This window comes from Arvicanthis niloticus, chromosome 7, assembly GCF_011762505.2.
Source record: "Arvicanthis niloticus isolate mArvNil1 chromosome 7, mArvNil1.pat.X, whole genome shotgun sequence".
Taxonomy (NCBI): Eukaryota; Metazoa; Chordata; class Mammalia; order Rodentia; family Muridae; genus Arvicanthis; species Arvicanthis niloticus.
In genome coordinates, this window is record NC_047664.1 from 16,414,435 (window position 1) to 16,486,523 (window position 72,089).

A 72,089-nucleotide genomic window follows, 5' to 3' on the forward strand; every position below is an offset into this window, starting at 1 on the left:
TACAAAATGGAGATTTTAGTTATAAAAAAAAAGTAGTAAAGGAAAAAATGATGGATAGAAGATAAACAGGTAAGAATGAAAAACTTGCTAAAATATCTTCATTTTAGAAAAACTGTATATTGCAATTATAATGATAATGATCACAGTACAGTGCTTGCTTCACTTGTTACAGCAAGTGCAGAATTGTCTGCTCAGCTAAACTCCACAAGGGATTTTTAGATAATCCTCCTACAACACTTAAATAAAAACCTAATATTTTTGTTAGTTTCTATAACCATTTCAATATTTACAAACTGAGCATGTTAGCCACATTCTAAACTATTCCAAAAATGGAAGACAAAGATTAACAAACACTGGAAACCCCAGACCTTCCTTGGGAATTGTTAGTTTTACACATGCCTTGTTAAATAAATTAGGGAAGTGTGGCTGGGTATACCTGATCTTAGGCAAAATCTTTGTAAATGCTGCAGGAGGGTGGGTGTAACTATCCTCTCTGGTAGATCTGCTATAAAGAGTCAATGAGGCGACAGCACCTCTGCACAGTGGCTGATGTGGAGAGCTCAGAGGACCTCCATCCCTTCTGAATCTTGACCACCATTCCCACAGAACCAAGAGATGCATCTAGGGATTTGTTCTTTGAAGTAATTTTCCATAAAAATATCTGACCTGTAGAAAGTCCTGCTCATGTGGCAAAACAAACAAACAAACAAACAAAATAAAACCGCCTAAATACGTTCATCTTATACTCAATCTTTGAGAGACCAGTGAGAGATGCCAGTGCTCACTGGGAAGATTTCTATTTTTTATTTTCCCAATTTTGACTTAACTGTGGTGGGACACAGGCCTGCTGCTCACAGGCATGGCAGCATCCCTCAGCTCTACAGTTTGCATAAATACCTCTCAAGTTATTGTGTATTTCTTGTGCAACCCAATACCTTTTGGGGAAATTCTTAAGTCACACTAACAACTTCTTGCATTTGATGTTTTTATGTCTAGAATGTATATTTTTATCTTAACGACTGTGCAAGGAGAAAAAAAAAGCACACTTGTAAATAAATGTTAGCCATATGGAAAAGACAATGGGTCTAGTAATTAAAACTGAAAAGGTAAAGAACTATACAGTAATTAGAATACTGATTAATCAGCTGATAATTTTATCTTGATTAATGCTGCTGGTTTCCCTACTTATTGACCTAGGAAAGGTGGGTTTAGACCAATTAAATATAAATTATTCTCCTTTTTAAACATTCTGGGCAGCTTCCAGTATTCTAAGTCTTTCTCCACTTAAGGAGTACCATTAAAATGCTTTTACTAAATTGGGCAGCTCAACAAAAGATGGAATTAGGTTTATGTTCCAAGCAAACGGTTGCTTTTATCTAAGGCAAAATTATACAAAACTGGTTTATTTTCTGCTATGCAGAGTATTAACAATTGAGTGAATTGCTATTAAAAGGGAGGGGGCTCTGATGACATTTAGCGCGAAAACAAGTAGATCTGTGTCTTACTGAATCTATCAATGAAGGAGTGTGTACAGCATTGTGTGTAGGTCCCCACACCACAGACCTTCAGGTCATAGTATTAACAGAACAAATCACCTAGAATAGAGTCCAATAAACAAAGAAATATTGAAGATCCCAAATGTCTACAAGTTAATGCATATCCATAGAGCCCACTATTTTAAAGCATGGACCTTTTAAAAAATAGCCGGAACCGAGCATGTTTTATTTAGGAATACAAATGTACATACACATATATTCATGTATTATTAATGTATTGATGAAAAAAAGAGGCCAGGAGCAAGGGAGGGTATATAAGAGAGTATAAAGGGATGAAAGGAAAAAGGGGAATGATGTAATTATATTATATTCTCAAAAAGAGAACAAAATGCCAAAATAATAGCCAGAAGATAGTAGATGAAAATTATGCTGTAGAAAAAAGTAAAATCAAGCTGAGGACCCAGGTCAGGTGATAACATGGTAGACTGGCATCCACAAAGACCTAGGTTCAATTCCACTATATAACACTATATAAACCTGTTAGATTGGCATGCTGCTGTGATCCAGCATTTAGCAGATGGTGACAATAGAATCAGAAATTCAAGGTCATCCTCAGCTAGAGAGCAAGGTTGAGAAATGAGACCAAATCTCAAAAGAAAAGAAAGAGAAAGGTGAGGGAAGATTGAAGGGGACCCCTGAGAGCTGGACAGGAGGGAGGGAGGAGAGGAGCAGAGGAGGAGAGGAGAGGAGCAGAGGAGAGGAGAGGAGGAGAGGAGGAGAGGAGAGGAGCAGAGGAGGAGAGGAGAGGAGCAGAGGAGAGGAGCAGAGGAGCAGAGGAGAGGAGCAGAGGAGGAGAGGAGAGGAAGATAGTTGATTAAGATGGTGGCTTTTAAGTACAATTATCTCTAACATCATGCACTAGACAATGCTGTAACCTGTAGTTTGCCAGACCTTACCCTCATCTTCTCATGCAGTATGCCAGCTCAATCCCTAGAAGCCCCCTGATAAATTACACTGTGAAAACCAACACCCTGTCTCCTTTCCTGACTGGTCATTCTCTGGATGTTTGGTTCCATGGTCTCTAAGCTCAGTAACGCTCTGTAATGCTATGTTCTGCACTGTATGGATGAATGTCTATACAGGCCACTTTCAGAGAAGAAAATGCCACAGCAAGACTTTATGAAGTAAATCTTAGAAAACCTTCTTTGCGCATGAGAGAAAGCCACAGAAAGCTTATGATGATGCTTAAATACAAACAGTACCCACAAGAACCCAGATGTCCCACAACAGAAGAATGGATACAGATAACGTGGTTCATTTACACAATAGAATACCACTCAGCTATTAAGAATGAGGATATTATGAGTTTTTTCAGACAAATGGATGGAACTAGAAAATATCATCCTGAGTGAGATGACTCAGAGCCAAAAGGACATGTATGATATGTACTCACTAATAAGTGGATATTAGCCCAAAAAAGTACAGAATACCCAGGTACAATCCACAAAACTCAAGAAGGTTAAAAAGTCAAAGGACCCAAGTCAAGCTGCCTCAGTCTCACTTAGGAGGGAGAAGAAAGTAGTCACATTGGGCAGAAAGGTCCTGGATGGGAGAGGGCACAGGAAGGGGAAGGGAGAGAACATGATCAGGTATGGGGCAGGGAACAGGACTGAAGTCTAGAAGTTCAGGAGAAAGAATGGAAACAGGCATCCTTAGGAGGTAGGAGGTGTTGGAACCCTCTAGAATTTACTGGAGACCTGGAAGGTGAATGACTTAGAACTCAAAGGGAGGGACCTGGAATGAAGTGCTCTACAGTGGGGAGGGGAAACTTGTAGAGTCTACCTCCAGTGGAGGGACAAGACATCAAGTGGAGGGATAGGGTTGCCATCCCATAGTCAAAAGCTCTGACCCTGAATTGTTCCTGTCTGAAGGAAATGAAGGGACAAAAATGAAGGAGAGCATGAGAGAAAGGAGGTTCAGTGACAGGCCCAAAGTGGGATCCAGTTCAAGGGGAGGCCCTGGAGCCTGACACTGTTACTGATGCTGTAGTGTGTTTGCAGACAGGCTCCTAACATGGCTGCCCTCCAAAGAAGCTCATCAAGCAACTGAAAGAGTCAGATGCAGATTCTAACCCCCAACCAATAAATGGAAGCTGGGGACCTCTTGGTTGAATTGGGGAAAGGGTAAAGAAGCTGAGGACGAGTGCAGCCCCGTGGGAAGACTAGCAGTCTCAACTGACCTGGACCCATGGGATCGATCTCTCAGAGACCGAGCCACCAACCAGGCAGCACACACCAGCTGATATGAAGCCCCTGACACAAGCAGAGGACAAGTCCGGCCTCAGTGAGTGGAGATGCACCTAACCCTCGAGAGACTTGAGGCCCCAGAGGGTGGGGAGGTCTGGTGAGGTGGGGGTAGGGGGATGGGGACATCCTCTTGGAGACATAGTTGGGGTACGGGGGAGGAAGCATAGGATGGGGAGCAGTCGGAAAGGGAGACAAACCAGAAGGATGAAGACTGGACTTTTAAAAAGTATTAAGTAATGAAAAATTTAAAAAAAAAAGAATCATCTAACAGAAAATGATAGCCTCATCTAACAGAAGAACGAGGCCCTCCATGGACTCTGATAAACACTGGCACTTACTACACTATTAACTGTCAGACAGTCCAGTGACTTGGGGTCAGTTTTATCCTCACTACATAAATGAGGACTGAGCCACAGAATGGTACAGAAGAAACTAGAGTGCAGGTTTAATCAGAGGTGAATTTCAGGACTCAGAGTCAACTGTTCCAGCTGAGCTTTGGCTGTTTGGATTTCAGCAACATGACACAGTATGAGAAAGAAAACTCTGACTTCCCCATTTTATAGCTATGTGTGTGGTCAGTAGGTCCATCTTCTAGGGTAGTGGTGACTTGAACAACAAGGACCATGGAATGCTTGGTAATACATTGTTGCCTCTAAGTACATATAAGGCAAACAGGTACCCAGTGAGACTGCAGACACTTCATAACTGTTGTGAGATAACAAATACATTATTGTACAATTTAAAGGAAACGTCCACTCAATTAGATCTATTTAATCTCTACAGCCTCTTGCCAATCCCTTTAACAAGTGGCTGCACCTGATACCAGCATTCATTCATTCATTCATTCATTCTCTCATTCATTCCCTTGAGACTGTCTTCTGGAAGATTAGCCATGGCAATGTATGGTCTATGTTATTCTGGCCCTGTTGTTGCCCAGAGAAAATGCTGAAAATAATGCCCAAGCAAAACTAGCAACACTCATTCATGAGGTTATTTTTGAAAATGTGAGGACTATTTTATAACTAGACATAGTTAAATAGGATTTTGGCTCCAACAGTTAATAAGAACAGTGCTTTCTATGTCGGGCTAGCAAATGCTTACCATGTACTTTGTGGCTAGCAACTTAATCCCTGGGACTTACAGGAAAATTGTTGTTCCTGTTTGACAGATGACATAACCAGGGCTCAAAGAAATGAAGTGATTAGCCTAAGAATATTAAATAAGTTGTAATCCCAAAACTGAGCACGTACATAGTGGTAGAAAAAAAACATAAATAAATAAATCCTAGTATGAACAAATATATGTAAGATTATATGATAAAGAATCATATATGCAAAGTTGTTTGTTCTACAAATGCTCTGTCTATAAGAGAGGCTCCAGAAGATGAGTGGTCCTCTATCTGCCCTAGATAATTGAGTAAACACGCACATGACATTGAAAGGAGCCACAAAGAATCACAACACAGCTGTGGCATTGCAAACAATGCAAGAGGTTGGTCCATGAAAAGATCTGGTACACTGAGAGAGCTGTTTGTTGAGAGAGATGGAAGCATGGGGTGGATGCAGGTGTAACGGATAATGGGAGGCAGGACCATACGGTGGGGAAAGCAAGATCACAATACAAGTGTGCACTTGACTTCATTGGAAATGTAGAGGAAGACAGGAGACTTGAATTTTGTATTACATGATTCATACAATAGAAGATTAACTTTGTTAGTAGTATGACAAAGAGATTGGCAAGGTAAAGCCCACTTGCCTATATCTCCTGGTGTGTGCAGCATCAGATAACAAAGCAACATGGCAGAAGAGGAGCCTGGAAAAGTAGGTTAGGTCAGGGCACTATAGTGTCTTCATTAATAAAAATAATCAGATAATAATCCTTTTATTTTGTAATAACAATAAGTTAATATTCAATGAACAATAAACTAAATAAAATTAAATAATAAATCAATTATAATCACTTATAGCATAGAACTTTAGGACTTTATAGAAAAGCTTTATAGCACTTATAAAACCATTAGTTACCTGTGCTGATTAGAGTTTTGTTTAGTTTTGTTTAGTTTGGTTTGGTTTGATTAACTTGACAGCTATGGTCATCTGGGAAGAGGGAACCAGAGTTGAGAGTTGAAAAAAAAATACCTCAATTTGATTGGACTTTGCAAGTTTGTGGGGCGTTTTTTAAATTAATGATGGGTTGCAGTCCAGTAGTATGTTCCAGGCCTACTGTTCCAGGAAGTATAAAACAGCAGGCTTAGCAGGCTATGGAGGACAGTCAGCAAGCAGCACTTTTCTGTGGCTTCTGTTTCAGTTCTTGCCTTGAGTTCCTGCCCTGACCTCCTGCTCTGCCCTCCCTCAGTGATGGACAAAAACATGAATACTATGCTAGAAGGGGAGTTACTAAAAAGCATTTCCTAATACTAATTAAGTATATGCCTTTTTTTCTTCTCGAGTAAGTATACACAGACTACACCCAATGAACATTTAAGTGAAAAATTTAAAAAGTGATTAAAATTTCATTATTCCCACATTTGAACCACCCACGTAATGCCACCCTCACAGAACCCCACATTCGAAGGTGACCATCCATCCTGAATTTAGTCCACAATATCCCTCTACCTTGTTCATGCAAAATAATGTATAGCTTTATCTTTACATGCTATGTTTTGCTTTATAAGAAGAATAATATTAAACACAATCTATGTTTTGTGTGTCTCAGTTAGTCTTATCCTCATAAGACTTGGTTGTGATCAGGGATGGAGTCATAGACGCCGACTGCTGTGTGATACTGCACTTCATGAACACACTGAAGCTCATTCACCCGTCCTACTGACAGAGGACATTTGAGGTGCCTTACTTTTCTGCTATTATAAGCAAGGTATACATTCATTGTCTACCTTCTGTCAATCCTGCATATTATAAATCATGTGTGTGCATGTGTAGGTGCATATATGCTTACATGTGTGCATCCATGTATGTGCACGTATGTAGAGGCCAGGAGGAATATTCTTGAGTAGCCTTCCATTTGTGTGTTGGAAATACAGTTTTTTACTGGGACATAGAAGTTGCTGATCAGGCCAGTAAGCCCCAGGAATTTTGATGTCTCTGCCTGCACTGTACCAGAATAACAAGCTCAGGCTACCAACCTGGCTTTAGTGGGGCATTGAGGATTGAATTTAAGTCTTTCTGCTGGAGCAATGAGTTCTTGCTGACTGCTTCATCTCCCCAGCAACATGTGGTGGGCTTATCCCTGGCAACTGTGGGTGTATTGCCATCATTTTAATTTCTATTTTCTTGGTCATAATGAAATCAGAAGTATTTTTGCCTGCCATGCGTGCATTCTCTGAGAGTGTAAATTCCATTTTTCTTTTGCCCTTATTTGTGCTTTGCACACAAATCTGTGCAATATTATTGTATGTTACAGATTCTAATTCTTTTCTGTACATGTATGTGATAAATAATTCTTCTGCTATGCTGTTTTAACTTTCTATCAACTGTAAGATGCTGTTAATTTTGAGACATTAGATTTGCTTTCACGCATTGCTGAGCTTGTATTCTCATTAGTAAACCCATTTTACCAAAGATGTAGCCACATCTGCCTGTAGTGTTTATCAGAAGGCTAGGAATCTCATCCTGATGTAGGTTTTTAGAACAGAGAACTTTGTGTGACACAGGAAGGCGGTGAGAGGACCCATGTCTCTCTTAAACAAGAGTTGCCTGAACATTGATTTTGCAATCATTGATTTCTCTCAATGACCTATAAACCCAACGATCTTAAAGAAAGTGTTCCTCTATTGGGCCTCTCTTATCCTAGTGTCTATTAGTCTAAAACTAGACAAATTATATATACCTGAATTGCCATAACTTCACAATTAGAATTGATATGTGTTGTGGCCTGTGCTCTATCTGTGCTTCTGTGGGACGTCTTGACTTTTCTTCTACTTTCCCACATACATTTTAGAGTCACCTTATCCAGTTCTCAGCAAAACTTCTGTTGGCCTCACACTGTCAGCGCAGCTGTTGGGAAGGGTCTTTGAGAGCTCATGAAGTTCAGTGACTAATGATTTCTCTCGGAGCATCCCTTCCCTTTGTTCTGCCCTCTTCCTTTGGGGTCTAGTTCTCATCCTTATACATCCTCCTGGCACATGGTACCACCTGCTGCATTAGAAAGGCACGCGGGCTTCCTAGAACTAGCTACTTAATATTGTTTTTGTGAACCATAAGTCAAAACCAAAACCCCTTTCTTTATAAATTACCCAGTCTTGGGAATTCTGCTGTAGCAATAAAAAAAAGAAAGAAAGAAACAACAAAAGCACACACACACACACACACACACACACACACACTTCCAGAAAAAATGTCATTTGTGAGCATTGGTCTAGGTTGTTATTCTCTGAAACTAGATTTATATTATATAGTCAGTGTTTCCTTGAGGCTTTTTTTAAATATACATCAACTTTCCAGTGGGATTATTCCTGTTTTTTTTTAAGACCCATTTTGTAATTCCCTGCGATAGAACATTGTCCATGGCAATCTTAAACCATAGAAAATAGTTTTTTGGCTGTAAGATTCTGAATATAAAATTATTTTGTATATTCAGATACAAGTTTACACTGTCTTATACCTTAATATTTCTGTATCAGAACATTACATTTACCATCAAGTTCAGAAATCTCTTACCATATCTCTAGGCACTACATCTTCCATATTGTTTTTTTTTTTTTTCCTTCTGAGACTCCAGTGAAAATCCTGTGGCTCTTTCCCACCGTTCGTTTTCCTCCACACCGCATCTTTTTTGGTAGTTCTGTCTGAATTCTAGGTCCTGTCCCTACTTCTCAGTTCCCTCACACCTGGTTGATATCTATATTCTTTGCTATTTAACTTGTCCTTTAAAACTTTGTCAGTCGTTATATTGTCAATTGCATTTTGTTCCAAATTTGATCATTTAGTAGCCCTTGGGCAGGTATGTCTATCATTTTAATTCTTTAACATATTCAGTAGCTTTAGGTTTATATAAGTACATTTTATGTAGTCTTCACTAAATTAGTATTATATATTTCTTCTACTGGTTCTCCTTCATGGTGATTTATTTCTTGTTTGTATGTGTTAACTAAAGGTTTTGTTATGCAGCCTACTTCCTGAATAACTATATAGTGAACTCCTTAAGGGATGAGTGGAAAATATCATTGAAAAATAAATTCTTGGAAACAGAAGTGCTATTACAGAAAGATGCAGGCCTGTTCGCTGTGCTGCCAGAAAGCTGTACAAGGCTGTCCCAGGATCACTTTTTCTGAAGGCACTAAGGAAGCAAGCAGCATGCTTTTTTTTATAACCTTCTTATAATGGGACACACAATTAGTAGAAAGGCTGTCATTGCTTAGCCCTACAGGTCTGCATGCAATGGCTTCGTGGTTGGCTGACCTACAGCTGCCGTCATGGCTGCCACACGAAAGGTATATGATGTACTACACACTTCTACATACATTCTGCTTTCAGCTAAGGTGTACTTATCTGGATTGTATTGAGTTCCCTCAGGAAGTAGCCTTCCGAAAGTCACAAACAATGTCATTTGGAAGCACTCTTCACCAGATAAGTTAGGGAGATGGGAGAAGCTGCACTGAAGGTTCACATAGAAGCAGCCATCTTTTACCAATAAAAATCAAAGAAAAGGGACAGTGTCTCTGATATACAAAATGGCCCTCCACCAGATGAGACTGCAGAGGTGAAAGAAAGATAGTGCTAAATAGCTCACTCATTAAATTAACCAGTAAAGGTCCTGACAGACATGACTCATGATCAGTTCAGCCCAGAAAGTCAGTACAGAAGCAAGGAAATAACGATAGTACTGACACATGCAAGGATTAGATGAGGAGAGGAAAGTAACCCAGGCTAAGACCTAAATGTCAAAGGTGACCAAAAAAAACCTCCCCAAAACAACAACAAAAAACAAAACAAACAAACAACAACAAAACTTCTGGAACAAACACAAAAGGAAAAATCTTAATTTTCTCATGGTAGAAAATTTCTTAAGCAGGCCCTAATCAAATGAAAAATGTATCATTACTGTACTCTGTGGACTTCCAACAAAAGTTAGGAAAGTGAAAAGTGAGCCTGGTCAGAAAAATGTCACCCACCAATAACAAACAGCAAAGACTACAGAAACCATTCACCAACTGTTACACACCAGAGTAGTGCAACCCAAGTAAACAGCAGAAAAATATTAGACCAGCCATTGCAAAGAGGCACAGAGCTGAGAGACACAGCTCTCAGTGGTAGGACATTTGCCTCACAAGCACATGGCTTTAACAAAGGAGGAAGGGAGAAGAAAGAAAAAACAATGATATTTGATTTCACTATTAGATTACAATAATACAAAAATGGTAGAAATGGCAGTATACTACAGTGTGAAATGTGGATATGGAGAATAACCCTTTGCAACCTGGTGTACAAGTACAGCAAGTGTTTGGCATTGTTTAGGACACGTAGAGACTTACAAAGGCTGCATATCAACAATGTGATCTCAGGGAAGATGCTGCAGAACTGTGGCACATGTGTACAAAAGGCTCAGGGTCACATGGTTTGTTAGAGACAGAAACTGCTAGTCACGCTCCAGTAAGAGTAGAACACATTAACTAATAAATCCATAAATAGCAGAGCCCACTGCAAAGGGAGGAAACAAACCATAGTATTTTCGTTGAAAAATGACACCAAAGAATATATTTTAACATATGGCTGGAAGACAGACAAACCCTAAGGATTCATCTACCTGTACTAAAGCTCTAATGAAAGCAGGAAATGACCACAGTTACCAGAAGAGCACAACTCCATGCATGTGTGATTGTGGGTGGGTACCTCACAGGTTTCACCAGTAAAGACTAGGCTGTTTCTTCATCTGCACATCCCTTGCACTGGTGGTCTGTTGATCTATCTTGTAGGAAAGCACAGATCTAACATAATCTGAACTATGCTTAGTATACAGTCATTGTTCAGTAAAACTAATAATTGCACATGTAGGGTGTTGCTTACCTGACAGTCCTGTCAACTGCAGGATGAGGTAGAAGGATCACAAGTTAAAGCCCAGCCTGGACTGCACAGCAATAATAAATAAATTTATAATAATTATGTTACCAATGACGTAAAATAACACAGTTTGTGTTTGTGGGGTGAATTTTCCTACTTGCTTATCTTTTGTTGCACAGAGACTTGCTGTCTCACTCCAATGAAGCAAGGGAGTGGAAAGAAGCCACAAACCAACACCCTCTCTGTTTACCACCAAACTCTTCTGCACAGACACTTATGCTTGTGGAAGCTTATTACTGCTTTATTCTAAGCATGAAAAGGTGACCCTTAGTCATGCACAGGCCTCCTCAAAGGTGTCTCATTTTGTGCAGGTGAGAGATTTGCTTCAAGGCCTATGCTCCTTACCAATCTGTTAGAGACATTAAAACCAGTTGTTTGACATGGCTGTACTTGTAGACAAAAAGCATCTTTGAAGCCCAAATATAATTTCTACCTGTTCTCACATTCTTTTTATTTTTGGAGTTTGAGAAAACCAAAATTTCTTGCTAATCTTCAGTGCCTAAGTTATGTTTCATCTTTAAACATATTTCAGTATTTTACTAGAAATACAGTTCAGACCATCTGTTTCAGCTACAGAAGGGAACTCAAGATTCTCTCCTCTTTCTATTGGTTTATCTGGTACTGCTAGACGTGTGATTCTTCTGCACCATCTCTCCATCCAAGGGGATGCAGAGGTCAGACAAAAAACACCTTAAGCTTTTCATTTCTAAAGTCTCAGTTTCAGTTATAAGATCCGACTTTTAGTACAAAAGCAACCACAGATAACACTCAAGTTGATAAATGTGGCTGTTTCCTCACCAAGTAAAAACTAGCTTTATTAAAATAAACAAAGAGAAAACAAGCCAGACTTAGCTTGGGAGTGTAGCTCTAACCTGCCCCAATCCCATAATAGTCTTTCTCCTTATCAAGTTAAGGAGCTAACAGAATTTCAATATGAAGAAAGTATTTTATGAATACATAGAACTGCTGACCCTCGTATAGTGTTTTATACAAGGAAGGGCAAAAGAATAAATACACACACTTGATCTGAATAAGTAGTAGTGACCTCCCATGAACATGGGAAACATTCTTTCAGAGTATGGCCTTACCATGAGCCTTAGAAGGCCGACTCTGAACACACATGGTAAATCTCCAGTCTCCCTAGTATCTTAGGAAAGCCAGAAGAACACATGCAACTTATCTACTTTTGCTAGATGCTTCTTGGAGCTCACAATACAGGAAACTAACAAGTAATATTTCACAGATTAATAAATGTTACTCTATGACTTATATAATATCAGGCTTACTATTTTTTTTTCAAAAAAAAACCCCAAATATAATGGATTTGAAGAACTATAAATTATATTACTTGGAATTGGTTATAATAAATACCATTGAATTGGGCAACACCAAAGTGGCTCTCAAACAGTAAAACTGAGACTACAAACATTACGCAGCTTGAAAATTAGTCTAATACTTCATAAAACAGAGTCTTACAAGTGTCAGTAATGATGGTTTTAGGAGATGAGACATGTCAGAGAATTGGGCTTTAAAAGTTTGTCATGAAGCTATATGATAGCTTCATGATATATGATAATTTATAATAAAACCATTTTTAAATGGTTTTATTTAAAACCATTTAAAAATGGTTTTATTATAAATTATAAAATCTAGGAGAAGAATCTAAGCTTATAAGCTTATTTCGCTGTAATATCAAAATTATAAGTAATAACTTTAGGAGTTTCTCTTATCATTATATGACAAAATGGCTCACATGGCAGCTTTGAGAAGGAAGGTCTCATCTGTATGAGGGGCCAGTCCATTGGGATGGGAAAGAGTAGCAATAGGAACATGAGGCAGTCGCGCACATCATGTCTGCAGGCAGATAGCACACAGTGAGAAATGCAGCTGCCCCAGTCACCATGCCCTTTATATTCATTCTGTGATTCCAGCTCACAGAATGGTGCTACCCACATTCAGGCTCACATTTGGGGAGAGTCATCCCTCTTCACTTGACTTTCTGTGGACAGATTTTCATAGACATGTCCAGAGGTATATTTCATAGGTGGTTCTAAATTCTGTCAACTTTACAATGAAGGTTAACCAACACAGGCTGAGCTTTTGCCAACTTGACAACCAAATTTATCACTTTAAACCATGCATTCCGTCCTGGTCATCAAAGTCTCCCATTCGTACTTTTTCACATATGTTCAAAGCTCAAACAAGACAAGAACACAAAAGGGTTCAGATTACTTTTGTAGCAGACATTTCATTCTATTCTAATATAGTAACACTCAAATGTATTTCAATAGGGATTAATATATTTTTAACAAATATGTATTTCTGACTCTGACCCTATAAAATGAGCAGAAATGGGGTTAAGCTATTTTTGGTGAAGTCCAGGCTACGAGATAAACACTACCCCAATGAAGCCCCCTGCTTCTCTCACCATCGTATTCCAGCAGGGACTACAGCTGAAAGAAAAACCACAAAGCCAATATACATATTTCTCTTTCTAGATGCATGTAATCACTCCAGTTATTGTAGATGCCATTGACTTTCAACTCTGGAGAGTCTTACCTTCATAATAATAGTCTTTCTTCATATTCTCTTTGATCCCAGTACAACAATCAAAAACAAACAAGGAAATAAACAATAAAAACAGTAACAAAAGAAAAGCTTACCATTATTACCTATGACTTTTGTATAACGTGGAACTTTATAAAAAAAAAAATGAAGAGCTAAAGAAAGGATGAATCTGGGACTGCTTAGACAAGGATTAATGAAGAGTGGACAGTTGTGGGAAATGCTATTGAACAAAGAAATAAGAATAAAACAGGGAGCACTTTGGAGACAAGAGACTGCTTTCCTTCCAGTATCTAGTTGCGGGGAACAATGCTGTGAGGGGCTTGTGACTTGCTTCTGGGAAATGTCAGATAGTCCTTCTTATATTTGTCATTTTAAAAATTCCTTCAGCTCAAACTACTCAATATGGTAAGTTATCATGTCAGAGAATAGCATGCCATGAAACTCTGTGACAGCACTGATGACCTCAACACTGGAGGTGTGGGCTGAGGCCCAAGAACATTATCACAGGTCACCTGTTTCTCAGGAAGCAATCTTCTTGGAACTCTTTTAGACCTACTGGTTATCACAGGCAGACTTCACATGATACTCAGAAAATGGTTAACTTTTTCACTCTATTATAACTTGAGTATCATACATTTAACCTGCTGCTTTATATCCAGATAACTGGAAATGTCAGGAAATGATTTTTTTTCACCATTGCTATTCAGAGAGGAGGCAACCAGCCAGCACAGTAGTTTATCCCGGAGGCTTAACCAAAATGTAGAATCTTGGGTCCTAGTCAAAACTTAGGGATTCAAAAATGTGCATCATTGAAAGGAATCCAGGTGGCTAGAACATGGTGCTCTGGGCTGTACAGCACTGATATGTGTACACTTTTCAGCACAAACACATGGAATCGATAATGCACTCATTTCTATAGAGTGGAATTGAAAGAATTGTGCAGCTTACATATACCATGGTATTTGCAAATCTCATCCTCAAATGGGGATCCCCTTTCAATCTACAGCAGTGATTATGGGTCTTAAGCTTAATTGTTGAACGCTCACTGTGCACGCTCCCTTTTGCCCTTAGTCGCCTAGAGAATTTCTCACATCAGTACAGACATGGTGTTCCTCTAAAGTCAGTTCAGTAGCTTCTACAGCAGTCTAGCCTTCTAAGGAGTAACGGACAGAGCAAACTTCCTCCTCAAACACTAAAATAAGCTACTGAACTCTTAGATTGTACTCAAGCAGAACAGTGCGTTCCTATGAACACGGGAATTTAACATTAAAAATAGTTATGGCTACCTTTCATAGAATCCTGGCCGACTACAACCCCTTCAACCAGCCTAATTTAAATACTCAGGAGGAAGTCACTGAGAAGTCACATTTATAATAGCTTTCCACAGAATTCAGTTTAATTAAAAACCAGGTGGTCCTGAGATTTCCTCTAAGGCTTTGTGTTCAAAATTCCCATTGATCATGCTTTCTATAATGAAAGACTCAAACTATAAACCTGAAGGAAAATGGGGTAGATGAATTAAAATATTCTCTCCTTCTGCTTAATATAATCTTGATATCCATTAAGGGTTTATAATCATGACATTGAAATTGGAATCCATCAAGGAAATACTTGATAGATTTACTAATTAATCTAAAAAATGTCTTTGTACAAAACCCTACATAATTCAAAGGCCCATTTAAATAAGTAACTTTTATAAATAAATAATGAAACGATTACTACATCAAGAGAAAAAATGAGAGGAAACAATCAGGAATTTCTCAAAGGAAAACAAAATGGACAAGAAGTAGAGAAAAACATTGTCATTATTTGGGTAATGAAAAATAAAAAGAGTGTGCTGGTAATGTAGTTAGGCTGGTTTAGTGATCCCATAGTACAGATAGTGTTTTGTGTTCAACCTCATCTCCTGATAAGCTAGGTGCTATAAAACGTTTCTGAAATATCAGTACTATGGAGACAGAAGAAAGAGAATCAGAAGGTCACATAGAGCTTTAGCTATAAGGTAAGGCCTGCCTGGAATGTGTAATATACTGTCGATAAACAAATAAACAAATAAATAAATAAATAAATAAGCCTTCTGCCTCTCCCATAAAGAAAAATAGCAACAATCGTTTTCACTAATGTGAAATGTAACTATGTTTTCCAGTGTTTGTAAATATTTGAAAATTGATATTGGGATACGGTGTGCAGCTCAGGCTAGCCTAGAATTTCCTATGTAGCTGAGGATGGATAAAACTCCTGATCCTCCTGCCTCCACCTCCTAAGCACTGGAATTACAAGAAATGCCCTCCTCCCTCCCCCCAGTCCCCCGACATTTGTGCCTTCAGGAATAGAACACAGCCACACCACAACATGGGAACAGATTAAACATATATTTAATGGAGAAAACTATAAAAATATATTATGTTTATTTTTTTAAAAAATATAATGAAAGGGTATATAACTAAATGGGTGGGGAATAAGAGAAAATTTAGTAAACATAAAGATGTATTATAAAAACTAGAAGGACATTCACCAAAATGCCAGTATACTTAATTACTTGGATGTTTACAGATACAGACTTGTTATGATAAAGCACTTTAAATGCTAGATTATTTTATTTATATTTGCTTATTTATTTTGTGTGCATGTGTGAGGTACTTCCCAAAGCTATGACATTTGTGATATATTTATTAATTTGATAACTTAAAGTTTATCTTGGTACATGATACACAGAGAATCAAAACAAAATCCAATCTTATTTGTTTCTGATACTCATGAACAAATTTTCTTTCAGCACCTTTTTAAATAGTCCATAACTTTACCATTAACTTAGTACACCAACTTAATGAATTTTACATTTTTAATATGACTTGATATTCCTTCTTTTTATTGTTTCATTAGTTATCACAGACAATGAAACATCTTTCTGACTCCATTCCAGCTTCACAGCTGATACCTCTAACATAAGAGAAAGTATATGAATTCATTTAACTTAAGTTTTAGGTAATATAAAGTCCCATAGAAATGAATGAATTCATGAGCTTTTAAACTTAATTTTGATGAGGAGGGGACAGCAGAAAAGTGTGACTAAACATAGGGCCAGATCTGATTATAAGGAACAATGAGAGACAGAACAGAAATTAGATCCTGTATCTGAGTCTTCATGTTTTCAAAGCAGGCACCTCTGCAAAGAGGGTCTTTTGGAAAGTCAGAATGTTCTTTAAAGGCCCGCTCCAGGAGACACAAGCATGTACCATGCTTGGGTTAGTGTGTCCTAAACTCCAGGAATACTTTTCTATTACCAGTGGGTCATTTACATTGGATCATTCTGAGAGATTTATATTGGATTAAAATTCCATATTAAAGTTAACATATGTCTTCTATTAAATCGGATACATTCTCTGACACATGAGAAGTTCCAGGACATTTACATCCCATTGGAGAAATCTGTCTCAGGGCACAAAAAAATGTTGTCATATTTATTATATAGTCTCCACATGTATTTTCTTCTCAATGTTATATAAATATATTTTGTTTTTCTTATTGTAACTTAAATGGGACAGCTTTATAAAGAGTTAGACAACTGTAAAGCAATCCAGACAGAGAAACTGTTCTCAATAATTCTTAAGATCAATTCTGATAAAAAAAATAAAGAACAATAGAAATTTTGTAATAACAATTATTAAGTAATCTTTGTATCTTGCAAAAGATTAAGGTACAGAGAATGTTCTGAAAAACAGCCACATTCAGTAGAAAAGGTCAACAAAGAGTTTTTTATGGATGTTTTTTCTCTTGGAATAAGAAACAATTTCAAAGTAAAGTTTTAAATTCATTTTACAAAAAATAATTAGAAGGCACGTGTGTTTAAATTCCCACAGGAAGACTTAAACAAAATTGAAGGATACCACAGTGTCCTTGTTTATAAAAGACCACACCTAAAGAGCACAGTGTATTAAAAAGTACATTTTTCTGGACCATGCACGAGAGAGAATGCACCCCTGACTAGGGAGCAGAATAGTGGGCAGAAGGCCGGCAGGCATCCCTCTGTGAAGAATGAATGAAAAGGGGAGTCGGAGGCTTAATCCCCTTGGATTTGCCCCATACTGCATAACAGATGTGGAGATTCCTATGATGCAAATTGCCAGGGAGGATTAAGGCTGGACTAAGGGCACAGCCCTTGGAGATGAGTGCAATGCCAGGATTCCTCAGGGATTAGATGGGAAAATAAAAACTAGGAGTGACCCCTGGATGCTAAGATACTGACATCAGGAAAAACACATAGTATACATCTCTAGAAAATACAATTTGGTTTTCTAGAATTAAGAAAAGAAACCAGTGGAAAGGTGTGAGCATTTGGTCACTTGATTTGTACACTTAGTGATGACTCAAGAACAAGTGTTTGGAATAACTCCATCAACCTGGAACCAATACAAAAAAGCATCTGAAAGGATGAAGTCTGAGGAAAACTTGAGTGAGGGTATCTGAGGACTAATTTGCTCAGAAGCAAAACCAAACCAAACATCCAAACAACAGCAAAACAGCTTAAAAGAAATGATTAGTGAAATTTCCTGTCAACACCTTTCAAAAGAAACTTTTTTCATGAAAATTTTTTTATCCCAATTTTAATATCATAGAATACTAAGAATTCTGTTGATTATTACTGGAGTAAATTTTGAATTTTATCTGATATTGACTTTCATTATCATTTTCATTATCATTTTTCCTCTCAAGCAATAGGCAAGATTCTAATCTCTCACTTTTGACAGAATTTCAAAGGTAAAATAAGAATTTAGCAGTCAAATTTAATAGAAATAGCAAAAATTATGTACTTGCAGATTCTAAAAGATTACCCAAAATATTTTCTGTTTCCTAACTTCCATTCAGTCTTTTGTGCTAAATATCCCTGATGCCTGAAAAAGGGCGTCCCACTGAACAGGAAAACTTCTATTATGTAAAGGTAAGCATAGTAAGCATCCTGTCTCACACTACAGAGACCTGACAATACTCAGAAGTCTGTACAGAATTCATATTTGTCCTCTTGCACAAAATAATTTATACAAGAATTAATATATACTAATATTGTCAAAGTACCCGGTCACCTTTTCCTTTTCTTTCTATTTTAAATAAAAGCTGACTTTTTAGTTAAGGTTCCATTAGAAAGAGAGCTTATGGGAGCAGGTATGTAACTAATTAATGTTTAGTCTGCTGTATGAAAGCTTTGATTACAGGAGAAAAGAAAAAACTCTGACTAACCAGGTTGTTTTGCTGAAGTAGCAACTGAGCCATGGTGAACCTGGCATATATTCAAATGAAGCACACAGTGGTGGTGGCCATTGTCATTTACACTCTTTGAAAGGCTGACAAAGTGACTATGTGCCTTTTTAACATCCATGGAACAAAGACAGAGATCTGAGGACACTTGCTGCTTTTTATTAAAAAAAGAAGAAGAAAAAGAAGAAAATGTTTAAATCACCAAATTTGACCAATGTAAGTAGGTACTGAGTTAAATAAAAGTGGCTTCTTTAATATACAGTGCCACACTATTCTCTACACTATCTAATAAGAAAGAAAGAATAAAAAAGCCACTTGCCAAAATGACAAAGATGGATTCATAGTGACTCTGTAGTGGCTGAATGTCTGTGAAAATGTTTGGAAAAGACGTGTTCTTGAAATATCAGATTGCTAACTGCTGAATATGAGAACTAATTTGCAATTTTTATTGTTGATAGATATCAGTAAAACCAGGCTCTCAAGATAATTCTATTGTTTTTCAAATATATTATTTATTTTTCAAAAATGAAAAAATCATTTATCTCTAAGTTACTATATGTTTACCAAGCACTCAAAGAAACAAAGATGGGTGATTAAAAAGTCTACAACCTTTAAAAGAATAAAGTTATAAAAAATTAACATGAAGAAATAAAAGGATAGTTTAAACTAATAGATGAAGCAGTCACAGAAAGCTGGGCAAGACAGAAACAAGTGATTCTAATGAAAACTCATCTTAAAAAGAAATATATACTTACTCACTACTATGGCTAAAATTAAAAAGACTAACCATACCAAGTTTTGGTGAAGACAATGAATATTTTATATATTGATAGCTGAAATACTCATATGTTTGATAGTAGTAGAAATGCAAAACAACAAAGGCACTGTAGAAAATAGTTTAATAGCAGTTCACAAAATTCAAAATCTGTACATCATAAACCTCAGTCATGGCATGACTAGATTTGTATCCAAGAGAAGTTCAGCCTTATAAAAGTTATATACACTAAAAGTTATATATAGATGCACTTCATCAAACCTGAAATGTGTTAAAGAAGTTGTTTAGCAAAATCTAAACATACTGTGGTATGTCCATACACAGAAATATGAACCATCAATAGGAAGAGTTTCTATACACATGCAACAGCAGAGATGAAATTCATAATTTTGCTATACATGAAAGAGGCTAATCACGAAAGAGCATATGTTGTAAAATCTCACTAATAGATATCTTTTTTACAATTTTGCAACTAGTATAAAATGAAGATCAGTGGTTGTCATGACATTGGGTTTGTGTGGTATGTGTCTCTGTGTGTGTATGTGTTATGTGTCTATAGACACACATGTGCACAGGAAAAAGATGAAACAGAAAACTATTAGGAGTACAAAGGAATGGAATATCAATAATGTGTGGGCAAATCTCATAGCAAAAGATGAATCAAATCAATGTTTATATAATGATAGATAGATAGATAGATAGATAGATAGATAGATAGCAATTTGTAGAGAAATATGTAGATGTAGATATACACACATGTGGACATAGACATAGGCATAGGCATAGACATTGCTATAAGGAGTTATAAAATTATGTGGTTCTATGTAACAGAGGACTCTTTCCAGTTTGGAGCTCAGTAATTGGGGTACTTATATTTTTAACCACAGGAAACAAATTATGAATTCAATCATGATAGGATATCTGAAAAAAAACCTGACAGAGGTAGAAAAAGTCAACACAGGAAATTTGTGAAATAAAAAGAACTAGCTAGCCAATGGGTGAAATTACTAGCACTATAATAATCTACACATTGAAGAGTTTGATATAAGAAGCACATCAAGTGTAGGCTTCCATTTCAAACTAACATTAAGTTTTAATTAAGTGAAGTGGAAACAGAAAATATTCATATGCATGAATAAGATCACAGTAACTATTCAGAAAATATAAAACAATTTCTTAGCACAAAGCAGTACAGAGAAAAAGCCTTACCAGCCACAGCCTGATGGATCAAGTTTTCTCCCAAGTTTCTTACTGTGGAAGATACACCAGTTATCAGTGTTTACCCATCTTCTTTATTAAATTACTTGTGCTTAACCAAACATGTAATAAAATAGGTATAGCTCTCACTCAACCGTGTGTTCACTTACACTCAAGCAAACTTTTTTGACAAAGAATAGGAAGATTTTAAAGTATTCTCTTCAAACTTCACAAAGCAGTGATGTACATCCACTGACCATTACATATGCTGAGAGGTAAGAAAATACATGAATTGATAATAAAAACGTACAAAACAAGAAACAAATATATGTGTACACTTACACATAGGTGTATGTGCTTGTGTACCTCTTGCTTGTGTACCTCTGCTTATTTGTATGTGTGCACACATGCATACATTCACACATGCGTACCAAATGTCTTCTCTTTCAACAGAGTTTCAAACCAAACACTATGGATCTAAATGTATAACAATTAATTTTATAGATTCCTAAGGACATTTGTTTTTAATGTCTAATAATTTACAAGAACAGATTATTGATTCATTGCATCGACAATCTGCAGAAACTTAGGTCTTAATAAATTAATATCCACAGTGTTAACATGAAATTAAAAGTAAATGTTTGGTTAAAAAAAGAACTAGAAGATTAAGCATTACCAATGGAAAAATAGAAGAGGGGTCAAATAGTACATTTAAACAAGTTATTGACAAAAGATTGGAATTGAAAATAGATCTAACTGGCAAGATGGTTCGATGAATAAGGATGTATAATGCCAAGCCTGATGATGATTTCAATTCCTAGATCCCATATGATTAAAGGAGAGAACCAGCTCCTGCAAGTTATCTTCTAGTCTCAATGCATGCATACACACACACACACACACACACACACACACACACACACACACACACACACGCGCACGTGCACGTATGCATGGAAATAAGTAAACAGAAATTTATTTTAAAAAGAAAATGGGACTATAATGTTTAAAGAAAAATCCTTACCAAATTTCTGTTCCTCCAAAATCAGAAATTTTCAGCTAATGAAGAGAAATAACTTCAGGTCAGCTATTTGCAAGAAAACCGAGTCCAAAGGCTAAGTGATCTGAAGAAATGGGAAATAAAAGTTTTAATCATTCAAACTTTTACAAGTTTTACAAGTTGCTTATTCTCCTCCAAAAGAAACAGAGTACTCATTTAAGTTATTTATTAGAATAAAATCTGTTTCATCTGTATGGGAATTAAGTTTTGATTGTATAGATTGAATAGCTCATCCATGGAAGCTTCACCTGGAAATGAAGGAAGAGTAGATATTCAATCCAAACAAATGAGGCACAGGGCCAGACACCATGATCCTGGAAGGATCGATGCTAATACATTTGAGTATCAGAAGTGTTCTTATAGAAACTTATTTTCTAACAATGAAAAATTATTGAGTAGACATATAAATAAATACTTTTAAGCCCTTGGGAAGAGCCACTACTTCTTATTTTAAAGAGTTATCATGAGCAAAATGGAATATCCTACTTCAAAAAAAGAAAATCTGATGACAGACCCATCAAGCCAGTTCTGTCACCGAAGTCAGCAAAAGGAGAGACATACAGACAACAGGAGATAGCTTACTTCATCAACTCTGGAGCAAAGGTGTATTCATCCCGGCGAGGACATACTGAAAGTTATGTGCCCCCAAGGCCACAAACAATTAGTAGCTCCTGGCTCCTCCCCAAATTTCATTTAATCTTCACATCTACACAAGGGACTTCTCCAATCAAGACATTTCTAGAGCCATTATCTACAAGGTCTCCAGCATCCACCGTCTACTCTCCCGCCCAGGAATCCAGCAAAAGCTCAGCTCCTTCTCTCTCATGTTAAAGTGGGGGCTTCCCTACAGCCCCCAAGCATTTCACAGTACAGTCCAAAGGTTGACAGTGATGTTTGCAATGGCATCTACATTTCTCCCTAATTCTCTTTGAAATCGGAGAGGAAAAATAATAGGAAGAAAATTACAATCTGTACACCCACGAGTCCCCAACCTCTACCTCACATGTGTGTTCTACCTAAACATTCATTAAGGTTGCTAATGCAGCAGCAGGCATCCTTAGCCTTCTCCTAAAAGCAACAAGGAGAGTGCCCTCTTTCAAAATTATTCTGTGCTGTTCTGTGGCCACGGTGGCATTTTTCACAGTTGGGCTTATTCTCCACATTGTTGTATCCAGTCAAAGCCACTCAAGAGTTCCTACGGTCCCAGCAGCACTAAAAATACATAACAGCCTCCTTACAATAATGACTGTGAATCACAGCATTCCTCGGCTGACATAAGTAGTTAAAATAGTTGAAAAAAAAAAGTTAAATAAAACTTTTTTAAAAGTTCAAGTGAAAAAATATATGAAAAGGGGGTTGAAAAGGACTCCCCTACCGTCTAACAATATTAAAGTCTGTCTCAAATTTACAAACGTCCTCAGGAACATCAAATGCCGCAGCTTCAAACACACGCGCCAGCTTCAAGCCCGACAGCTTCAAACGCCGCAGCTTCAAACACGCGCCGCAGCTTCAAACGCGCCGGCTTCAAACAGCCTTGGGCAGCCATCTTGCACACGCTCCAAGGAGCACAACCTCAGGGCCCTTAGGCGGCCACCCCATCCCGGAGGCCACACAGAGGCTTTGTTGGGGGAAAAAATGGGAAGAAGAAGGGGGGAGAAAGAAAAAGAAGAAATATCATTTGCAGACGTTAAATTAGCCCGTAGAGGGAGCTCCTAGAGCCCTATAATTTCACAGTAATTGGAATATCCTGTAATTTAAAATGTAGCCCCATCATTTGTTAGAGAGAGCGTCCAGGGGTCACAGGGAGCAAGGCTCGCTTCTTACCGATCTCTGCATGCCTAGAAAATGCACTTCCATTCAGATCCCCTTGACCGTGTGTTTTGTTATCGCAACAAAAAGATGATGATTCTTGGCTACATGTTCTCCAAAAACCAGCCCAGAAATTAAAGTGGCTCATCTATGTGTGCCGTTCGGGTGAATCCAACTGAATAAAGACCATGATAAGAATAAAGTTCCAACAATTAGAATTGTCATGGCAATAACCTACATGTCCCCCACTCACGGCGGCTTTCGTTTCAGAAGCCTTGCTCTCTTTCAACCTTGACTAGATACGAGCTCATGGCTCTCCATCTCTCTCACTGTACAGTCCTCAGACCAGGAACGCGGCAATAAGGCTCCAGACAAAAGGATAAAGCCAGAAAATGGAATGATACAATAGCAGAGAGCCTTTTTCAAAAATAAAACACAAGAGAAACAAAATTCCAAATTCTGTGGAAAGGAAGATTGACGAGCAAGCACACTTAGACATAAAGGAAGCAACCAAATGTGCAGTGGGGGTCTATTATCTGCTCTTCTGAAGCCCATGTTGAAAGGAAACTGTACTTTACATTTATGTAATTCTTAAATATTTAGAAACTCCAAAAGTGGAATGGTTTCTAAATATGTTTTAACCTATAAAGTGATGCTATTCTGTCTTAAATGAATATCCAAAATGGCATGAACAAACTTCTAGTAGCTGGGACTTAATCAATAATTTAACATGTGTGAATTTTATTCTCCTTAGGATAATCTACCAGGTGCCAAGAAAAACCTATCTATTCAGAAATGTGTCTATGTGGTTTAAATTATTAAACGATCCACTTGTAGGTTGCTGCTGAATCTCTGTAATATACCTGCTTGTTTGGGACCCATGATTATCTTTTGTATGGGACTTAAATATATGTCATACAATTTTTAGAACAAAAATGATATTACTACTGCAGATTTTGTATCAAGGAATGCAAAAGAGCATCACACACACACACACACACACACACACACACACTCACATTTACTTTGTAGGGAAGCATTCTCCAGAGAGAACTCAATATCAAACTCATATTCACCGCAGCTAAGAAAACAATCTTACATGATAATTTTAAAAACTGTTCATTTATCTGTATTTGCCTCCCTACTCAGCTGTGTTTTCATGACTTCGAGTTCTTCATGCCTTAGAAATATTTTATTTCAAATGTGGCTGATAGCCACGGTCCTGACATGTATCCCTCACTTAAAACTTAATAAGAAAAGAAAATGTCAAAAACCTTATAGATACAATTCATATATAATAACTCCACACAGGTTCAGGGCTTTCTTTGCATGTAAAGCTAGATCCTATTATGACACTAACCTTAATTTATCAAGGGCTTGATCCAAGAAGAACATCATGATGACCATATGGATGAGAGCAGATGCAAAAAGAATCTTTAGGGCTTAAGATCTGAATATCAGGAGAATTGCTGCAAATGCAATCGTTGGTCTCCATGGACCCAGCAACTGTAATCTGTTATACTTATGAATGAAATACCTTTATCTGGGTTCAAGACTTTAAGGCTGTAGATCATATGGGATTTGTAATTGATAAATTTTCTTAAAGATACCATTGGTCATCTGAAGGAATGAAGTCAGTAATGATTTTTTAAACAGATTTATGAACAGTTACTTGGCTGTGAGAAAATCAGCGAAGATTCTAAGTAGAAAAACAAAAGAAAACAAAATGAATATGAAGGACAACTCTTCACTGAATTCATGCATTAGTAAAACACTGAACTCCATTACTTGCTGGCTGTGCATACATATTCTATTACTGCTGCGTGTAAAGCAGGAAGACTAAGGAGTTTGTCAAAAGACAATACTCCTCATCCTTAGCCTGCCGTAGACTTGATAAAGAATGCCACTCAATTACAGGAAGGAAAAAATAAGAGAATATTTATTGTACTTTAAGCAATGACCATGCTTCCTATAGGAGACAGAAGATAGCATTCTATGGATACTCATTACCCTCTCCTTCATAGACACAGAAAAAACAAGCTGTTTGAGTTTTAGTGTTTTTAACCACAGGGTTAAAGAATTAAGTAGAGCTGCAGTTGTCTGAATGGCTTCAACCCAGGTGACTTGGTCACTCACCACCATTACACACTTTCCATTACCTTATTGAGTGACAGCTAATTAGGATCTATGTCTGATGGCTATGGTTTCTTTCTTTGAAGTCTTTTACAAACTCGGTTTTCCTGTTACCAATACTGGTGACTCCGAACATGCTATTTGATACCCCAATGGCCTGTTAAGACCACTACTCTGGTTAGGATTGGAGCAGCAGTTTCAACCTGTGCAGGGTAATCCCTTCAGCAAACCGCTATCTCCAAAAGCACTTACATCATGATTCATACCAGTAGCAAAATTACAGTTATGAAGTAACAACAAAAATAATTGTACGGTTGGTGGGGTCACCACAACATCAGGAACTGGAAGGTTGCAGCACCTGTACAGACTGGATTAGAGAAACATAATCTATATGTAGATGGATCTGTTTTCATGGGAGATGTCCATGGGTGTCTCTGTTCTTGTTATCTGGCTTGTTATAGTCAAACCTGTGAGGTTTCAAGTTGTAGTTTGTTCAGCTGTGAACAAGAGCATGCTCCTAGAAAAACTTGGAATGATTATCACCCAGAACTCCTATAGTAACTTTGACTATAGACTCTTACGGAAGTGAAATAAAATTTCTGCTCATCCAATTTCTCTTATTTTAGATAAGAGAATCTAAAGAATCTAAACCAAACATTAACAATGAAGCAAAAAGTCGATTCAAATATATCTTATTATCAATAATTATGATATAATATGATTATTCCTGTATGTGATATAGGAAACTAATGACTAAAGACATAAAGACATGGTAGGGATTAACAGAAAGCCATTGGTTACAGCTCTCCACAGCTGGAATTCGTACTAATATCTTTTCCTCACATAAACACTATACGTTTTTGTGTTTGGAGTTTTTTTCTTAGGCAAATAGAAATAAGTAATCATACTTAAATGTGTAGACAAAGATCCCCTTACTCTGTATAAGAGGTAACAATGATTTCTATAACTGGCAAGACAATGATCCCCCAAACTACTTTTCACTAAAATGTAAATCAATTACATACTTAAAATGAAGAACAGGGGGAACTCTTTAAAATACAGATGGTCTTTCACTGTGTGGAAGAGGTCAACATGAATACGTGATATTAGACCATTTTCCTTCCTTTTAAATGTTACTTAGCCTTGAAAACCTAGCACAGTCACATAATCATTCAAAACTCTGCTTTGAGAAGAAAAGGAACACTAGTAATAATTAATGCCATAAAATCTGTCTAAACCAGAAGATCTGTTTAAAAACCAGGCTGTACCGCTGCCCTTAGACAGGAGCATTTGCGTCAGTGCTCTGCTTGAGGTGTAGCCATTGAAAAGGAATGCTTTTGGGAACTTCATTTTTTTTTGTGCTACTCTCTGAAAACTGATATCTGTTGACAAACTACAACTGAGAATGCATTGCAACAAGTGCCGATGTCAATGGGTTGAGGACTGGAGCTGAAAGAGCTCTGTTGGGGCTCCTAGGCTACAACTATCTATCTGTAAATACTCTGTGACTGCTTAGCTCCCCTGAAAACAAATTATAAAGTATAATAGAAACTCAAACATTTGAGCACAACGTAGGATGTTATAACTTCTTGACCATAAATCAAAAAGGATTTTATTGTCCTCTAAAAATGATTCTTTAGCTAGTAAGATGGCCCATCAGGCCAAGGCAAGTACCACTGAGTCTGAGGAAGTAGGTTCCAGTTCTTGGACCCACATGGCAGAATGAGAGAGGTCAGTTATCTTTTGACCTTCACATTCATGTTAGGCATATACACACAAATAAATAAATACAAATATACATTTAAACATGCTTCTTTCTGTATGTGAGTTATATAAATAAATTCATTTACACATGCATACAAATTGACAAACATACGTATGCATTCAATTGAGAGAAATGCATTTTGTTACCACTTAGGAGTTGAAACACACTTTTTTAGCTTAACCATTTTGGAACATCTGTGAGATGCAACTACAAAATGGAAATTGCTTAACAAACTATGCGTTAAGAGAGTCTCACTTTTGTTTCTCTTTGTCAACATAAAAATAAGATAAATTTTCCATCAGTCTCAGTAGAAGCCAGAGGGACTGAATACTCCACATACAGTCACACCTACATTTCTCCAAATAGTCCCCAAGACATGGCATTCACTCTAAGTGTTCAATAATTTCCTCAAGCTGTACACCTGAAAAATATGTCTCCTGTCTAGTGTTCATAATTTGGCAGACAATCACATGTGTTCACAGCCCATATCTTTGAAACAATTATTCTCTTGTGTATGCAAATACACTGGGTTTGCAACATGTTTATACAAGAGAGTGGGCAAGAATGTTTCTTATTTGAGCATCTGCAGGTTTCCACAGGAGATCTGCATAAAACAATAAATATATTTCTCTATGAATTTATTTTTAAATGGGAATTATACATATTTTAAAACTTTCTCCAAGAATTAAAGAAACTCATCTTGCTAACATTTTTTTAACCACAAAAGCATATAAAATAAACAAGATTAGTATATTAATCTGATTCATTAGTTAGATCTCTGCATGTTCTAAAGAAAAAAAATCTGAGCACCCAAGTATTTTTTAAAATTGTTTATTTATTTACACTTCAAATGTTATCCCCCTTCCCAGTTTCCCCTCCACAAAGCCCCTATCCCAAGGACTTAAACCACCATTTCTTAAGCTACCCTCCGCATCACCATATTATCCATGCTCTCCTACTGCCAGTTCTACTGTTAGCTTCACTCTAGGTGCTTAGCTATCTTTTCATTCCATTTCAACCTGTTCGCTATAGGTAGGCACAGGCAAAGGTAAAAATGTCTAAAATATTTAAAAGAAAACTCAAAATAGTCAAATATATTAATGTACATTAATCTTAATATGTAAAGTACACAGAATACATTTTAAAAAGTCATTAAATATTTCATACAAACACTAAAACATACTGATTTTCTCTAATAGCTAAACATCTAAGACAATAAATATAATTAGTACTTTGCCCAACAAAATAGACAATGACCACTTGTCTCAAGAAGTTAGATTTCTGACTATATGTTGAATGTATTGATACCACATGGAGAAAACAGCAATATATTTCCCAAACTACATTTCATAGAGGTTTTTTACTATATATTAAAAACAAAAAGAAAACCGTTTTGTTTTTGTTTTTAGAAATGATGGATTATTATTTAGACCAAATCTACTAATGATAATAATTGAATTCTGCCTGGAATGTTTTAAAATCATGACAGACTAACCAATGGGAAAAGCAGAAATCAAAAAGGTGGGAAGGGAGGAAACAAAGGTGCACATGTGAAAACCTTGGCAGTTTTAATGTTTTCTCTCCCAAATCCATGCTGAAACTTAATCCCTGTTGTAGTGGTATTAAAAATGAGGCCTCTGAGAAAGTGACAAAGTTCAAAGAGAAAGCCCAGGAATGCCTTAGTACCTTACAAAGGACAGAGGCAGCTACCCTAGATCCTGTCACCTGGTCCTCTCTGCACCACATGAAGATGTACTGTTTCCCTTTGGAGGACACAACAGTATGGCATCATCTTGGAAGCAAAGACAAGTCCTTACCAGACACTAGACTTTCCAGAGGCCATATCTTAAGAGTTCTCAGCACCAACATCCAGACAAATATTTTTCTACTCTTTCTAAGTTACCCTGATTCCTATATTTTGTTACAAGCTCAAATAGTCACTGAGATGCTTTCAGCCTAGAATGTGCATCAAATTTGCCAAAATGTGATGTAGACAGAGGAGAAAAATATAGTCTAAACCGAAACTTCCCAATAACAGTGAATCTAAGAGGAACATCTACTGACTAGGGGGAAAGCTGAATACAAAGAAAGAAAGCTGAGGCGTATCCTTTACATCGATGGTATGTATAGGTGGTCTTGAAATTAAAATGCTTTCTTTAAAAAAATATGTATTTTGACTTATGGATTTTTTGTAGCTGCTTATCTATACATGCACCATGTATACCTGGGTTCCTGAAAAGTGCATCAGAGTTCCTGAAACTAGAATTACAGTCAGTCGTAAGCTCTCAAATTGGCTTTAGGAGCTGAAGCCAGTTCTTCTGCAAGAACATTGGGTGTTCTTAATACTGAAAATTGTGCTAACCCCAAGTATGCATAGTTTCTAGGCAGTACTGAGAACTTTGAGCTTTATGTTGGGTAAACAAACATTTTCTATTCATCACAAACTCAAGTGCTAACTAGAAGAAAATGTGAATGATCTGTGGTGAAATGTGCCAACTGTGCTCTTCAAAGATAACTGAAATTCCCATGAATTTTTCTAAGGCGCAGAAAAAAATATGGTACTATGGTCTAGAACCAACTTCAAAGGCCCATGAAAAGTCAAAGATATAAACCTAAAATTGAAAATTTGAAATATAGTTTTCAAAACAACAATATGATATTCAAAGTAATGAAAGTAATATTTTAAATAGTTAGAAAATACAAAAATCAAAATGTAGAACTTAGTGAGGGTAGTTCTATCACCAACAGCTGACTATCTTCTTTCTAATCAACTCACTGAAAACATGAAAGTTTGCATCACATATATAAAGCTCAAGATGCAGGCAAGGGAGTGAGCAACATTCAGAGAAGGAAAGCCACACAGGGCTCACCCTGCCTTTGCAACTTTTCTCATGATGATAAGTTCCAGGCAGAGCTGAGATGCCGATCAGGCATTTTAGCAGATCTACAAATCTGAAAAGTCAACATTGGCATTCAGAAGAAGATACCCCTATGAATCTTTCATTCACTTTGGATTCCAAAGGTTCTCTTCTCATAATAAATAAAATCTGGAAATAAGCCATTCCTCATAAACACCAAAGCCCAGCTTCAATCCACAGTTCAGTTTCTCATTGGGTTGAGGTAGCTTCAAATTATTGTCTATCCTTCCTGCAAATTAGAAGTGAAGGTAAACACATTCTGGAAGATGAGGTCATCCAGAGACTCCAGGTACAGGTACGTTTACAATCATAAAAATTCCTATATATGCTGACAATAGTGGTGAACTCTGTGTCCCAGGAGAGCTGAAGCAGAGAGGTCACTTAGTCCAGGAGCTGGAGACCAGCCTGAGTAACACAGAGATATACCATCTACACCACACAATTAAAAATATATATATATGAAAATCAGAACATACAATAACTAGGTGGCAGGGGCGAGGGGGACAGAAGATGAATCAGCCAAGAAAAGGATTAAAGTATATCTATGAAATACCATCATTGAATTCCATATAATTATTTAGTTTGTACTTAGAATTAAGACTGTTAAGAGCAAGAATGTGTTAACTTACAAATACAAGAGACTGGAGCAGGAATTCTAGAGTCAAGTAAAGCAGTATCTTGAAAATAAGAACTCACAACAGGATGAAAGCGAAGGAATAATGATGACCTGAGAGGCAAAGGAGGGAAAACACTAAGGTTACATTTTCACATACAAAAGCATAGAGAATGGAAGAAACCTGAGAAAAATATTTTTGTTCTAGACCAGTGTATTAAGAAACATCTGAAGGAATCTAAGGAGATGACAGTTACTAAATAGATATTATCAAATGCAGAAAATCATAATTACATTTATGCTACAAAATAGCTACATATAGAATTCTAGATCCAGTAAAAGTACAATATAGCTAAACACATTTTTAAAACATTAAAACTTAGTGAATTTACTATCGATCCAGTAAGCAAAGTTAAATTAGATGTGCTGACTATAAAGAACATGATTAGTACAACCAATAGGATAATATCCAGATAAATCTAAGAATAATGTCGGAATTGAAAAGTAATACATTGGTAGATGTGTGTATTAATAAGTATATTACATACACATTAATATAGAGTGGATTTTAGAAGAGAAATATACAGTGTTGTTTAGAAAAAAAAAAAACAAAATCAAATGGTTTTTCTAGTTAGCTCTAGTTGTTAATTTAACCCAGCCTAGAAACATCCAACAGAATCTCAATTGGTAAATTGCCGCAATCAGATTAGCCAATAGGCATGTGTTTGAAACATTTTCTTATTGCTAATTCATATAGGAAGGCCTGGACCAGCGTAGGTTGTGCTGTTTCTAAGCAAATGGGCCTATGCCCCACTAGAAAGCTAGCTGAGCAAGCCAATGGGAACAATCTAGTAAACAATTTTTCCCCATGGTTCCTGCCCTGACTTCCCATAGTGATAGACTATGTGACCTGGAAGTGTAACATAAAATGAAACACTTCCGGTCCAAGTTATTTTTGGTCAGTGTTTGTGATGAAGACAGAAAGAAAACAGAACCCCTGCTTAGTTATAAAAAAAAAAAAAAAAAAAAAAAAAGCAAAAAACAAAACCAATTTAAATGCTGTTATTTTTATTCATGTGTATTGTGCCCTTGTTTCTGCATGTGGGTAGGTGCAAATGTGTTCATGTGTGTGCAGACATCAGAAGCAAATATTGAATCCCCTGGAGCTGGAGTTACAGGTTGTTGTGACCTACTCGATGTAGATGCTAGGCAAAACCAAGCCTAAGTTCTCTGCAAGGGCAGCAAATGCTCTTGACCTGAAGTCATCTCTCCAGACCAAAATTTTTTTAAAATAATAAAAATAAATAGAAAAAGAGGAAAGAATAGGATTAAAAGAACATAGAAGAGACAGATGAATTTTTAAAAAGAAAACCTGGCTAATGTGAGCATAAATATAATTTAGGTTATATTGTATATAAACTGACATATTGCCACATAAAATATAAAAGACAAAATTTGAAGTGTTTTATACTAAGAGTAATACTGCAATGTAAAGTGTGAAAGTAAAAAAACTGGAAATATATCTCCTTTTAACACCAAAGAAGCCTAATGTAGGTAAATTAACTCTAATCAAAATGCACTTTAAAAAATGAATGCATTTGTTGAGATTAAAAATACATTAATAAGTTCAATTATAAATTTAGCTATTTCTCAAAACATCATCAGAATACACAAAGAAAAACTATTTTTTTCAAGTTAGGAAAAAATAAACAAATCTGACAGTAGGAGATTTGGAGAAATTTAATAACTGTAAAAGCAATTTGAAAGAGATGTAATTAGGACTGTTCCTGAAATACAAAATTAACTAATTTGATCAGCTGAATGTATATTACAGGATGTATTTGCTCTGCACTGAGCAAATACAAAATATGACTTTTTTATAAGAGTTAACTGGTCAAATTATAAACTAGTAAAATATTTGAATCAAGGCCCTAAACTTCCACCATGTTCCTTGCTGTAGGTACTGACAGGTAAGGTGTCTCTGACCACGTTTGCGATTCACATACCTCCCCATGCTAAGAAGTAAGTAGTAAGTGGCTCCCAGAACACTAGTTATGGAAAGCTGTAAGAGAAAACAGTCAAGTCACTTACAAAGTCAGAGCCAACAGAATTACAGGTGATTATTCAAAAGAAACTTCAAAATCCAGAAGGGCTTAGAAAGAGGCATTCCAAGTCGTTACAGACTACAACTGTCTACCAGATTACTATGTCCCAAGTAAAACTATCTACTAAAATTTAAAAGGAAGTAAAAAATTTCCAAGATAAAGACAGACAAAAGAAATACATGACTAATAACCTAATTGCATGGAAGAAATGGAAAGTAATACTTTAGACTGAAGACAAAGATAAATGCATTCAAGAGGTCACAGAACAAACAACACTATGATAATTGAGCAAGGTCTAAGAAATCAAAATACTAACGTGGCAGGACTTAATATAGCATTCAATACGAGGTCTGAATTTTAACAGTCTCGGTTCCCCATATAAAGATACATAGACTAGAAGACTGGTTTAGAAAACATAATCTATGATTTGGCTACCTTCAAAAGACACACTTTTCCATTCATGATAGAATTCACCGGATGGCCAAAGGATAGACAAAGTCATTTTCAACAAATAGAACTAGGAAACAAGAAGTCATTGATATTCCAATGTTGGACATGGTAGACTTCAAACCAAAACTAATGAAAAGAGATAAGGAGGGTCACTTCCTACTCATCAAAAGAACAGTCTACCGAAGGGTATTACATTCTTGGCATATATGCACTTTTATAGTTAGGGTGGCCATTGAAGTGATGATACATCATGATGGGAAAAAAATAGGATGGAATGGGTTTATTTGCCTTATACTTCCATATTGCAGTTCATCACTGAAGAATTTGAGGCAGGAAATCAATCAGGACCAGAACCTAGAAGCAGGAGCTAATGCAGAGGGCATGGACAAGAACTGCTTATTGACTGCCTCTCATGGCTTTCTCAGTTATGGAACTCTGGATCACCAGCCTAGGATTGGCCACACTCAAAATGGGCTGGTCTCTCCCACATCAGTCACTAATTAAGAAAATTCCCTATAGACTTGCCTGCTGTTTGTTTTCATGGAAGCATTATCAGTTGAGGTTCCCTTCTCTCAGATGACTACTTGCCAACTCAAGCACCAAACATAGATGCCCCCAATTATAGAAAAGAAACACCACTAGATAGAAAACCACAGATTAACTTAAACATGATGATAGTGGGTTGTTTTAATACTACATTCTCATTAATATACAGTTATGTGGTCAAACCACAATAACAAAATAATTTCCAGACTCATCTCTCTCATGAACATAGAAAAAAGGTTCTCAATGAAATACTGATAAAGTGAATTCAACATCATAGAACAAAGGTCCTTCAGAATGACCAAGGGGTTTCATTCTAGATAACAGAATAATTCAACACACTCAAATCAATAAATGTTTCCATCACCTACATATAAAGTAATCATAAAATTTCATTAGATATACAAAAGGCCTTTGACAACCTCTAACACCTCTTTCTGAAGAGACTTTAGATAGAAAGATAAGGTAATACCTCTCTGTAATAAAAAGCTGTAGAAAACAACCCTGTGGCCAACATCATGTTAAATATGTAACACAAAATTTAAACTTTTCCACTAAAATCAACAACAAGGCAAGGGTATTCAGTTTCCACACTCTTACTTAATATCATGGTTGAAGTCACAGGTAAAGCACAAGACAAGATGATGAAATAAAGGGGATACAAATAGGAAAGAGAAAGCAAGATATCCCTGTTTGAAGATAATTTGATTCTCTATATGAAGCTGTAATGACACCACCAAAACCCTCAAAGCTGAATAATTTTGCAGGTATGAAAACATCACATAAAAAATCAGAGCTTTCCTATGCTGCAATGGCAATAACAAAGAAATCAGGGAAACAATCACTCTGAAAACAGCCTCACCCATATGAAAATAAAATATCTAAGAACAAACCTAGCCAAGGAAATGAAAGATCTTTGTAATAAAAAATTCAAGAAATTGAGGCAGATGCTAGGAAATAGAAAGGCTCATGGACTAAAATAATCTTGTGAAATGTGAATAATCTTGTGAAACCTATCAAATCAATTTACAGATGTGGCCCAATCCTAGTTACCTGCTCCCCACCAAAACAAACAAACAAACAACAACAACAAAAAAAAACAGGACCTAGGACTAAAGACAGAAAAAAATAAAGAAAATAACTAAACATTAGAAACAGGCAAACCAATTATGAGCAGAAAGAATAATGTGGAAGCTATCGCCTATCATACTTGATTTCGAATTTTAATATAGGACTGTAGTAATAAAAACAGGCATAAATGCATAAATCAAGGGGAAAGAATAGAGGATGTAGATATAACTCCAAACTACAGATACCTTATATATTTGATAGAGACTCATATATATGTTTGAATATGCTTGGCCCAGGGAGTTCCACATTTAGGTGTACCCTTGTTGGAGGAAATGTTGCACTGTGGGGGTGGGCCTTGAGACCCTCCTTCTAGAAAACCATCTTCTTCTGGATGTCTTTGGATCAATATAAAACTCAGCTTTTCCAGAGCCATGTCTGCCTGGACACTGCCATGCTTCCTGCCATGATGATAATGAATGAAATCTCTGAAAGGGTAGTCCAGCCCCAATTAAATGTTGTCCTTTATAAAAGTTGCCTTTGTCATTGTGTCTCTTCACAGCAATGAAAATCCTAACTATATATATATATATATATATATATATATATATATATATATATATATAGTGTTTTTAACAAATGGTGCCAGGAAACCTGAATTTCAACTTATATTAAAAAATTGAACTATGTTCTTATCTTTTAACCTGTAAAAAACTCAACTGCAGACATGTCAAGGACATCAACCTAAGACATGTTATCTCAAAACGTGTACAGTTAAAAGGGCAGAGTATCTTTCAAGTTATAAACACAGGTAAAGACTTTCTAAGTAGAATTCCAGTAGCACAGGAAATAAGATCAGAAATTGATAAATGGTATCACATAAAACTATAAAGCTTCCATATAGTAAAGAAAAGTGTGAGAAGGAAGCCTGCAGAGTGGGGGAGGGGAATTTTGCCAGCTAGATAACTGGCAGAGGACTATGTGTAGACTATACAAAGATCTCAAAAAGCTAAGCGTCAAGAAAACTAACACCCAGTTTGTTTTTTACTGGGCTGTGACACTGAATGGAAAGTTCTCGAAAGAAAGAAAGAAAGAAAGAAAGAAAGAAAGAAAGAAAGAAAGAAAAGTGGTTAATAACGCCTCCAAAAGGTGTTTAACATATTTAACTATCAGATAAATGCAATGTAAAACTACTTTAAGTAGCTTTCCATCTCAACCCAAACAGAACGGCTGTTACCAGGAATGCAAATAATGACAAATACTTGTTTGGACATAGTGAAGAGGAATGCTTGCATATTTTGTTGAGAATATAAACCTGTGCAAACATTTTGGAAAAACAATCTGGGGGTTTCTCAAAATGCTAACAATAGAATTGCATATGATCCAGCCATACCACTCCTGGGTGCATGTCTTATATCCTACTAGAGAGATAATTGCACATTCATTGCTGATGTAGTCACAATAGCTGAGAAATGGAGTTATGCTCCATGTCAGCTGATGAATGGATAATGACAATGTCAATTGAATACACAATGGATTTTATTTAGCTTTAAGGAAAATTAAATCATAAAATTTGGAAGTGAAGAGATGGAACTGGAAAAGTATATAGAGTGAGCGCACCCGGGTCCCAAAAGACAATTGACAGATGTTCTCTCTGAAATATAGGTAGTAGTTGCAAAACTTCTATTGTGTTTGTTTAGGCTGAAGTTATGTGGAAGCCAGGAAACTGGGTACTTGTTTGGGGTAGGGGTTGCATTTACAGAGTAGGATAGTGAAATATAGATGAAATCAGAGGAGAGGGGGAGTGATGATGGTGAGGATCAGGTAATGGGGTGCTGGGGCTGGAGGAGGGATTAAACAAAATGAAGTGCTCATGAAGAGACTACATGGGAACCTATTATCTCCCAAGCCACATAAAAAATATAACAAGGAGAGTAGAACACATGTGACATGACATATGAAGAAATAGGGACAAAAGAAAGGAATGACATATGAAGACCTGAGTGGGACTGGCATAGGAATAGAGGAAGACTAGGGAGTATGTTCATCAAAACTAGGGATAGATAAAGCCCTATAAAATTCCACTAGTTTGTAGAGCTACTTAAAATGTGTTTTTAAAAGAACTTGAACAAAGAAATCCAACATGGGTAAATTAAGCTGCTTCTAGGAGTTACAGGTGATTAAAGGAAAGTCTCAAAGTCAGCAATGCTTACTGACCAGTGAATTACTGCACAGGGAAGTCCCAGGGGGTGTGAAAACAACACAGACTATTTTCATTGATCTTTGTTACCCACCACAACTAGACAATAAAACCCTTTTGCTGAAGACACAGGCACTGTCTCCCAACTGGCTTGTTTTCATAGTGCTAGAAGGTTGTAATTTATCAATGGTCTCACCCAAAATTGAACCATACGTAACCTAATACCAACATGCCAGGCAAGATGTGCCCACTGGCACAATATTGGCAAAATTGTTTATAGGAGAACCAACAGCTCTCTTGATTAGTTTGAAGCCTGGTCCACAGAAGGGAATCCATGCTTTTTACTGTAAACCTGGTTGGAAACTATAATTAGGAAAGAATGGCCCCAAAGGAGAACGTGAAGAACTTATTGGTAGTTTTATTTGGTTGGTTTTGTTTTTTTTTTTTTTTAATTTAAGGGTCACATTTTCAAACTATATTTAAAATTCTTATATTTATGTTCATAGCTCTATGAATTTCTAAACCTTGGTCAGAGAAACTTTTTATTGCAGGAGAGAGCAGTTAATGCAGAGTCTCAGCACAGTTCAAAAATCTGACAGTGACTACTGAGTGCTCACATTTTCTCAATCCCTCAGTCTCCAAGGCTCAGAGAACACCACAGAAGAGAACCTTCGGAGATGTTGCAAAAGCTAAAATTTTGGATCGTGAAAAGTACTTAAAATCAAAACCCACCAGCAATTTTTAATTTATCAGTTTTACAAACGAAAACATAAGGAACAATAGAACAGGTATGGTCCTCTTCAGCTTTTCTTGGAGAACACTACAGTACAATTTTCTTCAGTTGTCCTGAAGCCAGGTTTATCCAACAACATCCACCTCCAACATGCTGCCCCAATCCAACCCTGAGATGCTAGGCATGTACCCGAGGTGCATACAAGGCAAGGTTGGCACCACAGCTCTTGTAGATCTTCAGATCTATCTCCTATAACTATCTGCAAAACCAGTCAGTGATGACATTGTCAAGGCAACTGGTGATTGGAAAAGTCTGAGGATGACAGTATAACTGAACACTCAGAACATTTAGAAAGGTCCCTTCTGCCTCTGTGCTGATCATCAAAGTCCTCACGGAACCATGAAGACAGAATGAGGCAGAAAAACATGAAATGCCATAGAAGTATCACACTTAAGATTTTTCAACAATGCCCAACTGAAGCAGCCTTTGTCTCTGGCTAGAGAAATTTCTATAATTATTAAAGGAGATCTTGGGTACTGGACAGTCTGGGGTCTGCAGTGTGGATGGTCCATAGCCATGACATTAGAGATGATGCCAGCAGTGGTGCTATGGAATGCATAGCTAGTGAAAAAGCAACAAGAGTACATATTTCAATAAAAGATCATCTGAAAAGGAAAAGAATGAATTTATGAATATTGCTAATGATCCTACAGGACTCAGTAGGTCTCTATGAGGAGCAATTCTATCCCAGATGTTAATAAAGTACAGGCTGTTGCCAAGGTACATCTCCTCTATTTTTTACATCTACAATCTGTGGTGACTTGCATGTTTTTAAATGATAGAAGAAAAGCTGACAATAATTCCTAAGTTACTCAAACTTCGTATGTCCAGGTCTGAACAGAGATTTACTTAGACGCATCCAAATTTTATTTTCATGTACTTCTTTTTGCTGAGCTGAGGCTACAGTAGGGATGTGGAGTGGTTGTACCATTCTGAATGGCCTATACAGTCTGAAATATGTACCATTTAGCCATTAGAGGAAATGCACATGAACATCTAAAAGTAAAGGTATTCAAATAAAATATTAATCTAAATATTTAGACCAAGTGAAAGTGATAAAGTAAATGAAGAAATCAGATACTTAATATCTACTTCCCTGGAGAAATATATCAAGAAAAAGAGGATCTTCTCCGAAGCTGTGGTCATACAGAAAATTCTCATTTCAGTCTCACTCATAACCCTAGACGAAATCATTTAAAGCCATTATTATACAAAATTAGTTCACCAATACATAAGGAAGGGGACAAAAAAATTCGTGCTAATTCCAAGTAAAATGTTTATAATAATAAAAAGAAATCCATGTCATTTCTATGACTACATTACTGATATAAAGAAAATTCAATCATGATAATATTCTCAGAACACTTGGAGGAGAAAGGGCTTTTATCTTGAAAGGCTATTGCTGGAAAACACAGGGAAGGTGAATACTGCAAGTGCTCCAGGCTTTTGGCAGTGAACTGAGGATGCTCATACCACTTCTGTTCGTATGACACCTGTAGGAAAAGCTGCTCCGGACAGCTTCCTATGTTAAATTCTAAGAAGAAATTGAGCATCCTTGGAGTTACTCCAGTTGTGGTGAGACAGCCACTAGGCAAGAATTGCCACTTTCCTTCTACAGACAAATTACTGTCCAGAAAAGGACACACTTGCAGAATAGTCGACTGATTATATCTGCCTAGACAGAGTAATCAGCCCTTAATAATTCTGCAGCACTAAGGTCTGTCAGAAGATCCTGGACCAGAAGGCAGAAGAACAGATGCTCCAACGTTTTGAAGTAGAGCAAGTGTCCAGGTGGTCAGAGGTCTCTATAAATTGGCTAAGTTTTAGAAACTACGATTTGTGCTTCCCACAATTATAGTTAACTCAGTCATTCTGGATTTCTGATGGGGTTGAAAACGAAAAAAGTAACGATCTTAAGGACTATTCACAAGCAAAATGTCCTGTGTTCTTAAAATATATGAGCATGTGTGAAGAAAATGCAAATAATTCATAGGTAACAATTAAAAGTGGTAAGTAAATTTATTTGATTTGACTCTGACACTCAGTATGTTACAGATTTAGCTACATCATATTTAAAGGCAACACAGAACTAGAAAACTCAAGCTTTCAAATAATCTCTGCAATAGAGTAAGAAATCACATGGACCTTTAATTCTATAAATGACTGCTTTAAGAACCCTTTACATGGAGAAATGATATAACTTGAAATTTGGAGAACTTGAATGATAGAAGAAACAATATGAAAATATATGAAGGAATATAAGGTGTCTGTGGGTAGATAGGTTAAATAATTTTAAAAGTCAACTCTCAAATTATCATATCAGTTCAAAGAATTCCAAAACACAGCATCAATTACTATGTTGAATAAAAAGAAGAATGAATAAACAAAGATTGACCCTGATATGTATTTATTACCAGAAATAAGAAAAATATGTCATTGAGATGAGAAAGTATAGGACAATAAAAACAGTTTTGCATGCATAAACATGGATTCTGGACTTGGGAAGTATTATTGTGATCAGTCCGCAGAGGCAGGACCATTCAATAAGTGATACAGAATCAAGTGAATTTCCATATGAAATCAAATGAATGAACTTATTTTCCATCAGAGAGAATTTTTAAATAACTTCACATTGGATACTAACAAAAGGTGACTTTAACTATTTTTAACTCTCACCCTGCTAACAAGATAGGTATGAATTTTCTCAAGGTTGCAGGATGGGAGCTAGGCACTCAAAACTCCTAGCCTGTGGAAAAGAGAGGTGAGAGACAAAGAGGAGTGCTTTGTCTTGAAGATTTTATTTCCCTCATTACCCAAAGCAAAGATGCAGAATACCAATTCCACTTTGAGTTGGAACTGAAAGGGCTAGACCTATTGAGTAAAGTAAATGAGAGGTAAACTGGTCACTACATAAACTGCAGTTTCAATTTTAATCTTTTGATTGATGTGTACATTTCAACATTGAATACAGATGAAGAAAATCAACATGATGTGTATGCACTAGCAATCAAATATCTTTAAATAAAATTATAATTTTAAAATTTAACTACAGAATAGTCAAATCACAGGTGTGTTTTTAAAAATTTTTTTTAAGTACTTTCAAGTATCTTACAGATTGAATAATAAACACAACAAAGACTGGACAGTGTTTGAAATTGAATATTAATGAGTAGTAAATAGAAACATGAGATATGTAGCCAAAGCCAAACCTAAAGGAGTATTGATGATCTTGGATGTGTATATATGCAAAACTAAGAAGACTGGAAATTATTAAGATGGTCATCATCCTCCCAAAAGAATGACAATCAAAACAAGTTTAAAGAAATTTGAAAGAAGAAATGAAAGCAATGGTGACTATTGAGATGATAGCTAAGGGAACATTTCTTTGAATGAGAGAGCAACAAGCTTATGGTACAACTCATGAAGAAAAAAGAGAATAAAAACAAAGCAATATATCTAGAATAAAAAATGCATAAAATGATTAAAAAGATGTTTTTAGTGAAATAGTAAACTTTTACCAAACATCCTTGACCCCATGCATAGAGAAATGCCCTTGAAGATTCCTGTAGTAACCTCGAACTTCATCCTCTGAATAATGCCTATATGTAAGCTTAAAGGAAACCACTAGACATTTCTAGAATATGAATGCAGACTTTGATGTGATTTAGATTATCATCTATAAACATATAGTCCCTCATCTAAGATGGTTTTGACCTGCAGCAGATTGTTGACAAATACATGGTATGAACCGATACACATTCAGGAAAAAAAAAAGTGTATTTTTTTTGTTTTGCTTTGATTCTTTTCTAAGCTATTGATATATGGTATAATTTTTTATTGTGATGCTTAGAAGCTATAGTTTTGTCTGCTTTACTATAGCAAAGGTAAAATGCCATGGTGTAGTGGGCAGTGCATTAATAATCTGTAATCTGAAAGGATCAGCAGGTATGTCCCACTGCCATTATCTGTGGGGAATGTGGTGGATACTCCCATAGCTTGTGTATGTTGCTTTTTCAACACATAATTATCTATAATTTAGATGTTAGAAATATTACAAGAATTATAACTGTTAATATGAATATTTAACAGTGTCCTAAACAGGTATGTGAATGGGGGTCTCTATCTCTCTTCAAGAAGTCATGAAAAAGCAGCACTGTTGTAGCATGGTTGGCAGAGGCTAATTAAAAAAATAAAAATTAAAATGACAAATAGGGGAATTTTTCTACTTAGAACATGGTTTGGCTTATAACATTGTCAGTTTGCAATTGTTTATAGGAGTTAGGCGCAACTTATAAGTCAAGGAGCACCTACATGTTCCAGAACACAGCTTGATACTCATCAGTGGATGACAGAAATCACTGGGTTTCATATAAAACTATCATCCATCCTACTCAAAGAAAACAATGAAAGAAACCACTGAGCACATGAGGAAGAAAGAGAAATGGCAGATACTCACAACGAACACTGGTAGATATTGGCACCAGTGATTCAGATTCTGGTGAGAGAATAAAAGCTTATAGTTGTAAATAATATAATCAAAATTAAGGGAACACATGGAATTTCATACAAATATGATGCATTTAAACTGAGATCTAAAAAATATAAAAGTGGGTATATGTTGGAGATGTATAAAATCAAGGATTAGAGATAAAGAATTCACTTATAGGTTAATAATACAAAAGCGTTGGATCAGTAAACTCAAAGGTGGTCAGCAGAAAATCTTTAAATTGAATATACATGGAAAAAAAGAAATCAGGCTAGGGATGTAAAAGCTGAAAACCCACAACCACTAGAACTAACTACAAAGAAGGAAAGTGTCTTTTACAAAGCACATGATTCTTACAAAAATTAAGTCAATAATTAAATATCTACCCGCTAAACAGAAATCTTGATGCTTCTAATCTAAAAATTTAATGAACCACTTAGAAAGAAGAAGACTAATACTGCACAAGATAATAGTCGTGGGGGAAAGTGATTGAGATGTTCATATGGGGATTTTTGAGGAGGCAAAGTCATGACAAGGCACAAACCATGTTGTGAAACATGTGGATACATGGAAGTAATAAGATGCAGAAACGATGTAAAATGATAGCAAAAACCACCAACCAAAACAAAAAACAACCAAATAAAAAACTAGACAAACAAAACCTTTGTGAATACAAATTAAAATAAAGATGGTAGATCAGTATGATACTAAACTACATGCATTTAAACCATAAGCATTTATAGAACAAACATTATTCAATGAGTATTGTTACTCTACCAAAAATATATACTAATAATGTTTGAATCAAGCAAAGAAACAGCTCACAACATATCAACCCAAGTTAACACAATTAAATGAAATACACAAACCCATGCTCAATGTAGGTAACTTCCGTTACACTTTTTCAGAAAATAGTGGAATTAAATGAAATACTTCTAAATATGTAGACAGATACTTAAAACAGTACTTTTAAGCATCAAATTGATGGCCTCTTAAATTAATTTTAAAAGGTAGTTAATTGTAGTGATGGAAAAGGCTAATTCTAGGGGCTCACTGACCAAGCCAGCCAACCCTGACTGGTGAAACTCAGGTCCCAGTGAGAAACTCTGTCTCAAAAAAGCAAAGTAGACAGCTGCTGTTGACATGTGATATTAGGGTTGCCCTCTGTCCTGCACATAAGCACATACACACTTGCATGAAAACCCATATATGCATATTCCCATGAACCTGAAAATATAAGCACACCCAAAAAGTTGCTAATCAAAGACTAAAAGAGTACTTTGGCTTAAGGATAATTAACATAAACTTAGAAGCTGATAGCTATAAATATTTTCAAACATTTAGAAATTAAATAACATTCTTACATTGATCAGAATCATAATCACATAGCCAAAATTTTAAATATTTAACTAGATCATAATGACCATGATACATAATAAACTTATTAAATGCAGCTACAAATATTTCCAATGGACATTAAACCCTTACATGAATTCATATAGGAGAAATTTCAAAACCTCCAGATTAATTACTTATCTACCAAAAGAGGACAAAGGGAGAAGATTAATAAAACCCCAAAACATAAAATAACAAAACAGAGAAAATAAGTGCAAATATAAAGAAATGGCACATATCAATATAAGAAGAGTCAGTACAGCAAAGGGACCATCCCACAGAGCAAACAGATTACCTTCAGAGAAGAAAAGACTAACAAATTAGTCATGAGACAAGGGAGCAATAGCAAAGGAATTTAAACAGTTGGCAATAACAAAAATAATACACCTTTAAATGGGAAGAACAACTATACTGACATTTCTAAGAATAATTGCAAATAACCCATGAGTATATGAAAAAAGCCTTCAGCATCAGCATCAGTAGCCATTGGGGAAATAGAAATCAAAACCACAAGATGAGGTCATCTCACCCCAGTTAGAATAGTTATTATCAAAACCACAAAACATAACAAGTGCTGGTTAGGATACGGAGAAACGAAAACCTCCCATATTGCTGGTGAGAATGGAAATGAGCAGAGCCATTATGGAGAGCAGCATGGAGGTTCCTCCAAGGAGCTAAAAATACATCTGCCATATGATCCAGCTGTCCCGTTTCTGGCTGCATACAAAAAAAAAGTGTTTTGAGAAAATGCAGATTCTTCTAGATTATCTTGGTGGTCCCTAAACGCAATTACAAGAGTCTTGTAAGAGGGAAACGGGAATATTTGACTACAGAGACAGAAGGCAACATGACAACTGATGCAAGGTGCTGTGCTTTTGGCTGTGAAGCTAGAGGAAGAGGCCACCAGCCAAAAAGAGAAAAAAAAAAAAAAAAAAAAAAACTCAAGGAACTGCAAAAGGCAAGGAAGCTGATTACCCCTCACTTCCAGAGGGTTGCTGTGACAGACATGGAGAGTCAGCCCAGGAGACACACTTGGGATTTCAGAACTGTAAGACAAATGTGTGCTGTTTTAAAGCACCAAGTTGTGGTAAGTTGATGCATAGAAATGAGAAATGAACACAAAAGCCAACATTTGCCTCACGGTAAAATAATTGCAATTCTTGAATGTGAGATTTTAAAAATATTAGAAACATGAAAAATATTATAAAAAGTTTATAGATTTTAAAAAGCTAAGACATTATCACCTAAGACTTCAAATATACAGCTCTAGGTAAAATAAAAATTACTTTAAACCAAATGTTAAAAGTGAACGAAAGCATAAACCTGTTCCTTCCTTTGCCTAGTTCTTCTAAGGTAATTGAACCTGCCTTTAGAACACTGTCTAAAGCCATTTCCATCACAAAGCCTCACTCTCAAGGCTAACAAACATATCAGATAACACGTTTTCCAATAAGCCTTTAAGATAAAGAAAATGGTGTTTCCAGCTAAATCTTAAATGCCCAAATATCATAAAGCCAACACAGAGAAAATAAAGCATATGGCCTGTCGTGAACATTAAACAGTAATTCAAATAAAATGAGTAGTGCATTGAAAGAAGAATGTATAGAACATAGGTTGTTTTTTCTCTGAGGAATACATGGTGAGTATAAAAATTACCCAGTTGAATCCAGACTGTCATGAGTTCACTGGTAAATCAAAATTTAAGACTGAGTTTGAACCAATTTTTAACAATGTCTCTCATAGTGTAGAAGCAGAGGAGGTCTTTGCATGTAATTCAATGAACTAGAAACATATCTAATCCAAGCAGATAGTATAAGAAAACTATAGGCCAGACTCTAATGAACATGGTTATAAAAAATGCTAAACAAAATCAAATATATAAGTGTACAAGAAGAACTACACAGCACAACCAAGTATGATTTATGCAAAATATGAAGGACCAATTTAACATTGGAAAGATCAGTTGGTGAATCTATCAAACCAACAACTTAAAGAAGAAAAACTGACATACTTGTAAGAATATGTGCAGAAAATGCACATTTGACAGAATAGAAGATCCATTCAATATTACAACGTTCACTAAATTATCAATAGAGAGAAACTTCTTTTACTTGATAATATCTGTTTTTTCAAAAGATCTACTGCTAAATGTCATGGTTAAAATGTGACATTTGAAGCTTTATGCCTAGATTAAAAACAGGCCAGGGAGATTAAAAACAGCTCAGTGCTAGTTTCAACCCTCTATTGTTGATCCTGCCTAATGCAGTCATAAAAGGAAATGAATGCATGCCAGAAAGTTAAAAAGAAATCAAGCTTTGACATTGTTTTCTTTCGTAGAGACCCCAAAGAGTTTACAAAACAAATCTCTTAAAGTTAATAAGCAATTATAACAGTGTTGCCAGATAGGAAACTTAATCCATTTGTTCAGCAAGTACCTGAGATAAAACATTCTGCTCTGTGGGGAAGCTCATTAAGACTCAAGATGTTATTAAAAAAAAAAAAAAAAAAAAAAAAAAAAAGAACTCAGAAGTAGCAACTCAGAAGTTTCAGAAAGACCCTGAAACTGACAAGAATCACTAGTCCCCTTTCTTCCCAAGCTTACTTAAGCAGAAAGAACTACTAAGATACAGCTTTGGAAAAACCACACTGTCTCTTAAGTGGCAGGAACCAACTGAACTGATTGGAAGAGGCTGATACCATGTGAGCTGCCTAGGAAAGAGACTCTTCTTTCTCTTGAGTGGCCTACAGGTTTTGCAGTACACTCCAAGCGTCTTAGTTTTGTGAGCCATTACCAATGCTATGTGGATTCCTAGTGATGTCTTTGAGTCATTTAAGCTCTATTACCCATATTCCTGTAAGTAACCCCCCAAAAATCTCATTAGTTCACCATTAAGTTCAACTTTAGTAATATTCTTATTTTGGTCTATTGTCATTTCTTTATCTGAAGACGTTTGTTCATGTTTTCCCAGGAATAGTGCCATGTAACACTACAAAAAGCAATCACATCCCTTTTTACATAAACAATGAATTCAACAGATACTATTACAACTCTCCAAACCTAAGTACAAGTGTAACAAAGTATGTACAATTTATACAATGAAAATAGCAAAATTTTCTTTACATCAAAAAATTGGAATTTGTTAGGCGTTTAAAAAGTGTTTTTTGTTGTGTTTCTTTCTCCCTCCCCAATTTGCCCCCTCCACACCTGTTCTGACCCACCAACCCAATTAGCCTCCTCTTTATTTTCTTATTACAAACATTCTTTTGCCCTCTTCCCCAGTTTCTCAAAAACTTTATACTTATCATGGTGTTTATCTAGTTTCATAACTAATATCCACTCTTGTATTCTCTTATTTACAAGCATACAAATAGTAAAAGCTAGAATGTACATATAAAATTAAACATGTACATTTTCTTCCTGCAAAAAAAGCAAAATTTTGACAAAAGAAGGTAAATAATTAAATATGTATCCCATGACTCATTATTACTAAGATGTTAATTCTTCCCAGTTTGATTGGTACATTCAATTCAGTTCTCAATTAAAAATCATTTTATGATTACTAATTGATTAATTCTGAAGTACATATGGAAAGGCAAAAGACCCAGAATGGCTTTGTCATTGCAGTGGAGAGACAGGTACAAGACTAACAGTACATGACTTCTGGACACGGTGGAAGCATAAGAAAGTGTGGCACTCAGGAAAGACCACACAGAGAGCACTGAGCAGAGTTCTCGGGATGAGCCCACAGACTGCCACCTGAGCAGAACACAAGAACAAAGCCAGCACCACAGGGCATGCCCAAAGAATTTAGACCCAGACCTTACCCACTTCATAAAGTTAAACAAAAATGGAGCATAAAATATATAAAATTCAAAACTAAAATCCTCTCTGAAGGTGGTAATACAGGAAACACTGTAAACCAGGGTCTGGGCTGGCATGTTACTGCAATGTGAAAGGCATGGATGAGGAAAGAGTTGATAAAGTGACTTTCATTAGAAGTAAACTTTCATGCATATGAGACACAGTGCTGAAAGAATAAAAACTACATGATCTAAGGGGAAGTGCATGCAGTAGAGCACCAGACAAAGTGCTGCTATCCTACACATGCAAAGTATCCTTAAGACTAAAGAACAGTGACAAACTGCCCGGTTAAAACAAGAAGATTCATATAGTTTTATCAAGGAAAGGAAAGTACAGTTTAATTCCAGAGAAAGGATTGCAATTAATACAGTCTACAGTATATTCTTGGTTTGGAATGCAGGATTCTAAATATTAGAAAAGTGGTTGGCAGACTGACCTAAAGTTTAAGGACAAACATTTGTTTCCACTCCAGTAGGATAACTGACTGTCTTCAACATTCTTTGGCTAGCTCATGACCCGAGCATTTGTCTAATGGACACTTCTCATTTTCCTTCTTTGACTTAAAAGACTTATCACAAATATATCAAGTTCCTGCATATTTGGGACTGTATAGAATTATAATTACAGTCACGGGCCCAAGTTCGTAGGCGCAGCGGGCCTAGCGAAGTCAATATGCCAGTCGCCAGAAGCTGGGTTTATCGCACAAAACCTATGTGACCCCACGGAGACCCTTCGAGAAATCGCGTCTTGATCAGGAGCTAAAGTTGATTCAAGAGTATGGACTCCAGAACAAACGTGAGGGGTGGAGGGTCAAATTTACCCTGGCCAAGATCCATAAGGTGGCCCGGGAGCTGCTGACACTGAACGAGAAGGCTTCTCGGCGTCTGTTTGAAGGCAACACTCTACTGAGGCGACTTGTTCTCATTGGGGTGCTGGATGAGGGCAAGATGAGGCTGGATTACATCCTGGGCCTGAAGATTGAGGATTTCTTGGAGAGACGGCTGCAGACCCAGGTCTTTAAGCTGGGCCTGGCTAAATCTATTCTCCATGCCCATGTGCTCATCTGCCAACGTCACAACAGGGTCCGCAAGCAGGTGGTGAACATCCCACCCTTCATTGTTCATCTGGACTCCCAGAAGCACATTGACTTCTCCCTCTGTTCTCTTTATGGTGGTGGCCGTCCAGCCTGAGTGAAGAGAAAGAATGCCAAGAAAGGCCAGGGCGGTGCTGGAGCTGGGGACGATGAGGAAGAGGATTAAATTAATATCCTGCTGCACTGGAGGATTGTCTGGTTTTCCAGTTGACGAATAAAACAGAATTGATACTTTTAAAAAAAGAATTATAATTACTTTATTGCTAATTAACCTTTTTTGCAATTTGTTTAGTGAACCCCTGAATTCCAGGGGTATTAATGTTTGGAGTCATAAAAATCGGTCTGGTGCTACCTTACAACAACAATTACAATTTAGCTCTGTAAAAAAATCTTTTTCCAGTATTTTTTTTTTAGAAAACTGATTGTGTTCGGTTTTTGTTGTTGTTGTTGTTTTGTTTTTTGTTTTTCTTTTCTTGGTTTTGTTTGTTTGTTTTGGTTTTTTGAGACTGGGTTTCTCGGTGTTGCCCTGACTGTATTTGAACTAGCTCTAGTGACCAGGCTGGCCTCAAGTTTACAGAGACCCTCCTCCCTCCACCTTTGTGGTGCTGGGATTAAAGGAGTATTCACCACTACCTGGCTCTGTGTCAGATTTTTTGATCCAACATGGTCCAGCAATTTTTTTTTTCAAGACAGGGTTTCTCTGTGTAATCCTGGCTGTCCTGGAACTCACTCTGTAACCAGGCTGGCCTTGAACTCAGAAATGTGCCTGCCTCTGCCTCCCAAGTGCTGGGATCAAAGGCGTGCGCCACCACTGCCCGGACCAATAATTTTTATAAATAACTTTAATACTAGGAAAAATTGCCCATTGTAATAACTATACACATGACATGTATTTTTTCTCTTTGGGGACAATCATGCCTGTCACCAGCAAAAGTTTGATAATTGTGATACTTAACATAATACTGGCTGTATGACAATGGCAATTTTTCTTAAAGGCCATTATGGTTGCTCATTAGTTAGTTGAGAGACCATGAAGATAGAGACAATGTTTAAAACATTAGTAGGTTGTTGACTTACCCTTCCTTCTGCCTGACTTACTGGTAATTGTCTATAATCTCTAATTAAATTAACAGTGGACAATTTCTCAAACAACACTGAGGATGTAAAACAGGCTTGAGGCCTTTTAACTGTGGTGAGAAGGTGTTGGTATTATGTAACATAACTTGAGATTGGAGAGGACCACTTGGGAGTCTGTAAGCAAAGCTAGACGGTAACTTCAGGGATGGATGAAGGTTCTCCTGAAGCAGTGACAACACAAATCTACCTCAGGTAAGTAGTTAGAGTAACTTTTAAAGATTTCAGACCAAATGGGATAAATTATAGTGAGTCTATGATACTCTTCTATGTTTTATTGTTTTGTTTACATTTAATTCTTAAGTAAACATTTGTTCTGGGGAAGAAAATAAAAACTAACATTACTGTCCCCTGAGAGGCTCCTCCCAGTAGCTGATTCAGATAGATGCAGACACCCACAGCCAAACAGTGGATGGAGCTTGAGAATACTTCTGGAAGAATAGGAGGAAGGATTGCATCCCAGAAGGGAATAGGAACTCCACAGGAGGATCAACAGAATCAACTGACCTGGAACAGTAAGGCTCTCAGAATCTGAAACACCTACCAAAGAACACACAGAGGCTTGACATAGGCCTCCCAGCACATATGTAATAGATGTGCAGCTTGGTCTTCATGTGAGTCCTGAACAACTGGAGCCGTGGCTATCCCAAAAGCTGTTATCTTTATGTGTGCTATGTTCTACTAGCTGGGGTGCCTTGTGCGGCCTCAGTGGGAGAAGATGCACCTAGCCTGGCAGAGACTTGATGTGCCAGGGTTGGGGGATAACGGGCGGGGGGGGGGAGCCTCCACCCACATAGAGGAGAATGGGAGAAGGAATGAGGGAAGGATTGTGGTAGGGGGTGATTGGGAAGAGAGCAGTGAGCAGGATGTAAAGTGAATAAGTAAAATAAGTAAGTAAATAAATAAATAAATTATAGCTTCAAATGAACAAATAATCTCACCAAGGAGTATGTATGTACAAGGAGTGTGTATGTACATACATACTCCTTGGTGATTTTATATATATATATATATATATGTGTGTATATATATATATGTGTGTGTATATATATAATATTATATATTATATATTATATATTTATTATATATTCTATATTATATGTGTGTAAATATATATGCATGTGTGCATATTATATGTATATATGTATATAAATATATATTTGTATACATGTATTATATGGCAAATAAACTTGGGAAAATATTTTCTAAACATTGTCATAATCAAAATGAAATCAAGAATATATATATATATATCACCATCGAAATCCAGAATAATGTCAAAAATTAGTTTAGACAAACTTTAGAATAATGTTTATTTAGAATAGTGAAAATGTTCATTCATTATGGTGGATCACAAAATTATAAAATCACTTTGGAAGATAGTTTAATATTGTCTTCTAAAACTAAACACACTGTTCCCAAATTATATAGAAATTGCACTATTTGGTGCTTAGCTAAAACTCATGCCTACAAAGCTACAGGACTCTCAAGAATAAAATTTGAAGCTCGCCAAATGTTAGAAGATGAGAGAGAGGAAGAGGCAGAACACAGGAAATTGTTAAGAATGTAAGAATCCACTATGATATTATGAAGATAGCTACCCATCTTCACAAGCACACTAAAAACTATGAATTTCATTTAAATAGTTTTTAATTGAAAAAGAGTGTTGTGTCCTTGCAGAATTACCAACAAGATCAAGTATTATAACTCTGCTGAGTGATTCTTATCCAGGTGGCTGCAGAAGTGTAGGGGTAATATTTGAAAACTTCTGTATCTTCTGCATACTTTTCTCCAAACATAAAATGACTTAAAAATCATAAGATCGATATTTAAAATCCCACCACCCTATTTACTTTTTTAAAAAAATTTATTCTTGAATCTTTTTTTACAGTCCACAATTTATCCTCACCTCCTTCCACATCTTATACTTCCTCCCTGTCCCCATCATTAGGAGGCTGTCCCCACCTTCCCATCTCCACCCCCCCAGACCTCCCCACTCTCTAGGGCCTCAAGTCTCTTGAGGGTTAGGTGCATCTTCTCTCACTGAGGTCAGACCAGGCAGTGCATATGTGTCAGGGGCCTGGTATCAGCTGGTATATGCTGCCTGGTTGGTGGCTCAGTGTCTGAGAGATCTCAGGGGTCCAGACTTCTGGTTTTCTTTTTTCTTTCTTTCTTTTTTTGTTTTGTTTTGTTTTTGTTTTTGTTGTTGTTTTGTGTGTTTTGTTGTTTTGTTTTTTCGAGACAGGGTTTCTCTGTATAGCCCAGGCTGTCCTGTAACTCACTCTGTAGACCAGGCTGGCCTCGAACTCAGAAATCCGCCTGCCTCTGCCTACCCAGTGCTGGGATTAAAGGCTGACTTCTGGTCTTCTTAATGACATGGTATCAAAACATTATTTTCACACTTCATGGAATAAAAATTACTAAGTAAAGTTTAAAAAAGTTATTAAGGGCTAGAGAGATGGCTCAGCTGTTAAGAGCACTGACTGTTCTTCCAAAGGTCCTGAGTTCAATTCCCAGCAACCACATGGTGGCTCACAACCATCTATAATGGGATCTGATGCCCTCTTCTGGTGTGTCTGAAGAAAGCAATGGTGTACATTAAATAAATAAATTAATTAATTAATTAATTAATTAAAAGTTACTTAGAAGTCAGAAAACAATGAAGATCATGATAGTTGTCAAAATGGTTGTTTAAATACTTGTCAATAAAATTCATTCGACGACTAGGTTGATTAAAATGTTCACACATACATATGTAAATACAAACACACTCACATGATGTAACTCACCATTTTAATAAAACACTACTTTTAATGAAAGACAAAGAATGAAAGCTAAGAGAAAAAGACTACTCTGTGCCAATGGAAGACAAAACAGATTGTCTATGCTTATACCAGGCAAAAATAAGCTTTAAGTAAAAACTGTCAGCAAACATTATTATGTAATGAAAAAGGGGTCAATTCACAAGAGAATATAACAATGGTAAGTATATCTCAAATGTTGAAGAATTTAACTGTGTAAAGAAACTGTTAACAGAAGGGAAAAATAGGCATCAATAAAGTACTAGTCTCTGATCTCTTATAAGCTATGGGAATCTCTCACAGTGCTGGGAAGAAGTTGCAGCCACAGCCAAGTGATAACAAAGGTGTGCATTTAAGATTCTGTGATGTACTCTCGGTAAACTAAATTAATGTTAAAGGAACTTTAAATTTATAATAAGTTGCTGGGGATAAGAATTTATCAGTATTATTTGGAATATTTTGGATTCCTTTACTGTCAAAAGAATAGAGATGACATTTTGCACAAAAAATAATAATTTTAAAATTACTATCCCTTTGGCATCCGTGAGGTGGGTAAATGAAGGCAGGCAGCCACTGTTGGTCAATGCTTAGAGCCGCTGACATGGGTGAATCCAGATACCTACAGGGGCTGCTGCCAAAGTCAGCCAGCAATTACAGAAGCTGTTCAGCAGACTTTTCTGAGGGAACAAAGCTGAATTTACTGGGTCTGGCACTCTCTGTGGCCAGGGGAAAAATCTATAAACTCTTTTAACCTTGGGGGCAAGCAAGAAAGAGAAGGAAAGAGAAAAATTCACACACACACACACACACACACTGAATGTGTGAAATAAAAAGCAGAGTTCAATAACTTCATAAATACAAATATATATGCATATATACATACACACATACATGCCTACAGACTTACAAACAGACATAACCATATACATATTCTATGTTAGAATTCTATGTTAGCGCAAAGCTCCAGCAAGCAGACTCTTAAGTATTCTACACATATATACATAAATACACATAACTGGTGGATGGAAGGAACAATGTTCCAACACCCATTCACACAAACTTTACATATATACACATAGTTGATGGATGGGAGAAACAATGTTCTAGCCACACCATACCATACCATATCATACCATATCATACCAATACCATATCATGCCATACTATAATATACCATATCATACCATATCATACCATACCATATTACACCATACCATACCATATTATACCATATTATACTATACCATATCATACCATATCATACCATATCATACCATACCATATCATACCATACCATATCATACCATCCTCTACTTTGTTCTTTCTTCCATCACTTATATAACCCAGCAAAAATTTTCAAGCAGTATACAATTAGAATGTGATTATGTTTTAGTTTTCTTCTGTCAAATGATTATAAAAACAATGTGTTTTTCAATACTATTACAAGATATAACATTATGTAGTACAGGTAAAGAAAACAAATTATTCTAAAAAACCCACATGCATTTATAACCAAGCAACTTGTTATAGATTAACAAAGTGTAGGCAAGCAAGGTAGGTTTAGTTAGCCAGTTTTTCTAGCCAGTTTTTCTTACTGGCAGGCAGCAGTTCAAGGTTACAAAGAAAGAAGTAATTATTTTATCATTTATCTTTAAAAGTAATCTTGTAAAAATCTTAAAAGAATCACAAATCTAAATTTTTATATAAAAATTAATCATATCTACCTTAAATCCTCAAAATGCATGTCTACCCATCAGCAATTTTTAATAAATCATATCAGGATGCTAAGAGCAAAAATGTGTATAAGAAATCAATCATCACCAGTCCAGCCTCAGTGAGAGTCATGTCAGCCAGTGCTGCCATTGTTCTTGTTCTCTGACCATAAAGGGTCCCTAGATTAACTAATAAAAGTGTGTCTTTCTGAACTTCAAATTGTTCCCTATGATTTTCTACATCAGAGTCAGTAGTAGAAACATCTCAACATAGCTTCACTAACAACTTTATTTTTCCAAATGTTTTCTAAGGGTGGTGGCCATTGCTGACAATCTGCATCTCTAAGTTTTTCCCTAGGGTGGTGATAGAGTCATTAACCTGCTCCAGCAGCAATGCCTGAAAGAGATCAAGCATTAGTACTCTGAATGCCAGAGATACTGTCCAGTGAGGGGCTTGAAGCCCCTTAAAGTTTTCATATGATTCTTAGATCAAGAGGGATGTGAGGGCAGCAAACAGAGCAGAACTCCACACAGCGTGACGTCCTCAGGACACAGTCTTCAGTGCCATGACTACCCATAAGGCTGTGGTAATCCATGGGCTGCATTCCATGAGTTCTAAGGCCATTTGAAGTTCCTCGTGCATGGTCCTTGGTATATCTCAAATTGCAAAGTACTATTGAATGCCTTATAAGGTCAAACAAGTAGGGAAGCCAGATAACTGTCAGGGTAAAAATTCTTACTAGGGATGATGGTGTGGCAGCCAACTTTATAGTGTCAGGTTGGGACAGGAGAGGGAGCCAACTTCTGTGGTTCTCATCTGACATATCCAGGGTTGAAGTTCTCCTTAGCCATTTCTTCATAATCCTGGGCCATTATAGTCCCACAATATACATGTATGAATTTTTCAATGAATACATATAAAAAGATATATGTTTTATTCATAGAAGAGAATATTGTAGAAAACAAGTTGAACACCAGTTCATCCATCTTTCTGTCTGACAGTGGAAGCAATGTGAGCATCCACCTCACCATCCTGTTGTCATCCCTTCCTCTCCATAAATGATGTGGAGTCTGAGACTGGGAGCAGAAATAACCCTTCCTTCTTAGAAAAAAAAAAAAAAAAAAAAAAAAAGGAAGGGAAGGCTATTAAGCAAGGCAAATAAAACAAGAAACATCACATTCCCAGATTTCAGAATATAGTACAAAGTCACAGGAATCAAAATGATACAGTGTGACCAAAACAATAACAAGAGACATACACCCAAAAACAAGCCAAATGCATTTATGTCTATTGATCTTTTAAAAGGGCATTGAGAACACATAATGGAGAGAAGAGAGTATCTTTAATAATTGGCTCTGGTCTGGGGTTTTAGTTCACTGGTAAAATACCTGTGTAGTAATAAAACAAAATGAAAAGCATGCATGGAAAAACCTGCATTCTCAGCTATACTGAAATATAGTGAGGAAAAACAAGATTCATACTAATAAATAAATTATAAGAAAATCCTAACCATTGTAATAAGATAAAATAAAATTTTATATGAATATAAAATGAATTTCATATAAAATTTCATATAAAAATTTACATAAAAATTAAATAAATATTTTATATATACAATAATGAAAACACATAAAGGTCATTATTCATTAACAACATGATTAAGTATTGAGTGACACTGACCAAAACAAAACAATCTAAAAATATGCTAGTCACTTGAAGAACAATGTCACAAATAGAGAGATCAGCATAAAAAATGCCATAGCTTATCTAAGAATGCAAATTTACTCAATCAAATACCACCACACGTTCTTCACACAGGTAAAGTCAGGAATGTTCATGGTCAAAACAAGGCAAGGCGGAAAATGCCAGTTTCCGCCCTGCACCGCCTGTAGATTGACCATCGGCAACTGCTTGCAATGGTGGAGGCATCCACTAAAGCTGGATGTCTGTGCACCAGAGACCTGGAAGACACACTCTTGGCAGCATTCAAAACACACATACGTGTGTACCCAAAAGGCATGGTGTAGAGTGTTCACTGACGTGTTTGTTAGAATTTTGGAAAGAAACATCCACTGATAGATAGTGGTGCACAAACGAAAGACATTAAGCAGCTTTGCTAATTATTAAAGAGTCTCTAGATGAAGTAACATAGAGAGAGAGCATAAATGTAGTGTGGGCCAAATTATATAGAAACAAAGGAGCCATTTATACAGAATTCAAATGCAGGTATAATCTAGAATACCATAGAAATCACTTCGACATTAATGCCATACAAATGTTATATGCAAGTTGCTGTACTACAGTCAGCAAGGAGGTTTCTAGGCTGTTACTATTGACAGGGTTATAGTCATGTGTCATTTCCCTTCACTCAAATTCTTTGGGCTGTAAGAATTCAGTGAGGCCCTCAGGATTTGTGCATGCGTGTTGAACTTCAAAAACATCATCTTTAGTAAAAGTAAAAGTAGTAGGTTTTCATGCTATCTGACTGGATAATGTTAAATCTTCTGGTGCACATAATCTTGAATTTAGTATTTTATTTATTTATTCAACACATTTATAAAGCATCTGAAATTTACAGTTAGAATTTTCTTGTTGGTAGTAAATATTCTTCAAAACATTTTAATGATTATATTTTACATCAAAATATGTATGTTTCATAATTTATTTACTTTTTTTAACTGCTAAGCATTTGCTTGGTTTAAAATTCCACACCATTATAAATAGTACCCAAAAATGAATATCTTTGTACTTTACTTTTTGACAATCCTTAAAAATAACCACCTACATTTCCTAGGTCTAAGGGGGTATAAACATTTCCTTTCAAACTGTACAAGAATATCTGTAGTTTTTCCACATAAGCTATAAATAGCAAGGTTCATGGCTTTGCAATGCACTTTCCAGATCTCTCGATACAAATGTTCTAGACAAAAAAGAGGGATAGGGAATCATGATTTTTCAGTGTATGAAAACATAACTAACCCCAGCTTCCTGCTCTGGACTGTGAGTTCGGTATCATTTAGCACTTGGATTTCTTCATGGGGCAGTTACAGTAGAGACACCATTTCTATAGGAGCAGCATGGGGGACAGGACGGGCATTTTAACCAAAGCCTTGCTCTTCCCATCTATTTGACTTGTCACATTCTACTGCCCAGTCCTTTTTTCCACTAACATAAAAAGGATAACCACAGATCTTATGTGTGGTTGCTTTGAACCGTATATTCTATAAATATAGGTATACAAAGAAACGTACATACTATTGATACAGCTCTTATCCAGTTAATGATGCCCCGTCTCTTTCAGTCATGATATGCTTTCAATTGTCCATCATAATAAGTCAAACAAGTTTTCTACACCTGACGTTCAAGTGTGAAGAAGGTGAATTTACTTCAGTCTCTGCCTGTCTGTACCCTCCTAGACAGAGTAAGAGAGAGACCAAATAGCATGCAAATCATGGAGTTAATCTATAAGTAATTAACAGCCACATTTGGGTCTTGTTTTACACTCTAGAACTTCAGTTATGAAATGATAACCCTTTGTCAGCTGTATTTTTACTAAGTTACTTGGAAATGTTTAACTATTTTTTCTTAAAAGAACCTTTACATATCGTTCCAGAGGTTTAGGAAGGGCTCGACATAATGGTGTCTCCCCATACACAAGCACACCATTAAGAAAATTGCTACTGATCGCCTTTTAATGGTATTCAAAGCTGCTCGAGAATTTCTGAAAAGGTCACACAAAGCTCCAAGACTTGCACACGTGAAGGAGCACAAATGGGTGCCTATGCCGGTTCAGACACCGCCAGGCTTAGTTTCCTCAGCTCACAGACGGTTTTTGCCTCAGCCGTTTGCCAAATGTATTTTAGAATGTCCAAAATTTAAAATGTTGATGTATGTGAACCAACTACATAATGGAAGAATCAATGCACCATTAAAGTAGTACTGTGTGTCGCTGTTTTCCTTAAATGTATTTTGTGGAGCTCAGCAGACCTGAGCAAGAATCCTTCTGAAAGGGGTGCTGCTAATATCTGGAGCCAGAAAGGTAGGTACTTGTTTTGTTCGTTACTTTTTTTTTCTTGATTTTTTTTTTTTTAAATGGGATTCTTCTTTTTTTCCTTTCTCTTGAAAATATCAAATTATGACCATGGAATATGCATAACAAACTCTGATCCAGTCCCTGATTCTCCACAGCCTAATCACAGTTTGTGTTTTACCCCAGCCATTTGCTCCTCCATTCCTCACCGGCTGCCTGCCTTTTGCCACTTCACTGCTCGTTAGTCTTTGGCCAGAGTATCCCAGAAAAAAAGGAATTTTAAAGAAGAGGTGGGGGAGGCTGGCCGAGCCATCTGAATGCCATCCAGTTTTGTCTAAAGTTCCTACAGACGGAGCTGAGGGTGCCTGTGCACACACAATTCTCTGGTTATACTCCACTGACAGTGTCTTCCTGAGAGATGTCGTACCCCCATACACTCCTCTTAATATTTTGAAGATGTACACTTTATGAGCTATTTTTTTCAGATGTGAAGATATACACTGGTTTAAAATATGAAATGAAATCTACATGGTATGATTTGTTATACAGTGAGAATATTTTGTCTTCTTCATATGTGTGCCCCAAAATGGAAATGGCAAATGCTAATTGTGTATACCACCAGAATTTTGACCAGCGCCTTCAGAAATCACGTTCCTGGGTGGAAGACAATTTGGGTAGCATTCTGCTTTTCAGGAATTGTTCAGAATGATTAATTCAGATAATACAAGTAAATATTCTTTGGGAAATTACCTGAAATGGTCTCATGTATGTAAATTAAAGTAAAGAAAAAAGTTTTTAAAGAAAAGGCTCAGAGAACACTCACTACATTTGGGATGTGTTGGTCATGAGTTCACTTCTTAGCTCCAATAGTATCTTTGTGACCTTGAATACTGTTTGGAATATCTCTAATTTCCATCTCTTTGTCTATAATGAGGAGGATAAGATTGTTAAGTGCTACTGGGCTTCTCGACAGCTGTTACTCTCCTGCATTGCTGATGAAAATATACAATAGTACAGTCTCTTACTGCACTGTTTCAAGGTTTCCTACACAGCTAAACACACATTCACTGCATGTAAGAAATGTCAGTGCTGGGTATTTTCTCCCATGAAATATGGTAAAGTGTGTTGACAGAAATTATATACATATATATGTAAATGTACATATGTATAATTTATCTTTATAGTAATCTTATTGATAAATTGCCAAATCCCAGAAGCAAAACAAATGTACTTCTCAGGTAGATAAATAATCAACTCTTGGATACATACAGACAATAGAACACTTCTTGGCCATACAAAGTTAACAAAATATTGATTTATACAAGACATATGAATTTTAAGTGTATTTCGCTAATGGAAATAAGCTGTAGCTGAAAACCCAGATATTGTATTGCATTTATATGATGGACTGAACAAGAAACTGGTATCTGAAGGTATTTTGGAGTAATAAGGTTATGCTAACATGGCCGTAGAGACAAATACATGGCTCTATGCATTCTGTAATCCTGTACTCCTGTGCATACCACTAAAATTGATATGTAAAAATTTCAAATTCAACCAGCAGTTGGAGGAAGCCCAAAATAAAACAACATAAAGGATGCAACCATATTGTAGCTTAATAACAAAACCTCAGGGAGATGGAAAACTCTTCAAAGTAGTACTTAGGCTATTATATGGATGAAGATAGAGGGTGTTCCTTAGCAGGAAAGCTCAGAAGATCCCTCACATGTTCCATGCTCCAGTTAGTGATAGCATTCTTATTTACAGGAGAATGTGTGAGCCAATCTGCAGCATTTTGTGTATGCTAAGGCTAGTCAAATTGTGATATAGCATGGATAATGAGAGCAAGACTTCTATCTGTCTGGATAAAACATTATAAATGAGAAAAGGGGTAGGCTAGCCTGAGCCACAGTATGATGGAGTGAAATTGAAAAGACATGTATGAGTTCACTTCAAAAATGTTAGTACAAATCAGATGTAGTAGCCCGTACCTACAATGCAAGCATTTGAGCCTGGCACAATGGTGCACATGCGTAACTACAACATTTAGAGAGTGCCAGTTAGGGAACTGCAAATCTGAGGTTGGCCTTATGGCCAAACTTTTAAAACAATTTCTCTGAAATTTTACTTTGAATTAAATGTGTAGGTTACCGGTCACCAAAGTCTTATCTGAGCACTTTGGGTCACAATCGCATGCATTAATTTATTAATTAGTTAATATTAGCAAAGCTGAATGAAGACTGCACAAATATTCATTTTTTTACAGTTTCCCTTGGAGTTTAATTTATTTCAAAATACATTGTTTAAAATAATTTTGAGTAATCAAGAAACAACTTTATCTTCCCTGCATTGCTCTGTCAACCTAGATTGGATGTACATAACTTCCAACTATTTAAAGATTATTCTGGTCGATGATATAATAACAGAAGTCTGATGTATCTTATGTAGGGCTTTTATATGTTAAGAGTCACACAAATGACATTACAATTCAGTGTTACAAAGCTGTTTCAGTGTAGGCAACAGTATACATTTGTTCTGATCATTCCTATGGATTAAAAGGCCAGAAATGAATTGGAGACACGGATCAACCACAGCAATATGTTTATTTAACTGGGTTTAAAATAAAAAGAATATCAATTATTGAAGGACAAAAAACACTTATTCAAAGGGATGTTTATTCTCAACAATGAATGCTTAACAGTGAGCTTAGTTCTAGCAGCACTGCTGGACAGAACTACATGTTAGAAGCAAACAGCCCAATTTCAGACATAGCAGCATCAGGTTGGCATTTCAAACTACGGGGGCCAAAACACTGCTACCTTATGGACTTGATTCATTTTATGCTTTGCACATTCAATAGGATTTTCTAAATTCAGTTAAGAAGTTTTAGGTTCTATGAAGCAGAGTAGTGGAGAAGATATACAAACGACATGTGAGAAGTCTGTATTTTTCATAAAACTTTTCAGAGCAAAGACTTTTCTTTCTAGATTTTATGAGCAATATTTCTGCTTGTATCATAAGTACATTTCTTTACCTGGACTCAAACTCCATGTGAAATTTAATTTGAAGGTCTCCAAGAAATGGATAGCTTTATGATCATTTTACCAATTTTAATTTTCTCAGTGGGTAGAAACCGAAGATTAATATTTCCACCATTACCAGCTACCATGATTTTTGAGTGAATATAACTAGAGGTTTAAGATATCTATCTTATATTAATACATAGATTTTTTTAAAGGAAATAAGTGATTTGTGGAGTGTTCCTAAGTATTTAAAATGAGATGTGTCTCCTTAATTTTAAGGTTTTTATTTTTCCCGTTTTGGATTAGTAGTTACATATGCTAGTAAGGAAACAACAATGCTTAGCTCTTTTATTATGGAAAGATAGAAATCTATAATTTTTTTTCTGGGGTGCTCTGAGTTGAGAATCAGTCAGTTAGTAAGAATTCATTAGTAACAAGAAATCTGTGGCCTCCAGGAGCTTATTATAGCAATGGCCAAATTAAATTCAGATCCCTTGCATGAAGAACTTCACAAAAAGAGTGATAAATGTGGAAAATATGTAGAATTTCTCCATAAGGAATGTTTATAGAGGCTGAGCAAGTTGGTGTTGACTAAGGTCCTCACAATTGTTTCCCAAGGGCACCAAAAGCTGAACATTCATGCACAAGATTACTTTCACAAGAGCCAAAGAAGCCCAAGGAGTCCACAGTGTTTATTTCTAATAGTACAATGAGAAGATTCATTGAAAAGGCATAAATGAAAAAAAAATGTCATTTCTTCTTTAACTTCATGCATCCTCGTTTTGGTAGTGTCATTATTCACTTGAACAGAAAGAGAAATAAATTAAGACATAACATTCAGAATTATAAGAAAGTTCAGTATAAGACAAAATCTACGACTTCTTCACTCAAGATTGAACACCTGCAATAGCTTTAAAGTAAAGACTTGGCTGCCTCCTACCACCACCACCCCCTTCAGTGTCAGCAAAACAGGAGCTCAGGTCAGACTTACTGATTTTAAACTGGTCCCTCATGGAAACTAAGGTCCCTTACAGAGGTGATGGTTACATGGGGCATGGGTACAGATGTATCATTTGGAGCATCCCAACCTCAGGAAAGAACCTGTGTTCTGGTAAGGCTGCTTTAAGTTTACACCTGCCTCCTATTCAGACTTGGAGAGCCTGAGGTACATACCCCCTCTTTGAAGCTATTAAGTTCTGTGTGACTATGAAACTAGGTATAACCTAGCTCAGCATTGTGATTAGACTGTAGGTTCGTCTTTACTGCTTGTCATCTTAACCTCATCTCATACAAGTATGGCCAGTACAATGTTAGCAGATGGAGCAACAGAAATAGCTCAGCATTATACAGACACCTTTGCCATTGGAAGGTGCTCCCATTTCAACTAATATCACTAACATCTATAGACATGGGCAATGCTGAGACAATGTAGATACTCATGATTGTAAAACTCAAGTGAAAACTACATTACTATGTTGCAAAATATTTGATCACACTGTAAGCCCTGAGATTGGTTTATTTACTGAAAGAAGCTGTTTCTAGTTTGGATCTGGCTCAGCTTTGGCACATATCTTCTAATCTCTCTGGGTGGAACACAGACACGCCCTTAATACACACTTAATCACAAACAATGAAGGTAAAGTAAGTTTGTAGAAGAAAGCACCCATGTTTGAAAGTAATGCCTAATTGAGTAGCAGACAAAGTGATGAATCAGAGAAAGATTTGTTAAAATAGGATATGCCCAACTCTCAGGAGAAGAGGCAAAGGAAGCTACTTAAGAGAGGAGTGTAGAAAGAGAGAAATAAAAGGAAGGAGGTAGTTTTATTGGAAGAGTTTAACAGAGACAGGTAGCAGAAAAAAAAACAAGCTAGATAGAGAAGGAGACAAAATAAGTCAGAAAATGAGAAGGAACCAAAATATTAGAGCAGACTGCCAGAGTTAGCTTGAGGTCAAGCAGAGCAAAAGTCAGAGTCCAAGAGAGAAGCTAGATTGAATCAGTTAGCCTGAAGAGGAGTTTGAGCCAGAACAGCTGAGTAGAACTAGTTAGCCACAGCTCAGAAAGAAATAGAAAAGGTGAGCTTATTCAGCAGCAAGTCTCAGAGGCTGAAAACATGTTATTTCTAGATAAGATTGTATGAAGGCTAGAATCTTCCAGGACTAGGGCTAGATTAGTAGACTGAGATAGTAAGCCTTGGAAACAACAATTAAATCAGACCAATAAAAGACACTTATATTGGGGCTGGAGAAATGGCTCAGTGGTTAAGAGCACTAACTGCTCTTCCAGAGGTTCTGAGTTCAATTCCCAGCAACCACATGGTGGCTCACAACCATCTGTAATGGGATCTGATGCCCTCTTCTGGTGTATCTGATGACAGCTACAGTATACTCATAAATAAATAAACCTTAAAAAAATAAAATCGAAAAAAAATATTAAAAAAAAAGACACTTATATTACTGTCAACCTGTGTAGTCAAGGGTTTATCTTTCCCAACACTGCTCCAACTTTAAGTAGGATTACATGACACAGGATACCATTCACTGGGGTTCAAACATGACTGTAACTCTGAGGCTTTAATCAAGAAGTTGAGTAGTAAAATCTAATAGTGGGAAGATCTTAAGGAAGCAAATCCCACACCTGTATAGGTATGAAGCCTCTGGAATGGCCCCAGTCCATCATACTTACATTCTAGATTGAATCATCTGTGATTGGCTAAGCGGCCTTGGGTTATGCTGCTCATTACTGTCTGTGGGTTCTAGGGTAGGACTTTGCTTTGTATCTTAATAGTAAGGGTATGACATAGAATATTGGTCTATCCACAGTGACTGTCCAGAGCCCAGAGGTATCTCTCAATGCCTTACTAAAAGCTGGTAACTATAGACAAGTTATCTCAATCTGTCCTATCCCCAAAAGAGATTTGTATGGACAGCTATTTTTTTTTCAATAGCATATTTAGGACAAATCTAGGCTTGGATGGCCTTCAAACATTGAAATAGTAGCAATAACACACAAATATCTCCTGGAAAATATATACCTTGCTGTCTTTTATTCCTGAAATAGAAGTGACTTTGGGTTTTGAGAAAGTTATCAGCCTAATTAGAAATTCCAGAAGGACAAAAAACTACAGTCCAAAAGTTTGGGATTATTAAATCTTCTGATGACTGCTTTCATTTGACAATAGCTTTTAGGAATCTATAACTCTACTTACCAAGGTACCAGAAACAGACCAGGTAATGTAGATGAAAAGTCAGATTAAATTGAAAAGGACCATATTAAGGAAGTTCATTGACCTTAAGAAAACAAAAGGAAATGTTTCAGTAGTGTAAGAAAAAATAAACACAGAGATATCATTTTTAAAAATCAAGTAAATTCTTGAGTTAAAAATAGATGCAATGATGGTATTAAAATATCAATACAAAGCATTGCTGATGGGAGAAATCAAACAGAATTAGTGAGCATGTGGATGGGCAATCTGAAAATGCAAATTGGAAGAAGAAAATAATAACGAAAAAAGGAAGAAACACTCAAAGTACAGAGAGGGATGGTGTACAAGTGTTAAATTTTCCTAGTAAATGTTCTCTTACACTTTCATGTGTTTCTGTTGTCTTTATGATTACATTAAATTGCTATCATTTGAAATAGCTTGTTATAATCAAAGTGTTGTACAGTCTCATGTTAACCAGAAATCATAAATCTGTAAGTGATAGATTTAGTAAAAAAAAAAAATAGTATGAAACTGTGACTAGACAGATTATAGATATCACCACAGAATCTGCTACTATTATTCTACTAAATGGACATAATATTAAACTAACTCCTAATGTTAGGTCATTATACTCACAGATTAAGAAGTTAACCCCTATCAAAGAAGCTTCTGTTTCTAGTCAACAGAGATCTTCAGATGGCCAAAGTATGTAAATGTAACTTATATTCACCAGATGTAATTGCCATTTTGGAGGCTTACTGCTGAATAAGATAACCCTTTCTAAAAGGTACAGAGTTCTAGAAGTTCTTTCTGAATTCTGGCTGGCTGGTTCAACTCAACTGTTTTGGATCAAACTACTCATCAAGCTGACTGATTCAGACTTCTGTCTTGGACTCTGACTGAATTGTTCTGCTTGGCTTCATACCAACTTTGACCATCTACTCCAATCTTCTGGCTCATTCTCATTCTCTGGCATGTTTTCTCTTCACCTATGTCTAGCTTGTTCTTCCTCTGCCACCTATCTCTGTAAAAGTCTCCTGGTAAAACTGCCTTTTTCCTCTCTCTGCATTGCTCCTTCAAGTTGCTTCCTCTAAGTATGATCCCTGATGATTTGACCAATGTACAGTAGCAGGCCAAATAACAAAGATTATTTGGGGAGCCCAAATTGTCCTCAATAGAGAGAAATGACACGAAGCTGCATAGGATAAAAAGAGCAATGGATTTGGCAAGAGTTAAGAGAGGGAGGCTAAATATGATCCACACATACTGTAGTAAATACTGAAAGAACTAATAAAAGTGTATTTTAAAAAGACATTACTTATCAGCAACAATCCTGCATGTCAATGTGTTGGCACACAGAGGTCCCTGTACTCACAGAGAAGCACCAAGAGAACCAGGAATCTAAATAGAATTACTAAATAGGTTGAAAAGCATGAGTCAAATATGTGTTGCTTACAAGAAAGTGACATCACCTCTAAGAACACTCATAGACTGTGTAAAGAATGCAGTAAGACATGTCAAGCATATGGAGTCAAAAGTAAAAAAGAGTATCCACATTTATTTATAGTCAATGAAACAGACATGAATCAACAATGAAAAACCTATCCAGTTGTACTGCAAATCAAGTGGGCCTACAAAATACTCAAGGAAGATCCCAGTTAACCACTGACCACTGCAAAGTTGCTGATTTTTTTTGTTTGTTTGTCTGTTTTGTCTTGTTGTTGTTTTCTCATCACCTTTTGGAACAGTTTCCAAGGCAGATCATATGCTAAACCATAATACAAGTCTCAACAATTCCTAAATGTTGAAAATATATTAAGCATATTCTATAATTAGAATATAGTGATCAACAAAAGTGTTAAAAAACATTGAAACTAAATGAGATACTTTGTAATGATTAATCAAGAAAGAAATCAGAGGTGAGTTTAAAAATCCTTGAAGCAAATAAAAAGGGGCATGAAGAGGACACAACCTATAAAAAACAGTAAAAGCCACACAGCAAGAAGACAGGTTAGAAAAATCACACTGAGAAGGTAGAATATTAGAAGCCTTAGTAAGGGCTCTGTTTGTGAGGTGCTTGCTGCACAAGCATGAGGACCTGAGTTTGGACCTCCAGCTCTTCCATTGAAAAGCTGGACACAGCAAAACATGCCTGTCAATCTATAGTGTGTAGTTTTACTCTCTACCCACCTTTAGCTCTGGGAGGTGACCAGCCCCTCCTGGCTTCACTTTAATCCTCAAACAAAACACACACACACACACACACACACACACACACACACACACACACACACAGTTTGTTCCTTTTCAACTTGTCTTAGGACACAATTGATGGGCATTACTATCTCCTGCCTGGAAAAGCATGCACTTAATATTATTTTGATCTCTGCTCCTCCCTAAACTTCAGTGGCTAATCCTACCTAGCCCCTTCCAAACATCCATGACCACCCACCTGTAGCAGTGGCCACAGGTCCAAACTCCTCCAAAGACCTCACATGACTTCTGGCTTCTCCTTCCAAACATGGCAAAAAAAAAAAAAAAAAAAAAAAAAAAAAAAAAAAAAAAAAAAAAAAACACCAAAACCAAACCAAAAACAAACAAACAAAAATCCTGCTCTCCTTCCTTGCATCTTCCTTTTCCTCCTGGAACCCGGAAGTCCTATCTGTACCTTCCACCCAGCATTTGGCTCATGGCCTTCTTTACTGTCAAATCAAGAATCAATTAGGGAACAGGACAATATTAAAATCAATTCCTACACCTCATCTTTTCTGTTCAATAAAAAAATAAAAAAACAACTCTTCTCCCAGACATAAATTGAACAAAACCGTAACAATCATGTAAATTACACAGTATGATTTACAAACGATATCCAGAACATCATATTTGTCAATTAGATACTCCACCATCATTCCTAACTGGAAGAGTTATGATTCTGTCCCTAGATTATGTTTAGATTTTAGCCTGTAACACCACCTGAAAACCATATTATCCATTCTGTAAACTCTCTCTCTCAATGTTAAACAACTTAAGTTTGATTATGAGACTAAAACTAGTCTTCAACCCCATGAAATCTGAGAATGACTTAAATATTACCTGAGTATATAGGAAGCACCAAGAATAGCTTCTCAAACAACTGTAGAGATATCTGATTACCTGGACAGTCTCTTAATTCCTCAAAACCTTGGAACATCAGTCTTTGGCCTTCTGCCTCAGGATCATCTGACAGACTTTTGCAAAGAAGAATTATTAAGGTCTGCTTATCCTGTCTCACCAGAGCCAGCAGTCAACTATTGTACATAATGTATTCTTTTCCTGGAAAGTATTTTGTCTGTAGATAAAATAGGCAGTTTCTGCCCAGTGGCTACCTTGCCTGGAGATGAACATGCTCAGTATCTTCTTTGAACCTAGAAGAGTGTGCTGTCGGGAGCAGATATGTCTCACCGTCCAATAATTAAATAACATTAAATGTCACATTCTGTGGATTTCTGGTGTTTTTTAAGATTATCTATTATATATAAGGTAATATGAACTGTTAAACTTTGACTACTCTTAGCTATTTCTAATTGAAATACATTGAAAACACCCTTTTATAATTAAATCAGAATCTAACATAACCGTGAGTTTGCTATCTGGCTCTTAACTCGTATTGCTTAATCATCTAAAAATTGTTTGTAATAGCAATTATAGAAGGACTGGGTCTAAGCTTTGTATTCCTAAATGATTTGTATAAGCATGTTGTCTATCTAATAGTAACAATATTATTTTTTGTATTAATACAAGAAATTCATACCATTGAAAATGTTAAATTTGTATCAAAATAAATTTGTTACCAACATAAGAAATTATAACTTCAACTTTGCATTAATTATAAAGATTTCTACCAATTAAGACTATGGTTATGTCAGTGGCTAGTCCCACCTAGACCCTGCCAAACAACCATGACAACCCACCTGTAGTAGTGGCCACAGGCCCCAGCTTCTCCCAAGACCTCAAATAGCTGCTGTCTTTTTCTCCCTCCAAAGCATGGCAAAAAAAAAAAAAAAAAAAAAAAAAAAAAAAAACCAAAACCCTCCCCCTTTCCTTCCTTACATCTCCTTATATCTGCCTTTTCCTCCTGTGACCTGGAAGTACTGCCTGTACCTTCCACACCAGCAATTGGTTTATGGCTTTCTTTACTGACAGATAAAGAACCAATTGGGGAACAGAACAGCATCAGAACTTCTCCCTACATCAATCTCTGGCTTTTATAACCATAGGCACACACACACACACACACACGCACACACACACACACACACACACACACACACACACACACACTATAGAATCCCTCAAATGAAAAGAAACAACTAATGAATCTTTAGGAATTATAAAAATAAGAAAAACTCCAAACCAGAGAAGTAGGGAACTCTATGAATGTGCTGGGGTTTATCTCCTTAACACAAGGAGACTGTTTGTTTGTTTGTTTGTTTGTTTTCTTGTTACTTTCTAAATTTCTAGAAAGGACTCCCTGATATAGCTAAGGTTGTCCTCAAACTCACAGTTTTCCTGTTTAGGATTACAGGCATGTACCACACTTAGCTTAGAAGCTAGTTAATTAAACAAATAAACAATGAGGTCTTAGCTAAGGAAAGAGAAAAATGGGTCGACTAAATAAAAACAGAGTTAGAAAAGAAGCCAATGTCACCAGGACACGGAAAGTCCTTAGAGGTTATTATGAACCAAACATTTGAAAATGTAGAAGAAATATACAAAACATCTGGACATGCACACCTTACCACAATGGAAATTATTAGGAGATAGAGAATCTGAACCAACCTCTAACAGCTAATGGGATGACTAGAGTAATCTTGGGATCAACATTATCATTTCTAATAACTAATAAAACATATGTAGACTTAAGTGGGCTTATAGTTGAAACCAAATCCAGATTACTTTGCATGTTTCTTTCCAATTAAGCTGAAAGCCATATGTTAGCATAAGAATGTCTTTGTTAATCACTGAACTTGCTTCCAGGTAGTGGCCTAAAAAAATATCATCTTTGACATGACCCCTAAAGCACAGTCAGATAATTTTTAGCACAAATGAAAGGTACATACACTGGACAAGGGATAACCTTTTCAATTATTGATGCTGAAAAAACTGTACATCCATATAAAAAAGAATAAAACTATACCTCTTTTCACTAGTTATAAAAATAAACTCAAAATGTATTGAGGGTCTAGATATAAAACTTGAAACTATAAAACTCAAATTTTTTTAAAAAGCAAAATATCAAGAAAATATGTCAGAACTTTGGAATGGACAAAGATTTCTAAAAACAAAGGATACAAAGGCCAAAATAAAGGAGGAGGTTACTGGAAAGCACAAAGAATCTTCAGAACAAAACAAACAACCAAAAAGAACAGTAGAAAACACCTACAAATGTATGTCAGACAAGGAATTAATACTAAGAAATATAAGGAACTCCAAAGATTCAATAACAACAAAAACCTATCTACAAACTAATGGGAAAAATGGCTAACACGTCAAAATGAAAATTTATCAAAAGAAGATATACAGATGTCCATGAGTTATAAAGAAAAATAGTATTCAGCAGAACAGATTTTCAAAGAAATGCAGGCTAAAACCCTAATGTGCATAGCTGTTGTCGAAGTTGTTGATGACAAGTGTTAGTGAGGATACATAAAAAGGAATTTTTTGCACACTGGTAGTGGGAATAGAAAATAGCACAGCCATTACAGAAAATATCAGAGAAGGTCTTCAGAAATTAAAAATAGACTTTCCATAGGATCCAGTAAATCTCACTGCTGGGTATATATCCAAAGAATATGAATCAGGATATCTAAGAGACATCTGTACTCATCATTCACTGAAGCACTATTTATATTCATTAAAAAACTGGAAAGAACTTAAATGTCCATCATTTGATGAATAGATAAAGACAGCCTGGCATACATACAATGGAATACTATTTAACCATAAAAATAAATGACATTCTGTCATTTGTAACAACCATGTTGTGAGAGAGGATAGTTATGTTAAGTGAAATAATCCAGGCAGAGGAATTCAAAGGCTGAATGGTCTTAGCCACATGAGGAATATAAAACAGTTCATCTCATCATAGTTGATGGCAGAATGTTGGTTGCCAGGTGCTAAAGAAATGTGGGGAGGCAGATGTGGAACTGTTGACGGGAGCAGGTTCTAATGCACTAGTATTCAGTCCATTATATAAGCAACTCTTACCATTACTATCATAAATCATTGATAAAACAAAATATGGGTAGAAATGTTTGGTTTGGCTTACAGTTTAAGGGAATACATACTCCATTATGATGGAAAAAGTATATTGAAAAGAGTATGAGGCAGGTGGTCACAGTGCAGCCACAGTGACAAGTCAGGAAGATGAATCTCAATGCTCAGCTCTCAGCTCACTTTTTTCATCATAGTCAACCAAGAACCTCAGCCTAAGGGATGCTGATGCTCAATTTCAGGATGAGTTCTGTGCTATCAATTATACCTTTCTGGTGATACCACTATACTCAGACCCATAGCCATGTTCTTATGGTGATTATAAGTCAAATCAACTTGACAATGAAGAGTACCATCATAAGAGCAGAAGCAGCAACACTGAGTACTTTGAAAGAGTAGAAGTTTGCACCATAAAGAAATGAAAGATGGAGAGATAGCTTGACACCCAGGAGTCTTGAAACATCCAAGATCACAGGTGAGGTGCAACCCCTGCCTAAATACCTGGCCTAACTGGGATATCTTGGGACCCAGGAGATACAGGAACTCCCACCTACAGGTTCACAGGAGGGACAGGCTTTAGTCAGAGACAGCAAGGCCACTTAACCCCAGAGATAGCCAGATGGAGAGAGGCAAGGGCAAGGACATAAGCAACAGAAACCAGTGCTACTTGGCAACATCATAACCCAGTTATTCCACCACAGCAAGCCACCACATACACAGAACACACCTGAAAGGCAAGATTCCATTCTAAAATCCCATCTAATGACAATGTTAGGGGACTTTAAGAAGAATATAAATAACTCCCTTAAAGAAATATAGGAGAACACAGGTAAACAAGTAGAAACCCTTAAAGAGAAAACACATAAATATCTTAAAGAAATACAGCCAAACACAGTCAAACAGGTGAAGAAATTAAACAAAATTGTCCAGGATTTAAAAATTGAAATAAAGACATTAAAGAAAACACAA

The 72,089-nt window shown here is 36.4% G+C and overlaps 1 pseudogene; it reads left to right on the forward strand.

Moving 5' to 3' along the window:
* The first annotated feature begins 48,515 nt into the window (after nt 1-48,515).
* LOC117712974 (small ribosomal subunit protein uS4 pseudogene) lies at nt 48,516-49,130 on the forward strand (annotated as a pseudogene).
* The last annotated feature ends 22,959 nt before the right edge of the window (nt 49,131-72,089 follow it).